This window comes from Centrocercus urophasianus, unplaced genomic scaffold, assembly GCF_019232065.1.
Source record: "Centrocercus urophasianus isolate 14NV4802_14NV808 unplaced genomic scaffold, USGS_Curo_1.0 seq_22, whole genome shotgun sequence".
NCBI lineage: Eukaryota > Metazoa > Chordata > Aves > Galliformes > Phasianidae > Centrocercus > Centrocercus urophasianus.
Genome location: NW_024884778.1, coordinates 4,138,990 through 4,199,937, shown reverse-complemented (window position 1 = coordinate 4,199,937; position 60,948 = coordinate 4,138,990). Strand labels below are relative to the sequence as shown.

Genomic DNA, 60,948 nt, shown 5'->3' with positions numbered 1-60,948 from the left:
ACGTACTTTAATATGAGGTGAAGAGAATGATTGGGTCAGCAGGGACCTTACACCCACCCCACCACACAGCCTTGTGATGCAGAGCTGACCCTTCTCCTTTCCTCTTCTCTTCCTGGGCTGATGAATGCACGTAGTACAGCCCGTGTAGTCATGCCTTCCCATTCATGGCATTTCAAGTGTTCATTTTAACCATCAAGGTCTTACATTTCTGGTGATGCAGCAATTTGTCTTTGTGTACAAGGGCTTGTATTGGAATTAAAAGCCAGATCCTCAGCTGATGCAAATTGACATCACTTCATTAATGTGGTTGCTCTCTGTGTAGCTGGGTTGATTTACAGCAGCTGAAAATCAAGACTCAGAGCTTCCTTTCATTAAAACACTCTTGATCTGTAAAATAAAGTTGCGAATAAGATGATGGTGACAGAAGGGGATAGTCTGCTTTGTAGTACCTTGTTCGCTAACGTTATAAATGGTATGGAAATTCAGTTGATGTTTTGCCTTTAAAATATTAGTTAAATCATTCTGTCAACACATATTTTTTAATACATATCCTCCCTGTCAGATTTTACACTTAATCTTGGAGTCTGTAGACAGCTCAAGAGCATCGCTTTCCACAGCGACTCCTGCATCAAGGTCTCCTTTTCTGTTATACTCAGCTTGCATCTGTTTAAACACAAGACAGGAGATAAATGATAGTGCCAAGCTTAAACATACATCATCAGGACTCTGATGTGAGGCTGTGGAAATGGCAGGCCAGATGGTGTAACGCAAAACTCAGACATCACAGTTTGTCATGCCGTGCTCCAGTCCACCGTACTAAAAATGGACTTCCCCACACTCTTAGTCAATCATCCCTCTGGTGACCAGGAAGTGGGGGTCAAAGCAAGAAATGTCACAAAACAGAGGTTGTAGTCCTGCTTGGCAGCTGTTCAGCCCTCTAAAACTGGGCATCGTCCTTGCTAGCTGCAGAGGAAAAATTAATAGTGAAAGGAGCACATTTGTGGATGATATCAGTGGGTCTGAAGAGTCATGCTAAGAGTTAATGAAAGAAACCAAGCCTACTAATAGAACAGTCAAGAATATAAAGACCCATCTGGAGGAATGTAGTGCTAGAGAACTGTTTTCCTGGAGGACACTAGAGAGATCGATATATAAATAAGTTCTTGTTCTGTTTGCTTGAGGGGAAGTACGTAAATGCCACCCAGGGAAGAAAAATTAGCCACTACCTCACTGTATTTATAGGCAAAGTGTTAATCAGGGAGAGAAGAGGAGTGGCAGAATTAAAAGATGCTAATTTGAATGAGTTTTTGGTGTGAATTTTTGCTTGTGACATACAAGAGAATGTGCAATGGTAGCTACATTTTAGATTTTTTACATGCTGGCCTTAAGATTATATTTACAGCTAGTCTTACTGATGAACAGAAGTCAGCATCAGATATAGGAAGCTACTAGGAGTAACTGTACTGAACACTCACTGATAGTCATATATACATGTGTTTGGAGGATAGTTGCTTCAGTTCTATATGTGTGTGCAATTGCAGTAATTGTGTGAAACTGCAGTAAGGATCCATCGCCCCAGTTGTGCAGTGGTGTAAATGCTGGGACAGAGCAGCAGCGAGCCAAGCTGTCTGCTGCTAAAGTTAAGCTGGGAAGGAAGGAACCAAAGCTTGCGTCAGCAGAACAAATACGTGGTAGACCCAGTGAATATGAAACATTGCTTCTAGTTATCAGAAAACAAAACACATTTGTTGTATTATGCAGGGCAGGTTTGTTTGTTAAGCTCCGTCAGCGGGAGAGAAAAAAGCAGTATGTGGTGTATGGTTTTGATTTAGCAAGGTACTCTGCGCACTGCACTGCTATCTTTGCAGTAGAAGAGAAGGTTTCTTAACTCATAAAATCCTCTGATTTCCTCTGATCCTCTGAGTTTTCTGATTGTTTTATCAAGCAGCACCTTCAGCATGTGTGTGAGAAGTGGAAAAGACTCAAACAAAATGCAGACATGCTTAAAATCTTTTCCAATTAACCAATTTTCCTGTGTATTCAAACTGCCCTGAGATTAGACAGGGCCGAGTAAGAGGCCAGCACAGCTTAAACTTGTCATTATTTGTTACCTAAAATGAAATCTTTGGAAGCACACGTTGACAATACAGTGACTTGCTGGAACAGACTGCTAAAAGTTGAGTTAGCTTGGTTTGGAAGCTATCAGAGTTAAGCTGAATTTTATTTATGGGAGCAAAACTCCAAGAGCTCATTGGTACTTTATAGAGCTTTGATTCGATAGGTTATTGATTTTGGCTTCAGGGGATATAGCCTCTGTTCAGAAAGTATCAAACTCACACTGAATAAAATTGTCAAAAGCCTTAAAACCAGTAGTAAGGTACTGGTTAGCTGTGACTGCAGTGCTTCTAATGGAGTGGGGAAGATATGCCTTATTGCCTTCAGACCTCTGGAAGCAGTTATGTGTATTAAATACTGGAATAACTTGATATTTTAAAAGCTTATACGCTCATCCAAGTAAAATGGGTTTAGAAGACTGCTGGGAGTTTCATTATTTTATGACTAAATCGATACCCAGATTTATGCTTTTTGGACACAGAAACTTGAATTTAATTGAGAAAATGGATCTAATGAGAATAGACTTTTTTTTTTTTTTTCATGCAGGTGCCCTTGTTTAAAAGCACACATGCATGCAGCTCTGTACCAAATAAAAAGAGCAACTTTTATTTTAAGGTTTGAATGCACCCACCAGAGAGGGACACAGCTAAAACACTGGGGAATGGGCAGAAGCAGAGAAATAGTAGTTCTCCTGAACACCTGAGAAACCAGAGGATTTTTTTCTTTACTCTTGAATACAAAATTCATTAGTTAATGCATAAAAGCATATTATATTCCAAGCTATCAGCAAAATTAATGGCCAGATGGCAATAAACTGGCCATCAAAATCTGCACTTCTGGCTGACTCAAGTGCAGCATCAGTATTTCCTTTTTGCCCATTCTTTGGCAAATGTTATATACATATAGTATATATGTTTTTCCTACTATAAATCATTATCTGTAGTGATGAAAATCAGAAGGAAAGTGTATCAAATGTATCTAGCTGAAGTCTGCTGCTTGTGTGGAATCAATTAAACAAAAAGCCCCAGACTAGTACTTATGCTTGTGCTTAATTTTGTTCCTGTCTCTGAGACCAACTTTAGACCATGCGCTTTGCCAAATCAAAACCTAAACGTGGGGCAACCCCATTGACTTCAGTGAAATAACTCGAGAGTCAGTCCCACATATTTGTCTCAATATGTGTTTCATTGGCTATAATAGGCAGGAACTATTTATGACACAGTTTTCCTGGACTTTTACGGGCACAATTAGCACTCCGAAGGGCAGAAGAAAACTAGAAGTAAAACCTAACAAGTATAGAAATGTAGATAGAGATTCATTAACATTTCATTTCTTCTATACTTAGGCACACACACACACACAAATGACTCTCCGCTGGGAATGCACACATCTTGAAAATTCAAATTACGCACTGAGAATAGGTTTGTGTTGTAATGTACAGCAAGAAATTTTCAAGTTTACGGTTGGCAAGAAATTAGCATTTACTATATAGAGAGACAACATGATGGGGGATATTTTGCTCTTTATGCAGAACCTCCATTGATTGCCATGGGAATTTTCTGCATGGAAAGGCAGCGGGAGCTGTGCCTTTAACAAGAAGCAGCAGTGATAGTCAGTGATGTTTCTGTCTGCACAGAAATGAGTGCTAATAAAAAAAAAAAATCTGCATTGGTATTGTTTAAAAGTCACAGCCGATAGATTTTTATTTTCCCCACTGACTTGAACAGTAAACTTCTGTAAACAAAATCTGACATGCTTATCTTATTAAATGTAATTCAAATGAGTACTCTGGGAAAAAAAAAAAGAAGTCTTCAGTGAGAAGATACGTGGGATAAGACTTAGAAAGTATGCTGGTCGGGAGGGTACTTGGGTAGGGTGCTGCTTTTCCCATGGAAATTGGCATGGCCATTGGATATTCCTTTATTTGCCTAAGCGTGAAGGCACAGCTTCCACAGAGGGGTGAGGACAGATTGGTGCTGAATGGGTCTGAATGGCCCAGAGGAGCATTTAGTCTGCAGCCACGTTGGTCCCTGTATTTCATGGCCGGTTTGGGTGCATGCAGCACATAGAGCCCTGTGGCAGTGGGAGCAGCCAGAACGACTCTGCTGCCATAAGGCTCACGCCAGGGCAAATACTGGGCTGAGCGTTCACAAATGCACAGCTGCAGACTCTTCTGTAAATAGCTGCCCATAAAAATAAATCTTGAGAATGAATAACTGCAAGCTGTGCGCTCTGTGTCTATTACTGCTCACTGTGCTGACAGAAATTCCCCAGCAAGCCCGCACTGTTTGGTTCACACCAACGGGTTTCTGTTGGACTTAATGGCGTGACCATCGTGTGCAGGGGCTGCCTTTGTGCACTGCTTTGCCCGGGGTAATTTGGGAGGAAGTGATCCTCATGACGAGGCCACCGGCCGTGACGCAAACCGCTGTGCTTTGTCCCATGGCTCCCAATGCTCACTAACGGTGTGCTGCGCTGCGGAGGAACTCGATGCTTATTAAAAATAGATTACTTCCTGCCACTTTGCCATATTTTTACTAAGAGGTTTTTTTGCACTAAGTTTTCTGCTTCGCTGACATACTTCTTAAGTTATTTTTTTCATGATCAACAAGTAATCACTCAAAAGAAATTAAAAAAAAAACAAATACCACAAACCCTGGAAGACGATCTGGAAGACCAGAGTGTAAAGTAATTCCAATGATATTGGAAGAAAAATGATACCCCCTTGGAGATAACCAGGAGGACTCCAATGGCCCCATGCTCTCTCCCTGCAAAGAGCACCCAAGTAAGGGCCATTTCATCAGTCTCTCTCCAGAGGAGGAAGCTCACATCTTTGTGATTAAACTGCCTAGAGAAGAGCCTGCACTTTCATGCTAGAGCTAGAGCAGTTTGCATTCTGTTTCTGCCAAGTGAATTTTTCTTTTTCAGGCATGTTTTTTGCTTTATTCTGTATATGAATATGGTCCAGGTAAAATATTTTTAATTCATTTCAGGCTGGATTAGTTATTGGAAAAAAAGGGACCCTTTTTTCCTTGTTGTTATTTGATTTAATTAGTGCTCTGTTTTTAAAGTGGCAAGCCAAGCTTTGCCAAGTCTGGTTCTCTGACTCATGCGAAAGGGTTTTATAGCCCCACCTGCATCTGTGAGGAGGAAAAAAACCCCAAAGCTTTATTTTTTAACTCCGTCAGTGTAGCTCAACCATTCCATTAATGGTCTGTGGGTGCTGACTGGAAGCCCACCTGAATCCCTTGGTCGGTGGATGCTTCTGCAGCTCATTAACATAAAAAATAATTCAAAATTGTGTTATCAGTGCTTTTCTTCTCTCACAGGACTCTGCCTTTTGTGCTTCTCCAGCAGCTGGGCCTTGTGTGAATGGATCAGAGTCAGCAGGTAACCCAAAACGCCACTTATTTACCTGATGGTATGGAAAAAAATGTGACTGCATTTCACTTTCTCGCCTTCTTCCCTCTCCTTTTCTCCCTGCCCATGTTGGCAGCTGTTCTTTGTATTCCTAGCCCAACATTTCCTCCCCATTCTCACCTCACCCTGACGCCACGGCAGGTCTCCCTGCTTTGGGCTCACCAGCAGTCTGGACACGAGCCTTTTTGAAATCCTGTTGGAAAAAAATGTCATATTTACCATTGCTGAGGCTTTGTGCAGGAAGAGGCCTGCTGTGGTGGATCGTTCCAGTTTGAAAAGGGCTTGAGTTTAAAAAACAAAAACAAACAGAACACTATTTTTATGAAAACTGTCTAGATTTTGACTTTGATTCATTTTTCTACTTTTCCTCAGAATCCTTGTGACTTTATTCCAGAGGCTAAAAACAAAAATTTTGTGAGCTAAACAAATAGAGACATGGTTTAGTTGGCAAGGTGTTGGTGGACTGATGATTGGACTTGATGATCTTAGAGGTCTTTTCCATCCTCAACAATTCTATGATTGAAGGCAGTGCTTCAAAATGACAAAAATGTATAAATCACTTTACCTCTCCTCAGAAATGATACTTGCAAAAATAAATTCCTTCTTCTTTACCCTGAGCAGAGACAGTTGGAGCCACTGAGTGGTCAAAGTCTCGTGCAAGGTGGGAAAACTCTCTCCCCAAGCTCTGCATAGTGCAAGTGTTTTCCTCTCTCCCTCCCTCCCTCCCTGGAGCCGCGTCCTCTGGCTGTGTCCCCGATCCCGCTCTTCCTGCTGCTGGCACCCTCTCTGCTGCCTTTGGCAGGAGCAGGCCTTTTCCTGTTGATTTTTTTTCCCCTCGCTGTCAATCAGTTCCTTTGACATCTAAATGTCAAATGACACCACATGGCATTTTTCGCTTGCGATTTAATTGCAGGCGCAAAGCGGTGGGTGCAGCGCGAGAGGGTTTCAAGAGAGTGGATCATTAGCAAATTCAATCAGCTGGCACTGGCACAGGCTGGCATGGAGGGCTCCGGCGGTGCCAGGGAGGCTGGTGCCATGCACAGCTCCCCAGGCTGGCTGCTCACCTCTGCTTTCCCCCAACCAGCCCGCGATCAGAGCTCCTGCAGTGCAATCCGCTAATAAAGTGAGGGTCTCTGCTTCCAGGAACAATCCTCCTGCAGCAGCACATCAGCATTTCTTCTATTGTAACATCATTCCTGGAAGTGGTGCAGTGTGACATGCCCTCGCTGCCTGTCTCAGTGTGAATGAGAACGCAGCAAAGCTCATGTTTTCCGTTGTTGAAATACCAGCATAAATCTCTCACTAATGCACTGCTGTCTTTTATTATAACAGTCACTGTGGCATAGAGAAGTACGTCAAATCTCTCCGTGTTGGTGCAGTCGGTTGTTGGCATCGCCCTGACATGTTGTTTCTTCCCTTAAGATGGCTTTGTGAAGGGACTCAAATGAGTTGCTCAGATTCTGGCAGCACCTCCGCATGTTTTGACAAATCTGAGGCTTCAATGTTGTGTGTGAGAAAGTTCAAAGCAGGGGGAAACCGAGTCCTGGTGGTAGGCTTTAACAAATCCAGGCCCGTGTTAGCACCAAAAGGGTGGTGGTGAGGAACCAGGGCAGGAGTATGGGGCGTCCTTCAGCACATGAGTGGGAGAACGTTGATCTCATATGCAGGTACAGCTTTGTTCCACCTTTCTCCTTCACAACTGAGTATTTCAATTGTGTCTGAAGGATTGCTCACAGGTTGAGGTTTGAGGTTGTTTAAGCAAATGCTTGTACAGAGAAATAAAACCACAATGAGGTAAGGAATTTAATGACTGGCTGTTTGAATCCCAGAGCATCCCATATCCTTCTTATCTGTCCATCCATAAATGCCTTCTTCTTTTATTTTTCTTCTTGTTTTGTTGTTTTTCGGTCAGTGAGCTCTTGCATGATGGGAAGCCTCACTGTACCTTCCAGCAGTGTGGCACCTGGGGCTGCCCCATGGCCCGGCACAAGCAGCCGAGGCTGTCCCTTGGCTCACCTGCTGCAGGATGCTCCTCGGACACCTGCCCAAGATGCTGGCTTAAAATAGCCTCTTCTTGCAAGAAGCTGAGCTCCTCTCACATCCTGTCAGAGAAGCAAAAGGCACAGCCTTAGCCAGCCGACCCCTCAGTTCATTTTCTCTCCAGTCTTTTCTCCTTATGAGCAAGAAAGGGAAATATTTAAAAGGTTCCTTCTCATGCCTGTAAGGCCCTCCTCCTCCATCCCAGTTTGGGAAAAAACACTTGAAGCTGATGACCTATGTCTAGGGAAGGGCTTGTCTCAAAGGTGCTAGTAGGGGCACAATGGCAAACCGCTGCAGAAACTCCAAGTCATTTCCAAAAAGAGGAGAGCTTGAGTCCTGTGTTTTCCTGTTTCTCTGCTTGTCAGTTTCCAAATGATGCCATTTGGAAATGGATGTCCCTTTCGTGTCCAAGAGAACCGAGAATGGGACATACTCATTTTTTTCACATGGGAAAACTCAGGCAGAAAGCTTGTCTGAGGCAGTAGGGCTTCATATAGATTCTGTAGCAAAACTGGAATTAAACTGCGCTTCAGGAGAAAGCTTTCCTCCCAAGGCTGTCTTGCAGCCTCATCCCTTTACAGACATATCCAAGGTGCCCACCCCAGCTGCAGGGTAACTTTCAGATGCCCCTTGTAAAATATTGCAAAGCATTTGGCATCAGTGCAAATGAGCAGAAAGTGTTTGGCAAAGCTCCCTGGCATTTTTTGTTTTTATTTTTTTATTTTTTTGTTTTTTCCATTCTGCACAAGACATTTTACAGTCTTTGTGAACCCGTGTAGAAGCTGGTTCCTGGCATGTGGTGTGCTGGAGACTGCAGGCTGTTGCCGAAGCCTCAGGAGTACAGCTGGCCTTTAAGCTCTGCTTTATAGGAAGGAAACTCTCGTCTTGCTGGAGGGAGAAAAGATCTTGTGACGCTTGGTGGAAATAGAGCTGGTTTAGTTCGGTCAGAGGGAGAAGTTTTCCAAGGAAACATGAGGTTTTTAATAGTTTTCCCAAGTCCAAAAAAGTTCAGTCAATTGTCTTGCTTTCTCAGGCTAATTTTACAAGCAGGCCCTAAAATGTGAATGAGGAGTGATCTGGTTCAGCCTGAAAAATGAAATTAACACCGCTATGAAGAGGACTGAAGCCCAGGGAACTGCAAGTGCCTCGTTGTATTTTACTGAAGGATGCAAAGGCTGCAGTTGGTACGTAAACAAAGTCCGCCTTGAATAATGTATTTCTTACTTGCCGAAGAGAAAAAAGTAAACTAAGATCCCTCTGGGAGGAAGCAAGCCCTTAGTGCAATAAGGGAGAACAGGGAAATTCCTTCTTTTCCTTCTCTCTTAGAACTGACCTTGGGTCCTTTCCCCTAAAATCTGCCATTTCTCTCATTTAAGTAGGGTGCCCTATCCCTCAGAGGTCAGCCTACCTCCTCTTTTTCTTTTGGTTTCAGTACTTAGCACCATTACAAAGTCAAAGTTTGACTGAAAACAGAGCCCGAGCAGCCAGGAACAAGCCTGAGATGTACCACTGCCCTCCTCAAAACCAATGGTCAGATTTCTCTTTCTCAGCAGCAGCACTGGGATTCATCTGGGCTCTACTTGCTTTGTGCCTTACGTGTGCTCTCATCCTCTCTCTTCCTCTCTCTCCGTCCAGCTGTAGGCATCTCCTGTACCTCACCTCTTCAGGAGGGTTCTTTAGGAGCAGTGTGACCAAACCTGGGAACCTGGGTTGAGGTGAATAGCAGAACAGTTAGATTTTTTTGCAACCAAATATATTCTGGTAACTTCTTTGCTATATATAAAGTTTTCCTCAAATCTATCTCAAACTAAGTCCCGTCTCCTCCCTTGGAAGCATCTGCTTCCCATTGCCGAATCCTTTTGCGTTCCTGTCCCTTTGGTCATGTTTTCTCTGAATCCTTTAAAAAAAATGTTCATTTTGGCTGCGCGGTCATGCCAAAGAGTGTGAGAGTTTGCACATTTCGAGCAGGGATTGGCCCGTCTTGAATTGGTGCATCCAGAGAACCTGTCACAAGTTCCTTGAAGCACTTCTGCCTTCTGTTGTGCTGGCAGCGAGCTGATGGGCGCTCATTTTGCATGTCTCGGCTCTGCGCTTGGCTGCTGAGGATATTTGCAAAGCTGGATATTTCTGGTTCTACTCCATAGAAGCCTTAAATGGAGTATTTGCTGTGCCCTGCCTTACAAAAAGGAGGCTGGTAATAAAAGTTTGAAGGCTCTTGTTCAAAGCCTTGTGTCAGACCTGCCTGGGCGGTGATACGTCTCTCTGTTTGTGAAGGAGTTTCAGAATTCCTTGGCTGTCACCACGCTTCCTGAGCTCTCCTTGCTTTGCCTTACCGATGGGTTTCAGAGCGCTTATTAATGCCAGTTCTCCCTATACTGTTCAAGATGTTTTTCAAGCGTGGATTTAAAGGTTGGGAAGCAGCCCGTGGTTGAGCTCAGACCATCTGTGCCATGAACCTCCCCATAGGGCTGACAGCAGAAAGTGCTTATAGAATCATTAAGGTTGGAAAAGACCACTAAGATCATCAAGTCTAGCCATCAACTAATCACCACCACGGACACCCATGCTGCAGTCTGGAACCCCAGGGCAGGTAAGAGGCACTGACAGGGAGTGGTTCTTTCTCTTATGAAGCAATATACTGGAGCCTTGATAGCTCCATTTCTGTTCAGCCTCATGGCCTCCATCACTTAGTGGCAGGACGAGCCTGTGTTGCCCGACCAGCAAGCACCAGCAGCTACTGATCACTACCTGGCAGAGCAAACCACATCCTCTGAGGTTACCAAACTGGAAGCTACAGCATATGGATGCAGGTCTATCACCTGTCTCATCTGTCAGCAGTGACTTAATTACCTGGCACCTTGGGCTCCTCTCATTGCCCAAACAGAAACAAGAGGAAGGAATGACTGATTAAAAACCTCCTCTGCCCCTGTAGATGCTGGTCTTTGTTGCCAGATAATTTTAATGGTGCCTTCTGACCTTAAGAGGGATGAATCTAAGTTAAATATCAGGCGTTTCAATCTCAGCAAAGTTCAGATTTCCAAGATGAAGAAATACAAATAGTTAGAAAGGAGACGCTGTGCCTGCTCTGGAGGGCTGAACAAGTGCCATTAGCGCTTGAGCGTATTCCCAACTAGATATGAAAGAAATCAGGAGTGTTAAGGAAAAACAGAGTAAAGTGTATGTCTATTACAGCTGTCGCAATAGGAAAGTTGCAACATTTGCTTGTAGGAAAAGATGCAGAATCACACAGAGTACCTGCTAATGCGAGCGAAGCCAGACTTGGGCAGGATTTCAAGTGTTGCAGACATAATCCTGAAGGCTATATACAGAGCAGCAGACTTTTCCATTATGTTGGTTGAGATGTGCCATTACAATTTGTTTTTAATTTAAATTTTTTTGTTGTTGTTTTTATTTATTTTTTTTTTTTGGAGGCTGCTGAAGTTTTCTGAGCCTTTATGTAGTAGACATACATAGCTTAGGAACATGGTGTGCGCTGCAGGATGGGACTGATGGAGCAATGTCTTCGGCCATATTACAAACACCACCTGTCCCTGGGCTCCTGTACAGCAGGTCAGATTCTTAGTTGAGGAAATAATGTTCTCAGGGGAAAAAAATTCCACGCTTGGTCCCTTTGTCCTGATTTCCTACTTACAGTCTGGGCGGTCTTACACTTCTCCCTATCTGGCTTGAAAATTAGGAGTTCTCTGGATCAGAGAGTCTTGTCCCTCCCCTAGAAAATTCTGGCCGTGACACAGATGTTAAACACAAAGCCAGGGGGTTTTATTCTGCCAGGGATTCTGAGTTTAGGGGGGAAAAATGCTTTTCAACATCAGAAAAATGGAAGGACTTACATAGAAGGATGGTCAAAGAAAATTCATTTGGGAAGAAAAGGTTTCTGTTCTAGTTCTTATTTTATATTTTAATGAAATGGAACAGATGGTTGACCTGAATCTCAAGGACTTCCAGGCTCCCAGGAATGTGCCTGGGTCATCTTTGCTGCTATGGGCTGCCAAAGCCCCGTGGAGCCCTCTGGGGAAGCCAACAGTTCCCAACACTTGGTTGCTTGTGGTGCTGCAAGGTCGGTTAGAACAAACGATTGTTCTGTCATGAGCAACTGTTTTACTGGAAAATTTCTGCTCTACTTTAGCTCTAATAATTATACAGCTTCTAAAGGTATTAACAAATAATGCTGATCTGGCTTTGTCTTATGAAGCTTTGTATCACAATTAATCTTTGCCCACCCTCCATCATTTCTTGCTTCTTGGAACACAGAGGCATTGCTATAAATACCCTTGAATATAAATATGGATTTCTACATACACACATACACTCAAGTGCACAAATTGATATTTTATCATATCGTACCGCACTGTGTCATATAACTTAATACAGTATTGCATATGTGCAAAGAGAAAAGACATTTTTTTTCTGGCCTGGTTAGTCAAAGTGAAACACTGAAGGTTAATTTCTCCCTGTCTGTAATTTACCCCAAGAAAGTTAAGCCTGACTTTACTGTGCCATGATAAACTTTGGGTAGTATACCTTGTATAAAGGTAAAATACATTTTCCATGACTTAAACCCTTGTGGATCAGCACTATGCTAAGGGCAATTAGATTTAACATCCCTGGAAGCTCTGAAGGCATTTTAAAGGGCTCGCTCTTTTGTTCCAACTCCGGTGCTCAGAGAGACTGAGACATTTTTGGAATGGGTTTTGATGGACTTATATGAAAATTTATATGACTAAGAATTGGATTTGTTCCTCTGGAATATTATGGATTATTTTTGCACTGGAATTACATAAGTGTGCAGAGCCGCATGCAGTTGGCTTAATGTAGCTGAAAATATACATTCTGATTTCCATTTGGAAAGGTAGCTGGATTTTTCCCGATTCCCATCTCAGTAATGACTTTATGGTGTGTATGGGTTATAGTTTATGTGGAACTCTGAAATGCAGAGTAAAATCAAGGCTTTGAAAATTCATTGGTATTTGATTACGTCTTTGAGCAGGTGATGTTATTGTGTGTCCTTCTCCACTCCTGATTTTGAACAGAAAATCCAGCTCTCCTATTCCAAAAGACAACAGATCAGAAAACCCAATCCTTTCATTTTGAATGATTGACTCCCCTACTTAATGCCAACTTTCAGCACATCTTTCTGTTCCCTCCGTGTGGAGCAAAGACAGTACAACACCCCAAAGATTTTTAGGAGCTGAAACAGTGTGTCTGTGGGCAGCTCTGCTGTTTCCCAAGCAGCAAGCTTGTGTGTGCAATGACTGCATCGAGTGCTAAGGCGTATTGACACTTAGAGGAGATGAATGACATAAATACACTGTGCTAAAGATGAAAAAATTGAGCAGCCAGCAGCACGCTTCCATTAGGTTTTTGAGTGTTTTATAAGGTGGAACACGTGTTATGGCATAAAACCAAAACTCTACTCTTGTTCTGCATCTTCACCTCACCCTGTGTGCTTTCTAAAATGGACATGTCACTTTGGCTTTATAATCTTATCATATTTAGATTTGATTTAAATCTTGCCTTTTCTCAGCTGTGCTTGCTAATGGAATCACTCATGCTTTTTATACAGTTGATCTAATAGTATTTTCTTCACCGCTCTCTGATATTATTTTCTACTTGGTAGAAATCATGGCAAAACTGGCCACGTAAATTGAGTCCGCATCTTAATGATGTCGATGGTGATTTTCCTGGGTGTTTGTACAGGTGTGGGGTTTTCTTCTTTCTCTTTGTACCACGATCATTCCAATATGCTGTGGCACGAGGCTGTGAACGACTACTTCAGTGGCAAGGTTCCCTAATAACGGATTACTTTGCCTCTTAAACTGCCCTGCTGAGACAGGTCATCAACGTAGTGTCTGTGAGAAATGTTTTTTTCTTATTCTTCTTTGCATTTTATAAGCAGGATTCTCTAGCACCTGTGAACTGGCTATTTGGAAGTCTACAGTCTTCTGAGGTCCCTCCTCAATATCAGGAGAGTGGTGCCTCGCTCCTGGAAGGCTCTAGGAGAAGATAATTCAGCAACATTCAACATTTTCTGGCTTGTAAATTTCTCAGATTTCAGGTGGGGATTTATGAGTAGGTACTTTATATTTAGTGACAATAGATTTTTCTTTGCTCCCTTCTGGATGCTCCTAAAAAGAGGACAAATTATGTACTGCCAGTGACTGCCTCTGTTTCAGTTTCTGCTCATGCAACCTCCATGACGACTTTACGGGGGAGGGAGAAGATGCATGCTGAGTATGCCCCTTCAGAGCCATTTTTCTCCATGTTTGAAGGGAGATCTGAGATGCCAGGGGGTATCTCAGAAAAGTGAGGTCTGTTACAGAGGCAGCAGATGCAGTTCAGCAGTGCTCTTTCTACTCTGACCATGGAAGAGCTAGCACTTGGGACAGAAAGTGCTCCATTTACTCTCAGGCCTTGGCATTTCTCCCAAGGGTACAAATTATAATAATGTGTTTTTTTTTTTTTTGTGATATGGGCACACATCCATTAGGAGTTGGCTTGTGCACACCAACTCATTTTGCACAGGCCATGGAGCACACATCAGATGGCAACAATTCCTGTTCATGTGCAATGCTAAGAAAATCTAGATTGTTACCAGCAGAATAATGAATTCCATATAATTGTTTTGCTCTGCGGTGACAGGAAGAAAAAGTGCAATTTCTCAAGAACTCTTTCCTTTTTTTTTTTTTAAACCACAGGAATGATAGATTATTAATCATGATTAATACTCTGTTACTGTGAGTTATGGTAGAGAAGTGCCTGGTGATCCCAGTCTGTGCAGTAACCTCATGTTCTTGCATAACAGGAAACTTTCCTTTCATTTAGGAGACCTAAAATTCAGCTTGGCATGGATGACAAAGACAGCAATGCAAAATACAGATTGGAACCACTCGTTTCACATAATTAAAAGATACATTTTATAGATACATACATTCTTAGTCAAACAGTAATTAAAGTTTTTCCATATATACAGGCATAACAACAGGATTGCAAGAATCTTACTTGCTCCTACATTTTGCTTTCTTCCTGAGAAACAACGTCTTCTAGAGCTCAGCTGTAGCATGCAGTCTGAATCCCTAAGCAGCACTGGAGTTAAGGCAAGAGTCGTCTTGACATTTGGAAGAGCTTGGTTATTCTCGTTGTGATTGCTTAAGAGAGTACGAAGGATTAAAATGGTCTAGGAAGTAAAGGAAAGTCACAGGCGATAATATAATACGCTCCATTCCTGAATTCAGAAAAGTACACGGGATAATTTTTGTTTGCCCCCTATCTAAAGGGACTTCTGTGCATGGAGTGTAAGGCACCAGAACTACAAAGAGGAAGGCTCACTCAAGGGTCAGTTGGAGAACTGCAGTTCCTTTGAGATAACTGCTTAAATTTTCAGAAGCATCCCAAAGCCTTGTCATTGGGTCCTCTGATAGTGCTGGGTGCAGTACAGTATTTAGCAAATGACAACTTCAGCTGCGAAGAATTTGCATCCGAATCAGGAGATAAAAGGACTTTCTTTTTTTAAGGATGAGATTGGTGAGTCACTGCCAAGAGGAGATCCGTAGAGAGCATCCCGTGGTCCATTCCTGTAGAAGGCAGTGATACAGATCTTCGTTATTATCTCCGTCTCTCTCTTCCCCCAGCCAATCTGTCAGCTCATTTATGGTGCTGAGGAGAGGCGTCGTGTCAGAGCGATGTTCCCGTTTGCAAAATGGTAACGTTTATTTGTTGTTCTGAGGAGTCAGTTTCACACGCTGCAGAGCTGACATCTCTCCGGGAGCACAGCTGAGTCCAACATGTTCAGAACAGCCATCCACCCAAATGCCTCCTACTCACACACTCAGGCCTTTCTCCACAGTAAAGGAAAAATACAGAGAGAGCCTCGAATAGTTCCTGATAGTTCTGCTTAACTGGAATGTCTATATCCATGTTCTTATCTGATAAACAGGTATTTCTCTGGCTGAGGAAATCAGTTTAATGTAGGAATAGGGTGGCTCCCCAGACAGGAAATCCAGTTTCTGGAATGCTGAATGGAACAAAACATTTTTGTTTTTCTGGTGTCAACACTTCAAATGGTCCCAGCATCATGAAAGTATAACATTACAATTAGCACTTTTATGGCAGAAAGCAAAGTTGTCATGAGCCGCCAGCTCTACTGTGTTGCATGAAATAAAGTATGAAAACCATTAAATATGGAAGAATATTAACACATTCCTCAAGATTTCATTGCTTATATAGAATTCTTCTAAAAATCTACTTCCTAAAACAGGAAACTGAGCAATGTGTCATTGTAGACTTTAGGCAAAAGATACTGCTGCACTGTTAAAAATGCTACTATTCATCATGTTAGTAGTTATCAGTATTTTCCAGCATGATTCAATTCATGTTTTTGGGGCTTTCTATCTAGCCATGGCTGTGGCCATGACCATTTAAAATCTGTCTTTGGTCTTACTCATGCCCTACAGTAGACATGACTTCAGTATGCCAACCTACACACAGGAAGAAAGGCTTTTTTTTTTTTTTTGAATAGTGGAACAGTTGAAAGGAATATTTTGTACTGGTAATCCTTAATTTAATTTGGTTTCATAATGGGTTATCCCAGTATGGCAAAATTGTAAGTGTCATGAGCTCAGAGCTGGAAAAAAACAAGCAACACTTCACCTCTATACATGTCATTGGCTGTGCTTTGGTGTGCATCACCCTCTGATGCCCCTTGCTCTCCTTCCAGATATTGCAAGAGTGAAAAGCTTTTTTGGATGGCAACATCAAGAGCAAGCATTGCCATTATGCATCGCTATTGGTACTCCTCTCAGAAAATATGTGTGGATGAGATCTCTCCTCTTGTGACTTCTAAATGTTGTGGGTCCATCTCTTTATTCACATGAGCCTACTTGCTAATTTGTTGAAGATAACCTATGGCAGTTTTGGGTGTCACCAACACCCAAAATGTTGCCCTACCAGCGTAGTCTTAATGCTCAGTATGATCAGATTTAAGATCAAAAACCTGCAGGAGAGTGCAAACTGGAGCATTAAAACTCAGCATTGCTCAGCCCCGGGTGTGCAAATACAGTGCCTTGCAGATGGCAGTAGTTAGCACTTTCCATGTTTGGGTCCCATCGCATCTGGCAGGCTGGCACAGGTGTGACAATTAAGAACTAATGACTTTCTTCCTTCAGGTGCCTGCAACTCACAAAAGGCCTGTGTAATTAGAAGAAGGAAACCTATTATTTTCCCCACTGATGGCCTGGAAGGAGCATAGGAGCAAGGTACATTTCTAGGTTCGCTGTCCACAAAGCCATCTCATTTTTTTTTTGTCATGGTAGAGGCGTTTCGTTTGCTCTGAGGTAACAAAGCTTTGAAAGATACTTGATAAAGATTGTTAGCATTTCTACCTACTCCTTACTTTCTTATTTCTGGAAGAGAAAGCAATGGAAATTCACACTGGAAATTCACTCTATTGTTATACATTTAATATTTGTGTGTCACGGCTGGAGATTTGAGGCTTAGATTATTAAACAAGTGGCTCCAATGACTTCAGCAAAGCTCAGTATCCTGTAATCTTGTCCAGAACTCTTGTTTGGGATTCCCCAGGCACTTATACACAGAGATCAGTAGGGTCCTGGGAGAAGTTTTGTGACTATACAAAGCAAATATGGTCTTTGGTGTTAGTCTATAAATATCTAATGTGAGCAAGCAATTCTGTATTTTCCTCTGTGCTTAATACGATCGTTCTGCACCCTGAGGCAGCTGAATTTACATGCTTTTGTTGTCATATGTGTGATGCACAATATGTATTTCCTTTTTATTAATCAGACCTGCCATCAGAAAAAGAGATAGAGGGAGTCTGAAAGCACAACCAGGATAGATACTGTCATTTTGTAATCTTTTGTGCACAGGTGGAGATGCCTGTTTCCACTAGAATAGATGGCAATATTCTGCTGCTTGCAGGAATCTTGCAAATGAAAATCAGGCAAAGGAGTTACTGGCTATCCATGGGGTAATTCTCCTCTGGAAGTGTGCAGTCAATTCCCATTTAGGCTAATTACACTTAAGGAGTCCTTTTCTACAACTAATGAACAATAGGCATAACCTGTTATTACATAACCATAGGCACGCACATTAATACACTGTCGAGTTGCACTACCCTGTTAAAGTGCTTCCTCCACAAAACTCACTGGAGATTTTTAGAGGCATTTGCTGTAATTACAGCTAGCATGGTTTCTAATTCATTTAATTTTCTTTTCTACCTAAACTGAACATATAAGTGTGTTTTAAGAGATTGAATAAATAAATTTTTAATTATAAAATGATGCTGTATCATACATTATTAATAATAACCAACAATGTGTAATACATGTTTATGTATGAATCCATTAGGGAGATGAACTAATATATATCAGTCCTAAAAGAATGTCCTAATTCATTCTGTGTTTGTGAATGGGGGAAATCCATGTTTAAAGCAATTAGGGTTTATAAAAGCATTGCACTGGCAGCCGGTAACGCGTTGAGCACACTTGGCACTTAGGAATTCTGTTGTTTTCTATGGCAAAGGAGGAAACCTTTTTTTTGCTCTTTATTATCATAGAACCAGTATGTTACAAATATACAGACCTCTAGGGTGAAAGCAGCATGATGGCATAGTCCGGCTGGAAAACATTCCTGTTATCTTTTTCTTTTTTTTTTTCCCAAAAAAAAGTCTCCTTGTACTCTGTCCAATCCCTTGTTTTCAGGGTTTTTGTCAATTGTTTTCCTATTAACGATAGCAGACTTCAGAAATCTCCATGGCAAGTTCCAGGCATTCGCCAGTCTCATGGCAGGACTCAAAGAGGCTGCAATCAATGTCACAGTCACAGTTGCAGTCATTGTTGGAGTGGTCTTCATCGGAGGTCTGGTAATATCTATTGGATGGACAACAGGTATCTATCAGCCAGTGTTCACAGGTATCAGGCAGCATTATAAGAAAGTCCCAAAACTGGCAGAACAAGCAGGCCAGGATAAGTGTTGCACATTCATCTAAGAAAAAGGAAAAGCAGGGAGACGTGAGAAAAAGGGCATGCTTGATTACCCAATATTGTGCTGCTGTGATCATGCAAAAATGAGATAATTCCTTTAATTTGACACTATGGAAATACGAAAAGATAAAAACAATCAGACTGCTGCAATTATTTCTTTAAAGAATTTCTTTGTTAAAAAAAATCAACAAAAGAATTCCCCCCAAAAAACTCTTTCAATGGTGATTTTTTTGCCTACAAGTAATTTGGTACTGAATCTTCTTTTTGGGAAATCTTTTCTGGACTGCCTGTTGCTGTGCTCTGATTCAGTCCTTGCTGGAAGTCAATGCACAGACACCCAAAGCTTTTGTGGAGAGTAGAGTAGGTCCTCAGACTCTCCAGGTCTGGTTCTTACTGCTGTACTTGGTTGTTCTGGATGTGTGGCGACCTTTGCCCATGAATTAGATGTGGTATCTGGATGAGGACTGAGATGATCTAATGAAAGCTACACACAGTACAGGGCAAAAAAACAATTACAGATTCCTCATCTACTTCCAGTTTGGCTTCTATTAAAGGTTTGATTCCATAGAACTGTTTACTGACTGCTAAATGGCCTAGCCAAAGAGAAGAGGTAATGGCAAATACAGAGAACCACATTTACAGAGGGCACTGTGATGAGATTCTCAGCCCAAGGCCCTTCTACTTTCACTCCCAAATTTTACCACCTTTTCATTTACAGCCTTGTCAACTTCCAAAATGAGACAAAAAATTGGAAAACAGCATCAGGAAGGATGATGCCTGTCTGTTTTCTATTCACTCCCCTCAAAAAAAAAAAAAACACCTCGATTTGTTACCACCCCAAATTTGAACTATGGCATCTGGGGAAGCTGGTGGAGTGCAGCAGGGCTCCAAGCAGGTGTGAGATTCTAACGGTGTGAATCCTGTTGGATCGCAAAGAACCAAACGTTTCCGTTTTTTCCCCCTTCTTGTTTTTGGAAAAGAAAAATGCTTTCAACAACACGAATGTCTTTTCATTGGTTCTTTCAGGAAAGCATATGGTTACATCCGCGTTTCTTGCCCTGGGATGACTAACTGTGAACTCATTCAACTGCACTGGTTCTGTTGTGGCATTTTTTTATCTCACGTAACATAAAGTTCACTGCCAGGAAGTTTCCAGAATTATGCTCGTTTTTTTCTTTCTTTCTTTTTTATTTTTATGGAAGATTTCTCGATGGAAAACAAAATTAAAAATCATTCCAGTGTCTTTATGTACACAAAAAAAGGCAGCTATAGCAGGTAGCAAGAACAAATAGCGTGTGATTGAACTCCTTTCTAAGTAGCATATCATCATCAATGCTATCAATTTTAATACTTATTTAAATATGTCAAGATCTATTTAGGTTCAGACAAGCACAACTAACTTCTAAGTCAGTTCTGTTGAATAAGAATGACTAGATTTTGGTGATACTGAGTAAATTCATGCTTACATTTTTTTCTAAGTAAATGAACTGAAATAATTATAAAATTGAAACATTTTATAAGGTGACACTGCTGCATTTAATTGTATGAAATTTACAGTGTAGAAAATGTAATCATTTTATCCAGTAGCCTACAGTGTAATTAACACTATTTTTCTTAATGTGTTGATGAAATTTCCTTTCTATACCTAGATACAAGAGATCATATTCAAAATCATGTATCAATTAAGGATCTTTCCTTTTAGTTTTTTTTTTCCTCTCCAGAGATCTGTTTTCTAATATATATTTTTTTTTCTTTTCCTGATGTGCTCACCATATTGGTGCTTCTGTAATCTTCACAGAAAAGGCACCATCCTTAGGGCTCCATCCAGGAGAAGGAACACACAAAACGCACAAGATTTTAATAACAAAGTAATGTTTCGGCACAGAGTCTGTGATGTGCAGTAAAGATGCTTTTAAATTCCCATCAGAGCACACACCATGAACTGTGATAATGGATGTAACACATTTCGAAAAATCTGCATGTGTGAGGCTTTTTTTGTCCTGTTTTAAGTGGGGTAATGTATATAAATAATAGATATTAGCAATTAAGCATCCATTCCTATGCATTCATTTATATATTTGAAAATAAATTAGCCACAAACTGCATAAAAGGAGATGCAATCTCCTGTTTTCTCTTCTGTTTTCGCTGCTGTTTTCAAAAAGACGTTATTGCATTTATCTCAGTGAGAACAATGACCTCAGCTCTCATTCTCTACATAAGTGGATTAATTACCACAAAAGAAGAACTTATAATAATTTAGCCAGCCTGCCTCATCTCTAGTTTTTCCTGTTCCTGTCTGGTCGCTGCCAGTTTGCCCTCGGTTCAGCACAAACCTGGATTAGAGCTTGCGCATGCCACCAGGGCCAGCACGGTGAGACCTCTGAGCTTTGGATCTGCTCTTTTCTCAGCACATCTCCAATTGCTCTGCTTCCAGAGATCCTCCATGCACCAGTGAGTAGGATTTAGCCTTTTAGGTGTGTGAAGTAAGCAGTAACTTGTCAGAGTAAGGAGAGCAGAGTATGCAGTGGCAACCGCAAATCTGGTTTCCTTTGGTTCTCTTGGCTTCCATCCAGTATGTAACATTATTAATTGAGCGTGGCTTTTTTTTTTTTTCTTTTAATTATTTTTTTTTCTTGATTCCTTTTGCTTTTTAAGGATTATGAAATCTGCTATTTTCATCATATGTGCACATCTGTGTGCCAGTAATGATGGAGGGGCCTGATCTGATAAACTCAGAAAACAGTGAGTGTCTGGGCTGGAGGATGAGTCCCTTAAACGCAATAAACACTGACTGCCCTTCACTGAAATTAAATGTGTTCTAACAGAAGTGACAGAGACATCACTTTTGTTACAGGATCACTGTTACAACAGAGGTGGTAGTTGTTCCATGACAGCATTGCAGTTTATTGTGTTGACCTGTATTCACAAGTTCTTAATTCAGGGATCATTTTTATCATATCCATGATAGATCTCAGCACTGCTTGATATGAAACACTTATCCATTATTGCATAAGACACACATTAGAAACTTTACAAATGATTCACATAAGTATTTTTTTCACATCTATGGTAATAACCAGGAATAACTTCTTAAGTGCTGGTTATTCACTAAAATCAGGGCTGTCATGCTATTTACATTACCAGGAGTCATAGCCCATGGTCTGTTACAGGCACAACCATTTCTCTTCTTTCTTGGTTCCTTCTTTAACAATAACAAAATCACAGATACTCTGCTCCTTAACCCATGCTCTTGTACAATTAGAAAGACCAGCTCCTTTATCTCACAAGGTGACACAGCTCTGGTCAATAGCCCAAGATCAGGCTATGCTTTAGCAATGTGTATGTTTACATGTAGGGGAGCACAGCAGCTCTGTAGGCTGTAAGCTTCTCTTCTATGACTTTAATATCATTGAAAATTTAAGATTCTCTTCTACAGATTCTCATCACTCAAATGAGAAAATGGCAATAGAGCAACTTATTACTGCTTTTGGCTATGTTCTTGAACTTCCCATTAAGCATGTAAGCATTTATTTCAAGTTAGATATGCATTGTGCTCTGAAGTGCTTGTTATTTAGAAATGCAATTTGTTTTACCAAACATACCATCACTGTCTCTCTGATGAACTGACGCATCATCTTCAATGTAGGTGAATTCTCTGCATTTCTCCAGGGAAGCAATGGATGATCTGCTTGCTTCTGACAATTTCTTCTCATTTTTGGTTTCTTTTGATGAAGTGTCTGCCATGCTAAATTCTGCGACAGAACTCATAACAATACCTTTCACGGTCTTTTCATCTGTATGTTTTTCATTTGTAAGCTGGTTTTCTGGTGGGATTAGGAAAAAAAAAGGAAAAAGAAAGACTTGTTTGTGGTACTAAGGGATAGATCTGAGGGAATAACATATGCAGAATTTCCAAGCCTATAGGTGTTTACTTCTAAGGGCTAACCCTGCTTGATGATTTCAGTCTCTTTACATATGTGAAGTTTATTCATCAAGCAAGCAATTGTAAACTTGCACTCGAGGGTTTCCTCTTAAACCAGAGGATTTATAGGCTAAGTAATAACTCCCTTCCACTGGGTGGGATCAGGTGAGAAGAGAGAACTGAACTGTAACCTCAGCTGAAATCTATTTGGAGTATGTTCTAACTTCAGTTTGTGATATGTGAGAATGAAAAACAATAATTTGGTTTTTCAACAGCAGCTCTTGTTTCTCTAAATTTACAGCCAACAGTGTGTGTAGGTAGTACCCAGATGGAGCTGTGCCAGCTGACCATGGTTCAATGTCTTGTTGCAAAGAAAATCAGATTATCTTTGCTTCAAATTTTGTTATAACTTCATCTACTACTTCATCAACTACTACACATGCTTGTATTGTTGGCCCGAAATTCAGCTAGAAGATGAGATACTTCACGTGCTGTCATTGTTCCAGGGAGTCATCTCAGAAACCAGAGACAAAGCTTACTTCTAAGTCCCTATTAGGGGAGAAGAGTTCTGAGCTCAATGTATCCTTGAGGAACTACTTAGGAGCAGATAAACATGGGTTGATGTACAGTTACACTTATTTTCCAAAGTGATCAAGAGTCCAAGAAACACAGTCATTTGCTCTACTGCTGGGATGATAAAACCTCATTAGTTCTTATCTTCTACTGATTAACTCCTGCACCTCACATCAAGCACAGCCTCACTTTTTATCTTGCTTGAATCTTGTGATATGTGGATCTTAAGCTATATACAGAAAATCAATCTTTACAAACACCTCTGTTTTGCAAACGTTACTTTCAAAGGGGATCCATAAATACTCTAAATCAGTTAGTCTGCTTTCTGATGCAAGGAGCCAGAGGAGAGATCTTGCTTATCTCTTGTTTTTCAGGTACCTTTGATGCCTGCTGTATATTAAATAAAAGCCAAGAAAAGATTGATAAAGAGTGAAACCTTGCAGTTGAGCTCCTACAATTATACTTGTGGCAGAAAAAAGGAAATTTGGGCAGGATGAGTAGACTGCAAGACGAGCGGATAAAAAAATTGTGACCATTGGGCTTGAGCTAGGAGAAGTGAAGGTTTGAGGTACAACTGTCTCTCATGGAACTCAGCAAAATGGTGAGGTGTGCCTGATGTAAGAGGAGAGGCAGAAGGAGCTGGATTTGATCCTGGAGAAGAAAAGGTGAAGATCTTCCTAGAAGTTGTTTTCTACTACAGGGTGATGGAGAATATAGACCCCAAGTCCTCTCTGTTTTGTCCACTTACTTATGGAATGAGAGAAAATTTCATATAAGATTTTACCCATAGTCAGATTTTATTCCGCTGTCAACTTCATGCAGTGGTGTTTCCAAGAGTGAGAAAGCTGGGCAGAGCTTATCAGAATGATAGCCATGGAAGAGGATAAGAGGAAATGCTAAGATAGTGTATTCATTTTTGTTTTAAATCACTGTTATAAAATGTTTGTTGGCAGGTTTTTTTTTTTCTAGATTGTGAACTTGCAATAAAGACAAGGTCTGCTGTAAAGGAACTGTGGGTTTCCCTGTCCCAGAGAGTCTACAGGTTGGCCTTAGGCAAAGAGTGACTGGTAGGATAGGGAGAAATGGAAGGAAGGAGGCAGTAAGGCAGTAGTGGCACGGAGAGGGGACTTGGAAACCTACAGCTGTCAGGTTTTGTGAGCATTAGGATGACAGAAAGCCACAGGTGAGACTTGAGAAGGGCAGAAGAGGCAGCAGCTCCTCAGGGTGTGATGCAGCAGTGCAAAGCCTGTAGGTTGCACACTTGATTGAAGGAAACAAGAGTTCTGGACAAATATGTCTGTGGTTTTTTGACTATAATAATTTGTTGATAGCTTTTTTTCCAGAGCAGTAAGTATAGTTTTTTCCTCTCCTACTTCTTGATTAACCTCTTGAATCCAAAATGTGAAAATTCATGCAATTTGGGTGTACTTGTATGTACAGTAACTACTATTTTCCAGTGTTTATAAATCAATGACATATCACAATTTCCCCTGTGCTTTCTTCCAATAATATTCCATCTCCTAGAAAGGCGATGTTAATGGAAGTAGCAGAGATCTGGAGGAAGCAATGTCCTCCTGGTCATGCATTGCTATTATTGGATAACAATTGATTTGTGGGTCCAAAAAGCACATGCCCCACCTGGTATTCAGGTGCCAGTCTTACAAATGGATCTTATTCGTCCAGGCTGAGAGCTGAACATGGGCTGAGCAGTTGAATACGTGTGGGTCAGATTGAAAGGTCTATGCAAGAATGACATTTTGTATCATTTCCCCCTTTCAAAATTGGCCCTAATGTCTAAGCTGGATATATTTTAAATTGCAATATATCTGTTCAGTTCCCCTATTTTGCCACAACACAATGGCCCACGGAATGCATTTGAGCATTCAACAAACGAGACTGAAAAAAATCAGACGGAAGTAATCAGAAAATGCCAGACTAACATTTTCTGTATCCACCGACTTCCACTATTCATGCTTCAAGTTAATTTTTATTCTTGAAGTGCTGTTGAAGAGAAATCAAAACCAGAAATAGAAAGGCATAGACATAACCTGAATTTTTCAATACAGCACCATCAAACAAAAGGGTAACAAAAGCTGTCATTCAAGGACTCTTCTGTTTGCTAAAGCACACTATATCTTTGAAAATACAGTACATTTTAGTGTCAGACTCTTAGTTTGAAAAGCTCCCTTCAAGTAATGTTATACTTGTCTTGTACAGCTAGATCAAGTCTTCATGCAATCACCGTAACAAGCAAGTTGCTATGACAAGCGAGATCCGTGCTTCCAGAAAACAGTGCGATAGAGGCTAAAGCAGTGTACAATTATAGGTCTCCATTTCATTTTTATGCAATTACCTTCAGTTCAGCTGTGGGTCCTTCTACATTATGTCTTTTATCAATTTAATGTTTGCACAAAGTGTTTAAAGAAATAAAGATTATGCTAGACCAGCATAAAAAAGTGGTTAGCTTTTTTTTCTTTTTCCTTTTTTTATAGTTTGTCTCTGCACGGTGCAGTAATAGGCTGAGAGATGAGAACAAATAAGCAGAGCCAAACAGGATTTAAAATATATATATTATGTACAGCTGGTATTATTTATGACTGCTTTTAAATGAGAATGTTAAAAAAAAATTGCAGAGAGATGGAGATGGGCAGGAGGTGAAACTTCGTTACTGTCTTCTAAAAGCCTGTGTCCACAGTTCCACATGTCTGCAGATGCCCATTTTTAACAGGTAGAAATCACTCACTGAACTGGATTAGAAGGGAAAAATAGGTGCATTGTGATAAAAAAGATCTCAAGCTATTTTGTGTTGGTTAGACTGTTAGAGGTAGTTAGGGGCAAATTCCCTTAATGCACCACTTTTAAAGAGTATCCCGGAGTAGCCAATTTATTCTTTATCCAGGGAAGCTGGGGCTTGCTTGCACTGATATAGCAGGGAACTGGGATTGCTTACCCATGTTTGTATTAAAGACAAATAGTAGGAATTTAATGTGAGTATTGAGACGTTTTATTAAGCCGGGTGATTCAGGCCACTGACAACAGCATCTGAATTCATGAAAGCACAAAGTAAATCGCCTGCTTCCCACTGATGCCAGCCACAGATCCCTCTTGTTAATAGCAAGGAGCGGCGGTGCTGTTTGAGACTGGTATTTACAGCAGGTCGTCTGACCCCTATTTCTCTTCATTGGCTCAGGCAAAAACCAGGGTCTTGCAGCCCTGGAGAACAGGAGGTAGAATTTCCTAGCGTGCTTTAGAAATTAGTTTTTATACAACGGCGTATAAGGGCTTTAAGTCTGCTTTCTTTTGGCGAGGGACTGTGGGACTGAGATGGCTGTGTTCTGCTGGACAGAACACATATTGAAGCAATATGGGCAATGCTGCAGAGCCATATAGAGCTCATGTACATCTTACAACCAGGGACAAGTGGGTGTGTGGCTCCGCTCACCGATGGGACTTGTTCCCAATCCACCCTGGCTGCAGCCCCAGCTTTGTGTTCCTGGGGCAAGGAGTCCCAAGGGTTAACAGTGAATTCTGTGGAAAACTCTGGCAGTTTAGGATGTGTAACTTCTTAATTTCACCGTGAGGCATCTTCGTATATCAGTGCACAAGAAACACTGAAGGAATGCCTGGCTGATCTCCCTGCCATTCCCTATCCTATGCACTGCTGTCACTGCCTGTCTATTCAATATAGCACGTGCTCGTCACTCGAGGAGCTGAGTGCCATGTCCATTCAGTCCTGAGATGGAGCCAGCAGAGCTATATCAGACCTGATGGAGGATAACTTGTAAGTTTAAACACTTGAACTGAACTCAGTCGGTTTGAACAGACTCACAGAAAAATGAAACCCAAACTCCAGAAAAGAGAGAGAGAAAAGGAAGTAAGAAAATGACCTTTGGTCACCTGTCTAAAGGACACCATTTTTTCTTTAAATAATTATTTGCAGCAGTGTGAGGGGAGGCCAGATATGCAGCTGCATGGTGTGATGTGCCACATGCATGGGGCTGCCAGCTTACCTGGGTGGTCCTCACTGCTCAGCATCACCTCATGGAGAACTGGGAGAGGCAAGGAGCTGGTGCAGCTGTCTTGGTGGAAAAATAACACAACGTTACAGAGAAATACTGTAAATAGATGTGGCTCAGCACAGAAATTTCTCCAAAAAACCAGTCAGTTAGGGGAGACAAGCATGCTTCCTTCATAGAGACACAGAATGGCTTGGGTTAGAAGAGACTTTAAAGGTCATCCCATTCCTTGAGAAAGTTTTATCTGAAGGGTCAGGACAAAGGGATCAACACAGGCACAGTAGTTCTTTGATTTGTTACAGAAAGCGTTGGGACTGGAATATTTGTAATGAACTGGAGGCCATCATCCATTCCCAAGTACTCTAGAGCCGTTAGATGAGGTTTCTGAAAGGCCAATGAAGGAGGAGGAAGGAAGACACTCTCAAGGCCCAGCCTCCACAGCTTAGCCCTCCTGGTGAACAAGATGCCCGAGGTTCTCATGTGAGTGCTGAGCTCCTCCACCTCTCTTGCACTTGCCTATCCATCCATTTCCAATGCAGTGCTTGGAGTATTCAGTCTGTCTTCCTTCTTCACCCGGAGTCAGAGAGACAAAGTGGGATGGGGGCTTGCCCCTACAAGCCCAGGCAGATCCTGACTAGTATCATAGGTGCACTCATGGTCTCATGCTCATTGCATTTTGCTGAGCTCAGGGTTGAGGATACAAGGGATCTAGAGACTTATTTTTATAATAGGGCAACAGGAAATAGTACACAAGGCTATAAATATTTGTATGACATCATGAACTTGTGCAAGTTCTTCTCTTCTGATTTATGATGATGGACTGGTAATTCACAGAAGCTCTGGGTTTACTTTTCTTTTTTTCTTTTTATTTTTTGCCGTTGCAGTAACAAAGTTAATGGTGCAATCCCTGGAGGGGGCATTTTATCAATAGTGAATTTTTGACCTCATTGCATACATTTTAACTTTATGAATTAGTGACCCAGCTGACTGTAAAACCTTCTATAGGCTTATTATAAATCTATCAGAGGACTAGCAAAAAATTTTGGCCCAGATCCTAAACTCTGACAGGCATGTGTTGATGGACTGCATACCAAGCACTTCCACTAATATTTCTCACTAATTATATCATATATTAAAAAAATGAATGAAGCCAATGTTTATGTAGCTTTAACTGCTTTTGATATAAGAAAGCAACACAATCCCTAATAAATTTTCACCTTCAACATTTCTATTCATTATGATTTTTACCATGATGAATGAAGTTAGAATGGGAAAGGGAGGGTGTTCGTCTTGAAATCTGTTCAGTGAATGACTGAATTCCCTTCCCCAGCTCGTACTGAGGAAGGAGGGAACAGATGGACACAGGAAGAAGAGGGAGGCGAGTGTGGAGGGAAGGAGATGGGTGAGGAACAGATGGAGTTGGGGGAAAACGAAGGGAAGAGTCAGGAAGGATGGTAGGAAAGTTTTACACCTGACCTTGAGCTGAAATGAAGATCTGCATATACCTTGGGGCATTTAGAAGTTGCTTTGGGATGCATACTTATGTACCTATAAGGCACTAGCACCTCAAAGTCATGTGGTCCATTCCAAAGGATTCACTGCTCTGTACCCTACATTTTCTTGAGGAGGCAGATACCGCAGGTGGGCATCCATGCTGTGTTCAATCCCTGCTGGTAATGGCAGAGGGCTGAAATGAGAGCAAACACCATAGTGCCCAAAATGGGATGGGAAGTGATAAGTCAGCCAGGCATCTCAGCCAACCCAGAAATTGGAACTTAGAATTTTGAAGAGGTATCCTGCACCCTGTTGGCTGTTAGAATCTGATGGCCAAAATGCTCAAAGTGATTTACAATTTTACTTGCTTAAAAATAGGACATTTGAGATGGCCTGATTTTTAGAATATGCTCAGCATCTGCGCTTTGAGGTGTATTGAATTATATGGCCCAAATCACTAGTAAGTCTTGGAAATCTTGACTATATTTTTAATTCTATTAAATTGCCTGCATTGGTTCTGGCTCTGCTAGCTGAAAAATGGAAGAGGTGAAAGTTAAATATTGGCCATGTGTGCCATTCCCTTTGAAGAAAATGGGAGCCATGTGCACACACCTAGCAGCAAAGTTTGGCCCCAACTATGATTTCACAGCTGGGCCCTAACTTGAGGAATGCTAAGGCACTAAATGACTCAATTGGGGTAATCTGATCAATGCTGTATTTTTACTCTGAGTTTAAACTGCACACACAGCAAGAGCACAGTTAGTTTTCTTCTCTTTCAAAATCACTTTTCTCTACAGAATTGATAACACATATATGATGTTTTGCTCTCGTCACACAAATAAGTGAAATGGCAGAGAACATATGTCAAATAAAACGCATAACGTTACATCCTTTTTACTTTCTGGAGGCTGTTTAAGAAAACGGCTTCATTAATTTTGACTGAATAAAAGGTTCCTTTAAGGGATTTCAATAGGTGACATGAAAAACGTTAATATGAACGATCAAGACAATGGAGGTTAAAACTGTTTTGAAAATATGTTTCTTTTATAGATCTCAGCTGCTGGAAGAGTTACAGAATAAATATACGGTAGTGCTGACATTCAGTGCTGTTTCATCTTCGGAAAAGAGTTTTTAATAAAGAAAATTCTTTTCAAGGAATGCTTTCCGCAGCCAGTCTTCAAAAAGAGGTTTTCCCCTCTCCTAGTTTAATAAAATTAAAGTAATTTATGTCACACTGATATGTCGATATGTTTTTCAATAAACTTTTTAACAGAGATTTTTAAAAAATTCTCTTCACTTTAAAAATTATAATTATATGTCTTCCTCCCACTTTGAAAATGGCACAAGGTGCTCATTTGCAGAGCTCTACTGTTCAAATCTTCACTGAGAATAGAAATGTCATGACTCAGTTAACAATGCTTTATTATTCACATTGATCTTTTTTTATAGTGTTCTTTATCTCAAAAACATTGTAAATCAGATATCTTCCTCCCACTCTTTTGTTCATTTGCAAATTTTTATTATTCTAGTTTAAGAAAGCAATGGAGTGTCAAGAGTCAGTGTATATTGTTTATGTTCTTTTTTTGCTTTAAAATTACTTTTAACTATAAAAAGTAAGGATGTACAGCCAGGGAAAAAAAAAAAAAGTAGCTGGATTTCAGGATGCTTAAAAAAGAATTGAAAGGATCAGTGTGAATTTTATGTTGTTCACTTACACTTCACAGTCGCAATGGACTTTGAAAAAAGGGGAGACCAAACACTTTATGAAAAGGTTTTCATGCGCTAAATCAAAAGGGCCTATTGCATCAAACATCATCATCTGCATTAGACACCAGACATAATTCATGCTCCCAAGGAGCACAATAGCAAAATTCACAACAGATTTTGTGGCACGTTCCCAGGATGGTTTGCAGGTGCGCACCCAGAGCCATGCACTGCCACAGCTCAGCGCCAGGTCCTTGGGGATCTTAGCTGATGCACCCCGGATAAATCACTGGGTTTTCACAGCAACTTCACAGCTTTGGGATTAAGTATGAAACTGCAGCAGAGAAGTAACTTCAGCTGGTCAACAGGTCACAGAAACCAGTGGGCTCAGGTGCAGAACGTGGCCGCGCATCCTTCGGGATAGATGTGCCAGAGCCCCCAGGGTTTATTTCCAGGTTAGATCTTCCATGCTCTGCCTCAGGCCCTGTTTGCTTTCCTACCAAGTTCTTCTTCGCATCTCTATTCGTGTCCTACTTGCTGTGACAGTGTGAAATTTATCCATGACAGTAAGAGAAGCTAGTGCAGAAGGCAGCAGGACCTCATGGTGTTTCATGTACGCCTTCATGCTTTGAAGGAGCAGCAATTTCTGACGCTGCTTTTAAGCCTTAGATTGGACTTTTGGGTCATGTGACAGCTCTATCCCATAAAACAGCCCTGGAAAGTTGTAGTAAAGAGAAACAAAGTCTTTCCACGTCCTCTTTTGTTTTCTTCCTGTTTTATAGATAACTCAGAACTCCTATATTCTCCTTATTTCTCACTTTCAACATGAAGCTGGTGATTCTGATTCATTATCTTGTCTGAATTGATTGTGCTATTTTTCAAATGAAAGAAAAAACAAAACTTATTATTGTTATATCCTTTTCTCAGCAGCACTGCTGTATTAATTCAGCCTTCCTTCCTTCCTCTCAGGGTTAATTGCTCTCCCCATTGGTGAGGTTAAGACTGTCTGCCAATATGATCAAGTTTCAAAAACCAAACCCAACCAGAATGGAGAGCCAAGAAGTGGGCAGGGGTTTCTTTAATGTGTTGGCACAGTAACTAAAGGTAAATCTTACTGATGGACATGCCTGTGCAATTGCTTACTGTTTAGTTTGAGACATTTATAGATGAACTACTACTGAATTTATTACAAAGGTGTTTCTTTTTCAGTGTTTTTTCTCTGTCATTAAATTTGGAAAGGCTTCATATTTGGTAAGCTCTATCTGTTGAGAAGTTGAAATTTGAGAGCAGCTACAGTCAGAATTTGTGAGCTTGTCACACAATGTCTTCCTTTTGCATCCTGTGGTCTTTGGCAGTTATGGTCACAAAGATATCATTGCACAGCATTAATGCCAGAGGAGATCTGAGGCTGTCAGCACTTGAATTTGGTGGGGGGAAACACCGTCAAACCAGCATGATTTCTTAAAGTACACTGAAAAATGCAGCCTACCACTCACTACTCCTGGATAGAGTAGGAGAGAGCAGTGAAACTCAAGATGTCCCTCCATGTTTATACAAAAATGTTTGGAACAAAGCAGTGTTCTTAGAAACGATGAACCTTATTGCAGAACAAAGTTGCCTTCGTAACTGTGCTCCTAATGTTTCCAAATAGCTGCTTGATCATTTGAGCACACGAAATACTAGGTTCAGCCCCGTCATCAGCAAACAAATTCTTCTCATCACGGCACCTTCACTGTGGTCGTTTCTGCCTGGCTTTGTAGCATTGGCATGTGTAGTACAAGTACAAAGTCTTCATTGTACATACAGACTTTCAGTGGAGAGCTACAGATTTCCTGAAATCTCCCTAACACCGACTGTCCTGTATTGCATGGAACTGCACTCCCAAAGAGCTGTCCTGGTGCCTGATGTGGGCCATGCACAGGGGGCTGGTTGGGCACGGGGCACTGAGCTTGCCAAAGCCCGAGGAGCAGCACCCTTGTAGGGCTGCATAGACACAATGATAGATGAGAAGACCCATTGGAGGAGCTCATGCCCCTCCTCAACACTTCCTCAAGTCAGAAGTTTCAGGAAGGCTCAGGTGGACCTCCCCTTAAAAGCAAGGAGGTCACAGCCTAGGACCTGGGTGTGAATGAAATGGAAGAGGTGTCATGCTTTAACATTCGGTTTAGGAAAAACTTAACCCCATTAATCCTTAAAAAGAGGGTCTCTGGTTTGTTCTTTTTTCAGTCTATTCTGTATTCAAAGCAAGTACATTTTTTCTGTCACTATACCGCTATTGTTAACAACTATAAATGTATTAAAAACACAGGGGCATTTTAGTATGTGTATTGTGCATAAGAAATATTGTTACATGACAAGCTCCAATTGGCAAGTGAAAAGAGGTTTTATTGAAGGAAATCGCAGTAGCAAACAGTGAACTATGCAGAATAATGGTAATTGTTCCTTTAACATTGGCAGCGCACGTTCACTTAATATGACTGCTCCTCTGTCTCTGCCTCATCCAGACCCAGAGGACCTGTTAGACAAGCAGGCAGCCACCTCTCTCTGGGATCAAGCTGTCAATGCAAACTTGCTTTCTTTCTGTTTCTCAGAGCTAAGCTATACCCCCAGAGCTCCTGAAGCTTTTCCTGAGTGAAAGCTTTAAAAAAGCTCCATTCTAAATTACATCACACGAGCTGTTCTCTTCAGACTGACAGAACAAAAGCACGAGAGGGGGGGGGAACACCAAAAGTACCATCTGAGTGACTTCTGAGTTGCACAGAATGATTTACCTCCTCATGCTTTATCAGAGTAGACTAACATTGGCTTGACCTTGCCCACCAAAGCCCAGAAGTGTCCTTTAACTACCAGAGAAATTTTGCATCCTGTGTGCGTGCAATACAAATAGTGGTAGGCTGTTGGCTTGCATCAGCAGTGTCTTAGACACTGCGCTGAGGATTACTTTTATGGGGGCAAGATGCTTATGGAACATTTTTGGATGATGTGGACTTTAATAGAGCCAGTTCACTGTTACTAGTAGGCCCAGCCTGGTGTGTTCAACCTCTAATTAGCAACTCCCCAATTAACAGTAAGAGAAAAGACTGTTGAGGGCTGCTTCCAAAATCTGAAAAGTTTGGGTTGGCTCTGTTTGGACTCTACAACCAAAGGTCATCAGCAGAAGAGAGCAGACAGATATTCAAAATCTGCTGTGGCTGTGTAGGAAGGGGTTAAAAAATGACTGATCTTCCCTTGCTCTGAAGGTTTTGAGGTGGTTGTGAAGGGTTACACCCCTTCAATCAGGAAAATGCTGTCAGCTGGGAAGGAAGGCCATGGCTGTTATTGCTTCCTCAGTAGATAAATACAGGTAGGATGAAGGCACAGTAAGGTTATGGCTATTTTTTTTTAGGTAAGGTGCACAACAGCAGCTTTTAGGAACTCACTGTTTCTTTGTGTTTTGTCTGAGGTTTAGCAAATTAAAACAAGCAGATTTGGCTTTTGAGCTGGTTCTTTGAGGTTCTCGCTCAGTTTTCAGAAGCAAATTCCTTGTATTCTTGAGTATACAGGCTAAGTTAACTGCACAGCAATTCTTTCTTTGTTCTGTTATTTTGGACTAAACCTTGAAATATTTCACTAATTCATAGTAAAACAAAAATATTCCTTCTGTAAGAGATAAACTGAAACATGATGAGTCAATAATTAAGGAAGAAACACTTTGCTCATGTTCCCCATGGAGTTAGAATATCTCATGCTCTCTTCTTTCATGAAAGGGGCCATTTCAGTGTTATATTGATATGGTACCTTGAGGAGAAGGAGCTGAGGATGTGGGGATCTTACCTGAGTCTCCATGGGGCTGGAGGATGGGCTTGTCCAGTTCTGGAAAACAAGAATGGGAAAAGAAGACTTCACTGAGCAGGAAAACTTCTCAGCTGATGAGGTGGGGTTGTTACCCCATGTAAACACAGGTGTTTTATAAAGCTGCATTTTTATTGGAGGAAAGTTAGAAGTCAGGCTGCTGGGCTTGGAGGCTTTGTCTCCTGATTGACTTCACAAGAAAGGAAACAAAGTTCTCTAGATGGAAACTGGGAGATAATTCTGCTCTTGAGGGCCCAGCTTTCTCTGGCCTTTCAGATGAGATGTAATGTTTCCCCAGGGGATGCAGTTGGTTTCCATGCAGTCAGCATAACACAGCAGAGGAGCAGCAACTCCCTGAGGACCTCAGCTGGTTGGAGCATCCCTGAATCTGAGTGAGTAAAACTTATGATCTTGGCTATGTCTTTCTGTTGGTTGATGTCTGAGTTGTTTTCACCTGATCAGGGAAATGGCTCTGCGTTGCTGTGTAAGGGACCAAGCTAATGCCTATTAAAGCTGATTGGAAGTGCTTAGCTTCAGGACATGCTATATCAGGTGTTGTATCTGCTTCCTACACCAAATCATGAAAATCTTAATTAGGCAAAAATCGTCATTAAAATAATTGCAACCGAGGAAAATGCTGGTAATGAACCTGAATGTAGGCCTGATCTCTGTGTGCACTGTCACAATCTTTTTCCTATCCATGGTAAATATATAGATGCTGGACTCTCAGTTTTTGAAGCAAGAAGAGTAAGTCATTATTTAAACATCTCTTATTCATACCCTCATATATTCTGAGCTGAGGTTTTGTGATATGCTGGGGGTTCAAATTCAGATCACCGATCTTTATTTTTCTGTTTCAGTGAGATGAAGTTTCCCAGGTTTTTAGCTGTGTTAGGGCTTTGCACTGCCTTTTGTCACTGTAGTATCTGAGTATCATAAAATCAATGATGATGACAAAGCAGAAATGTAATGGTGTCTGGAGCAATACACATTTCTCCTCTGCTTGGAGGGAAGGACTGCATACTTGGGTGGCATTGCTGCACTACAGTATGTGGGATTTTGTGCTGTGCAGGTGTCACTCATAAAAATTTCAGATCTTTATTTATTTGGTAGATCTGGAGCTGTATGTGTGAACTAAGAAAAAACCTAACTTGTAAATCCCAGGTAGAGTTTGTAGTAGTGGCAACCAGAAGCTTGCTTGTAAAACAAGGAAAACTTGAGCTGGAAATGATTTTGAGACAACAAGCAGGGTGCCACAGCCCTGTTCTCAGGCTCCTAATGTGAGCATAGCTGGCTTCTCTGCAGGACAGGACAGCAATGAAGGTCCTGATGGCATGGGGACGTTTGCTGTGGGTCACTTAGACCACCCCACAGGCAAGACCTGGAGTCCCTGGGACGCTCGGTTGCTGAGGAAGTTAACTTACTCATGCCACCACACAAATCATGCTACTGCCCTTTGCTCCTCCCTGCACTGATTGGCATTCTGTGTTGCTTTGCTGGTACTACCTGCCTTGGGGATGTATATGGTTAGTTGCTTTTGCTTAGTCCACGGTCCAGAAATTTTACTTAGAAGTCTGTAAATGATGTTACTTGTTTTTCATCTAAGAATTCTGTGCAAACTAACCTTTGTATCTGAAATTCCTGACATAATTGGGAATTCGTGCCTTTTCCATGCATTGATTTCATGACTCTTCTAGGAAGTGTGATGTGTTTACATATTTCTGTAACAAATGGTAATAGGTAAGGTGGCATCCCTGCCAAGCTCTACGTGCTTTCAAGTAGCTTGCTTTCATCTCCTCCAGAATATATGGCAGCCCTACTGTGATGTATAGCTTGCATGGAACGGGACCATGGAAATTAAAGCAAGAAATGTAAGATCCCATAGACAGACAAAATCATAAGAGTACAAAGTGACAGTTTGAAAAAGTGCTGTACCTTTCTTTTCCTGTATCAGCTGCCCACTGGAGATGGTGACTGCTTAAATCCTAAGTGTCCCTCACCAAGTGCTTGAACAAAGCACTGAATTCCTGCATGCCTCAAATCATCTCCTGTAAAGTGGGAACATGTACACTTCTTAATCATATACGATTGTTTTGGCACTGAAGAAGTGGCTGTGAGTTAATATATGCCCTGTAAATGTGGTTGTCAATGTCTTGTGGTTGCCTTGTTCAGCTTCAGAAAGAGTCTTAAACTTTTACGCAGTTAACTTCTATGGCCATTACAGTTTATGGTCACCATTTAACTACTGCAGGAGGGTCAAATTTTGCAGACTCTAGTTTCTTTCCAGACTGCAGGATCCCTCCTCCTCCAAGTCTGTTTTCTACACTTGCCAGTACTCTGCCTTCTGTTGAAAGACATTCCTCGTACCAAATAAAGCTAAAGATGCTCATTATAACAACCAAGTTGTTTCCTTTTCAACCGGAGTAAATGCTTATGCCGTGAGGATCCTGCATGTGCTTCTGGTTTAGGGCACAGTAAGACAACCATTTGTTAGAAGGCCAGTGCAGTGCAGGTAATTTTGCTTTTAATTAAACATTTACTGGATAGCTGCTATGAGCATCGATAATCTAATTCTTGCCTGGTTGGTGGTAATGGAAATTCAAGGAATGGGGAATAAAAGGTTATTGCCATGTGTGCTGAATTGTGGTTTGTCAGCAGCAGTTGTCTTGTAGTTAAGTGGTCATCAAAACCTTTCTTGGGGTGGCAATAAATAATAAAAATCAGAAAATATATCAACTTTCAAAGAGTAAAAATAGCTGCAGCAATTATTGTGACACAGGTTTGCAGTCTGTTTCTGATTATCCTTTTGGCTGGAGAGTTGGGGTTTCTAATTGTGAAGTTAAGGAATCCTTTTTATCTGTCTCTTGCCTCCTAATCCTATGCTAGACAGTATTGTTTTCTGTGTCTTTTGTCTTCTGGGGAAGGCGACAATCTCTGGTTCATGCAAACATCTTGTTAAAGTCTGTTGAGGATTAGGGGGTGTGACAGTTTTCTTGCTGAGCCTTTTTATTGGGGATTTTTATGCTTGCTTTTCTGGGAGGTCTTTGAAATATCTTTTATGTAGCAATCATTCCACTCTTTCTTTGTTGTCTCAAATGTTGAGGCTGTATTCTTCTCTGTTCCTGTTTATATGCCATACTAGCTGGTCACAACAGTTTGGCTTGAAACTATCATCATGCTGTGCACTTCTGAATCGCGCAGTATTGCTAACCAGTCTGTGACAATTGCAAATGTGAGCATTATTTTTGGCCATCTGAAGCTTTAGCATGGTTGTTTGCTGTGAAATACTGTTAAAAAACGTTCCAGATGAAAAATAATCATCTTGGAGCTGGGCATTTTGAGTGTCCGCAGCTACAGGCACTGGCATTAAAACTGCTTCTGCTATAATAGGGTTGGTGTCCTTCGGGGTGGTGTTCATAGCGGCAGCTGCTGTCTGCCCTAAAATCCTGCAATAATCAAAGGGAGAGATGAGTGTCCTGCTGGCATGGCAGCTCCTCTTGATAGGAGAGTTTAAACCAGGAATGAGTTGTTTCTTGGAAGAAATGTTTAGTCCATGCTCCTCGCCCTTCCACCCTGCAGTGGTTGGCTATAAATAATAATGGTAAAAATAATAACTCGGGCTAGAAACTAAATGTATAGGTGACTGAAGGCAGATAATGAAAAGATTAATCCTGTTTGAAGAAATAAAGGAATTTCTTCAGCTTTTTATAAAAAGACTGGAAAACTTGGTTAATCTCGCATTCATAAAGCTGAAGGCTTTGTCAGCCTTCTTTAAGATCGTAGGTAAAGCAAAAGACTGCTTCCTCAATTTTTTTCTTATGGAAACAGCATTTCTACACCTTGAGCAACTGTCTCAATACACGTGGACCCTTGAACCTTTTGTCAATGAAACATTAAGCTCTTGTTATTGCTGATATTAACACAATGCTTATTTCGGACACTATGTAAGCTTATACAGCAGCTGGGGACTCAATGCTAAGCAGGGAGCCAGGGTTGTGTTATGTTTTGCTGATAGTGAAGGTACCAGAGGCAGGTCATACCAAAACAGCTGCATCACATTCCTCTTGGAGAAGGCCACAGGAAGTGTTTGGGAAGGCACTACCAAAGCTATCACTGATTAGCGTGTGCTAAGGGCTGTTTTGATTTATTTTTTTTAACTGTGTAAGGCTGCTTCCTTCTTTCACTCCACTAAATATTTTCCTAAAAAGCTGCTATTTCTCCCAATCAAACGCGTTCCCCCTATAATGGTTTCCACCTGCATTTGCTTACAGCTTTCCCAGCCCAATTTCTGGTGTGTGAAGTCATATATAACATTGTTCCATTTCACACCTAACCACAAAAAGCCACCCTTCCAGATATGACCTCAGTTTATTTTACGTCACATGTCTTTTTCTTGAAGTATTTTATACGTGGCATAATATGCAATGATACAGCACTGATGTTTATCAAAATTTTTCACACTGTAGTTATTTCTATTCCTGTCTTTTGGATCAAGTGTGATACAGCTGCAGATTAATGCCACCTTCTAAAATGGGTTTAATGTGTTTTTCTTACCACACTCACTCCATCCACTAACTTGTTATATGGATTATATTTAATGGGAATCTTGTGGGACTATCAAAGGGCATTTATTTTCTATTGAAATAACAATTAAGATAACAGACAAACTAATACAGTAATCAAATAAACCTGACGAATAACAAAAACTTTTTTTTTTAAAGCTGCAGAGGCATGCTAACAAATCTATTTGATCAATATATGGGATGTGAAAAAAGAGGAGACAAGATTGACTGATGAATAAAATGGAACTGACACAAATAGGCTGACAGCCAGTCGCAAGTCTCTTTAGGGCAAATGCAATTAACTTAGAATAATAGACTCAAATTTGATGGTTAGAAATGCATTTTTATTAACAATCACAGCCTGAATCATTATGCACTCTTATGAATAAAATTGTACTTATACTGAATGTCTGTGTATACATGTATGCATGTACATACAAAAAAGGCTTGTTGAAGGAGGGCTTTATTTTGTGACAGAAAATAACTGTATGAGATTTAAAATAAAGAGCATACATAAGTATAAGGCTGAATATTCAAACTAGTGATAAAAGTCCCATGTAGTATGCTAGTATTAATGATGAAGGCAATAAGCATCAGTCCCAGGACTGCTTGTTCTTTTGGGATGTGAAATTGCAATCAGGGATTTACAGATTTCATTCTGAGGCAGAGAAGTCATTACTAGAAACATAAGCTCATTCTCTTTACTTTAATAGCTATTTTAAATCATTCATTTAGAAAATACATTAACTATTTATTGTATAGGCTGTACACTTCTATTGGCCTTCCATTTTCATGCTTTTTAATAATCCTTTTTAGCAAATTATTTTATTAAAAGAAGATTAGAATTAGCAAAAGGATCCTACCAATTTTTGAAAATGCTACTCTTGAAGAAGGATATTTCCTATTATTAACAGGTACAAGGTATTAAAACTTTAAAGAGACAGAAGATATTCAATTGCTAATGTGTCCTTTTTCTTTTGACCTTCATAGCAGAGGCTGATTGCTATTTGTGCGTTAGTTTCAAAATTACTAATCTCATTTAATTTCTGAATAAATATAATATTTTTTCCCTCCCCAAACATCCTTGGATTTAGATATGAAAAGAGCTGCCTATAGGATATGCTGTGCTGCAGGAGTCTTGCTTTTTGGAAAAGATAAAATACACCACTTAATGTAGGGAAAGTCTAGATAGTATAAGCGAAGTATGACATGAATACGAAAATATGAGGCCTACAATTGTAGAATGGTTTGTGTTGGAAGGGACTCCAAGGATCATCAAGTTCCAACTCTACAATGCTTGGTGCTTGAATATCTTGAGAAGGTGTAATGGTAGTAGGTAAAATCTGTGCACTGGAAGAGTCTTAAATCTCCAGCACTGTGTACCTCTGGACCACTGAATGGCCATGGATGGTGTAGCAGAGAAATAGGATGCTCCGAGAGTTTCCCTGTGAATAAGCTGATATGTAACTTTGTCGTGCTTTTAAGGCAATTTCTGGAGTTGAGCTATATCCAAGAATTAACTGCTCTCAGCCTCCTCCACTTGGAAGGGGGTTTCTTTCATTCCTCCCCATTTCCCAAAAGTGAGAAGAGCACAGATGTATAGAAGACAGCCTGTCTGGCTCCTGGTGGGGAGAGAGGCCCACGGAAAGCACAGAGAAGCAGGGATGGGATGAGGCTGTGGAACAGATTTCTTGATAAACACTTGGTATCTGGGGAGTTCATGCGCTACTGCACTTTCTGCCTCTATTTAGCCTTAAAGTCATTGCTATGAGGGGAAAAAACTTTCCAGGGACTCCAATGATGCCTGGGAGATTTTCCACCTTTTTCTTCCCTCCCATAATCTAGTTTAGATATCAACAGCAGCGCACCACAGCTTCTCCTGAGGTGACTTCTTGAGTAGTTGCTATTGCCTATTCTCAGAGACTACGTGGGAGGATCACACGTGGTGCTAGCACCACCAAACCTGTTGTGTGTCTAAAAGAAGGGAATGAGACTGTCAGGTCTGGCATAGAGTTATTTCTTCTTGACTCAAATTGTCATAAAATGCTCAGAGGTTTGAAATGCTGAAGGATTATCACAGCTCTGAGTTTGGTGAGGAGGAAGTTGGAGTATTCAAGTTCACATTCCTGATTTTGTTTCCTCTTAATATCTGTATAGCTGTGTCACTGGAGACTGCTGGAAGCAAAGTTGCTTCTTGAGTGTGATGCTGAGCAAAGGATATATACTGTTTTATAACCACAGTTACTTAATATTTTAAATGAGCAAAAGGTCTTAAAATGATTTATACAAAAGCTTTAGTGGGTAAACAGACCAGAGAATGGTCAGATCCACTGATTTAACTGGGGGCACCTTCTCTGCAGTCCGTGTACATCTGGCATAGGGGACTGGAGCTGTGGCTCAGCTCTTTCATCTTGCTGGTTTTAGGAGTGAAATATGGTTGAACTCCACACAACATTTCTGAAGTATGGTGATATAAGAGAAGGGCGACTCAGACATTGCATGATGATAGACTAATTCTCCACTGATGTAATCATGCAACCTGAACAAGAATGACTCACTCTGTCCATAAATATCTTAGGGCCTGCTTCAGATCGCATTTAAATTCGTTCACACCAACCTCATCTCATTTGCTTGAACAGGCCTATTCCTGAGTTGGACTGATGCATGCAAGAGGAAATCCAGGCCCTTAAAAATCAATTCGTAATTAATTTCTCTCTTAATAGCTGCCCTACTTAAAAATAAACAAAAAGGAAATCTGGTATTTCCTAAAATATATTAGAAAGCAAAGAAGGATGATTTTAAGTGCATTAGTTTTTTTTCTTAACCCGGCAGCAGTAGAATCATACTTACAATATGTTTCTATTGGCTTTCAGGTTTCAAGTTTTTATGTCTTCTTTTCAGAAGTTGTTTCATTAAAAGAGGATTAGAACTAACAAAATGTGACTACAGGTTTTGTAAATACTTCTTCCAAGAAGGATATATCTCCTCCAACACCTTCCATTTTCATTCTACTCCATTTTAAACCTGTTTGGGTTCAGATCTCTGATCTTACCCTTTCGTGATCCCAAAATATTAGAAGATTCCATTCTCCATCAGTTTATACTTTTCCAGTTTGTCTGCTGCAAAATCTGGTTTGGCTGGGATGTTCTCATGGAACAAAAATACTTTCCGTTCACCTCATCCTCAAGCAGGTGCCAGGCAATCTGCTGTAGCTGTTCTGCTACCTGAGCAGCGTGCATATATAGCAACCCCAGGCCAGCCTTCACTGTCATGGCATGGGAAACCAAGAATAGATGACATGAACATATTTCCTCCCATGAAGCTAGGTGAAATCTTCAGATTAGCAGGTTTCAGTGATAGAAAATATAGTTTTGGAATGAGGAACCTGGAGTGTAATACAAAAATAGTCTCCATATTCTATATACATTTGGGTAGATAGGGATAGAATGTTGTATCTGTATATTCCTCCTTTCCTCAGTGATGAGGACTCTGCCAACAACCTGTTCTCCACATCAGGTGTACATCTCTTCCTCTTTCAGCACCCAGCGCCGTGGCTGGGAAGCTACAGAGAAGTAAATTTCCTACAGAGCCATATTTATAATGTATTTAGTGGCCACAGCACTGGTTTACTGTGAAATTCAGGATTATTCTTAAGTCTGGGTTACGCTGCACATTGTGTTGTAGTTGTGCCAAAGGCAGAGGGGAAGAAGCTGTATTTTAAAGGCAAGGAATGATGCCAAAAAGAATCACAGATGATGGACCTAGAAAGGGCATCCTGGCTCAGTTAGGCCCAGCCCACATGGCATGAAAATCTCTGTACGATAACCCCTGCAGTGTTTTCTCTCTCATTTCTACTCAGACACCACAAAATGACAATGCCTGAAATGCCTTCATAGGCAGAACTTTGCCAAGTCTTCCTTCTTTGTCTGACATTTTCCTACCGTGCCGTTTTCTCTGTTCCTAAATGTATCTTGCTGTGAAAGTGGAAAGAAATTTACGGGGGTAAATAATTCTGCATGGAATAAGGCCCTTAGCATTCCAGGTTCTTCAAAACCAGTTTTGTTTTTTTTTTTAATGGAGTAATTTGTTGTTTCCTCCCTGTTCTTGGTGTTGCTGCTTGTTTAAGCTTTTCACTGTAAAGGGTCACATTATTTGTCATATGTCACTTCTTCAAATGCATAGCTCTCAAGGACACCAAGGCAATTGTTACTCCAACCCTAAATTTACGGAGGTTGGATAGATGTTTTATTGTCACTGCCACTGCCTATTACAAATAAAACAAGCAATTGATCCCGTTTCAGTTTTTATGGCAGTGCTAATAAAGTTCTCTGGCTCCCAGAAAACAGCCAACTGGCTCTATCCTGCAGTACAGCCTTAAGGTTAAGACTCAGCATGTGGTGATTTTTCAGTCAACATCGAAGACATTTCAGCAGCATGGCAGTCAAAAGTTAATTGTAATTATTGATTTCTGCCACGGCCAAATTCCTGTCAAACAGCGCTCAGAGCAGGTGCAGTTGGAACGTTCCTGCTCCTGAAAACATGAGGTCCACGTGGACAACTGAGTTGTGATGTCTTTACAGATAATGGGCTGTATCATGGGTTCTGGCTATTTTTCCCTGAAGATCACACAGGTAGGAATATCCATACACAAAGTTTTCTTTTGAGTGTTGGGTGGGTAATAAAAAACATGTTTTTGTTCTCCAGCTTTAAATGTTCTTCGAATTGGTTATAAACTTTACCCTCTCTATTAAAAGGCCTTACATAGCTTTCTTCTGTAATCAGGGAGAGGATTACATGGTTTCATTTTCTAGGTGGCTTTCCATCTCTGTATGATGCATTATTTTAATTCCTTTAGGTTTGGTTCGAAACATTCATAGAACAACACTTATGTAACTGTAGTGAAACTGCAAATGTTCTCCCAGGAGAAGCTGAATTTCTGAGGGTTCCCATCATGCTTCTCTTAAAACAAGCTCTCCTATGGTATTAAGGAAGGAAAACCACAAAATTGCACTAAAATAACAAGAAAAAAAAAAACCCACCTGTATAAAACATTGCTTTCTTGTGAAACTAAACAGAACTGTACCTCCCTTGAATTTCAGAGTGTTCTATAGTTTCACGAGATTTTGGGAACAGGCAACACAATTATCTCATCTCACCAGAGCTCAGTAGAGCTTTCCCCAGTAATTTTTCCTTCAGAGTGAATTATTCTTCAGCACAAAAGTGAACGCAGTCAGACCCCACCACATGCAACCAAAGGCCCCTTTCTTTAAAGCTAGGGTGCTGCTCCCTGAAAGCCAAAGGGAGGTTTGCCATTGACTGAAAGGAGGGGAACAGGCTCTTTATTTGCAACTTAAAGCAAGCATGTTAGAATTATGAAGAATGATTATTTAAAATAGCAATGATGTAATATCAGTGTCAATTCCATTATTTTAACAGATGTAAATTTGCTCTGCTCTTGAACTCTGGTGAATTTTAATGGCAATATTAAAGAGATACTATTAAGACTACTTAAAAGAACTATTTGTAAAAAGTGTCTCCAGCTAGGGAAAAAAGTTTAAATTGCTTTTTTATTCAGTCTGTGCAGTTATTTATTTGAATGGTTTTGTATATTACAAATTAATATGTATTAGAAGCTAAAAGATCACACTAATGTTACCAATAGTCACGGGATACGAGAGAGCTTGCTCTGTGTAGACAAAGAAAATAGACTTCTTATCTATCTGAAGTTTAGGTAGCCTTTGCTATAGAGCAAATATAGATTTGATGGTGTACACTATGGGCAATATACATAAAGAAATACTTGAAATCAGGCTAAGTAACATCAGTAGGGTTCATTTACGTACATTGCAAGACAAGTTACAGGTGAGTTTCAATGCTGTGCCTGTCTCATGGTGACTGCTACTGCTTTCCCAGCAGCTAAAGAAATTTGAAGGTACTCGCAGAATCCAGTTCTAATTTTACTTCTTGTTTTCATGCAACTGTGTTTCAATGGGACACCAATGGGAAAAGGATTTAGTATTCTCAAACCAAAAAGGACAAATCTGCAGTAGTTTCTTTCACCTTTGCCTTGTTAGGAAGTGTAAATATAAAGTGCTTTAGTGAAGCTGGACCTTATGAATCATTTGACCTAACAACTATGTTTTCCTCTAAGCATTTATGAGCAGTCCAACAATGTGTTCTTCCAAGTATTCAGTTTTGATCCAAGGAGAAATGTCTCTTTCTATTAGTTTTTATTTCCTCCTGTTGCTCCAGATAAACTGGAGTATTACAGAAAGGCAAATCCATGGAAGTTTTTCTCTGAATTTCCCTCGGAGGGGAAAGCAGGCTTTTTTATCTTAAAATGACATTTTTTCTGTTTCACAAAAATACCTTTCATTACTGTGGAAAATCCTAGACTGCCCTGTTACGGCAGGGAGAAAGTGAGGGTGTATTTCACTGACACATGCTTATGTAAACTCAGATTTAGACATTGTGTATAAACACAATCTACAGGGGCAAAGATTTATTTCTTCTGTCAGCAGAAGTTTATCTCAATTCTTATCTCTGGATTTAACATCATGACTCTATTACGCAGTAACCCAGAACAGACAGCTACTTCCAGCACTCCTTGTTCTGCAGCCCTTGGCTACCTGGTTTAGACATGACTAATCCAGAACCAAGAGCTCAGTGCAGCCAGTTTGTAGCACGGTTGACCAAAGCAACCATAGCTCTATCAGCATATGGTTTTAAAGCAGAGCCAAATGTAGCTTAACAGGCAAATTGCAGTGAACTTGGAGGAGGTCTTCTGCCAGAATTCAAGACCTATTCTGCCAACCTGCTTATAACTTACTGGTATAGTGTACATAGTGCTCCTGAGAATAATAAATGCATAATCCCATATCCCACAGTCCATTACCACATAGTGCTTGAAAAATTTCCCATTAACAAAACACAGTACATGCAGATAAAAATATCAATGTGTCTCATTAGAGGAAGAAAAAAATGGAAAGTATGTATTGCACTAAAGCCAAGTTTGGGGCTCTTGTGCAGAGTTTGAGGGGAAAAAATACATGTCTGCAGGTGGTCTCCACTCTGGAAGAAAGGATATAGTTTCTTGGCTATGCTAACGGTTAGAAACATGCCAACATGATAGCCAAGAAGTGGCCTCTAATCTAAACTGAGGTGTTCCTCATCTTCCTCTGCTATAAGAAGCAGAGCCCAACTCCTAGCATAGGAACAAAGTTGCCAAAATTAGTTCTAAAATCCTGGATACAAGAATCTCATCCGAGTGTTTGCCTTGCTCTGTGGCAGTGCTGCGCAGGTTGAGTTGGGTTGCGCAGCAACACATGGAGTCCTCTGCTCTGATTTTCATCAGCAATAATGCTGAACGTGTATGTGTTAGAGATGAAAGTGGGGCTCAATTATCGGGGGGGAAAAAGGAGAATTGAGCCCTGGGGGAAAATAGTGCAGGAGAACTGTATGTGATGAATATGTACATGGCAGAACCGTGACTGGAAAAAACAGCTCACACTTTTTGTGTATAAAATCTTTTCTTACCATTTCATAGGAGTGCTTAAGACTGATATCACTATTGCAAAATGCTACTGGTGGCAGGAGAGTGACTTTGGTATCATTCATTTCTATGAACAGCTGCTGCTCTTTAGACCTGTTGCACTAGCTTGTGTGAGATGCTCAGCTTGTGCAATGGGTCTGAAAGGGAGCTTGATAGCTGCAGGATGCTCTGTAAGAAGTTCAAAAGGACCAAAGCTTAATTCTTCATTGTATATAAGCAAACTGCTTTTACCTTTTCTTTTTACTGAAATAATAAGACCCATAACTAGTGGTGTTTATTTTAGGAGAAGAAATGCTATTTGTCATAAGTATATAGAGTTGCATGGATCTTTCTTTAGATAAATACAAGCATGTTGAGGATCCTTATGGTTTCCTACTGTTCTTAGTACGCTGTAGACAAAATCTGGGGCATCAGTTTCCACCAGGAATGTTTGCACCTTGCTGTTACTACAGTGTTTCTGGAGAGATCTCTAATCTGAAGAAAGAAATTTAAAAAAATGGAAGCTTGGAAAGGGAGGTCTGTTGGTTTTCTGTTTGCATAAATTCTCTGCAGAACACGTGTGGCCCTTAAAGGCTGTGTTGGGTGGAAGAATTCCCCAGGCAGTGCAGCACCACGTGTTTCTGCTAGCCTGTGTGCTCAGTGCAGCTGCAGAGTGTATCTCATAACGCCATCAACTGCAAGCAAGCTGCCTTGCCATTCTGGAAGGGCCTCCAAAACTGTAAATGACAATGGATAAGAAAACTCCCTAAAATACAACATATGAGCTTGAATTTTTGAGCCAACTACACAGGGCTTGCACTTGATGCATAAACCCTCGTGGGTTGTGCCCAAGGCAATCAGTTTGTCCCAGGCTCTTGCCTGGATGCTCTTCAAGAGATTCAAGAGAGTCGCTGGCCAGATATGATACAAAACATCAATCACATGCTTCCAGGAGTATGGGAGCATCCCTTTTCTTCTGAAGCAAGAAGAGGGAGAATGATGCTGTGCTCACCAGGGCTTTTGGCAGGAAGGGTTAGAGGGTTATGAACTTGCCTGGTGGCCCAAAGGTGTTACCTAGCCATGCACATCACCTGTTTTCCCAAAGTTGATTGTAATACATCACTGTAGTTCGACCACCCATTGTTCAGTTACCTGACAAGTTTGTTTTATTAAAGAAACAATGGTGTTTTACATATAAAACTGTTTTGTTTTGTATGAGATTTAACTGAAATGATCTTAATGACTTATGTAAAGTGAAATATTGGGTTTTCCTTATTCTTTCTCTTTTAGCCCTGGTCTCACACAGGCATATTAATGATTATTTGTCAAAGTCACACTGTTTGCTTACAAGGTACGAAGGCTTTTTAGACACTATAATGACAGCTTTTGATTCACTTGATAATATTTAGAATAAGCCATAAAAGCCAATCTCTGAACGAACAGACCGCTTTTATTGGCTTTTAGTGCTATTACTGCTATCATAAGTGGTAAATTGGCCTAATGCAAGTAATACTGCTGTGTCATACTGTAAAAACCACTGCTTAGTTTTATATTTTATTTATTTTTCATAGGTGTTTTTTTTTTTTTTTTTAAGACGGGGAGACTATACTACCCTTCTACAACTGTTGGTGATTCCCTCCAAGTGAGAGCTGGGGGAGCTTCCACTGCTGTCTAGATTTTCTTTATATAGTGATTATCATCTCTGCTGGACAGTGCTAATCCTAAAGTTAGGGACTAAGAGGGAATCAAGGAAAACCATCCTGAATTTAGGATGTCATTTGTCAAAGGAGCTTCCAGAGAACCTTGTATGAAGCAAGGATTGGTGAATTTATATAAGGTTAGAACATCTTTTCAAAATAACAATTTAAATCAAAATTAGAATATTATTCACAGCATCTGCCTTGCTGCTTTCTTAGCCTCTGCTTTACATGCTACACTGGATTGACTATTTTTGGTTCAGCCGAAGCCTGATCCAAAGCTGCCTGACTTCCTTGGGTTTGTAGGGTTCCTGCAGAGTCTGTTGGTCCTTTGCAAGGTCTCTGTCTCTCTTAGGTGGCCTGAGGGATGATATTTCCTGGTAGAGTGGCAGTAAGTAAAACCTGAACTCATTACAGTTCAGGTTGTTCTGCTGGAAATGAGATACTTAAACTTCTTTTCCCAAGAGTGACTGTCTCTCTGAAGCTCATGGCTGAAAGAAGTGCACGTGATAAAAGTATGTTACATGAAGCTCTACTACAAAATGGCAAATACCTGAGAATGTGTGCTGTTTCTCCAAGATTCCTCTGAACTTATTTCTAAGCTTTATGTGAGCTAAGTGAGCATCATGCAAATAGCCAGCATGAAACACGGCTGAGAGTTAACCTGAATGTAGGGCATGGCTTAGTGAGCATGGTGGTGTGGGGCTGATGGCTGGTCTAGATTACATTAGTGGTCTTTCCCAACCTTAATGAATTCTATGAATAAACTTTTTCTGACTGTCAGTACGCAGGTCAGAAACCCTTGGGATTTTAGGCTTAGGAAATACCAGTCTGAATTTGGCTTTAGTGATTGCAGTACTTGTATATAACTTATGTAAGTTGGTGCTGTTCTACCTGAGAGTTGAGAGATAATGAAGACAAATGATTCTTGGGTCAAAAAAAAAAAAAAAAAAAAAAGTGTTTTAAAACCTGAATGTTTGAAACCCAAATTTAATTTGATTTTGTTATACCATAAGTCTTTTGAAAAAAATTATCCTACTGACAGGAAAGCCTACCTGAGTAGTAATCACTAATTTAATTGAACTCATGCTTGAAATAATTGTTTACTTTCGATATCCTGTGGGAACAAGAAGGTGAATCAGAATCCAACTATAATTTTGGCATGTAACTGTTTGTGGAGGTGATCATCTAAGATAACCATCCTCTTTAAATCTGATGTCGGATGCTTCCTTTGATAGGAAGATATTGCTTTAACTTGTGCTTTTTTCAGAAGAACTCGAGTGACTTTATTTACCCAAATCTACATCTCTGCTTTTTGAATACAGGTGCAGCAGCACTGTAGAAAAGTGTTGCTATCTGCATCTTTGATACTGCAATAACACTTCCTTTTGAGACTACATGTAGGCATATTTAAGCAGAGAGATGCAGGAATGTAATTTGTCAGTAATCAGTTCTCAGATGTCTCAACACCATCAAGGCAATGTTTGTGTTTTTCTGCAGAGCACAACGCTGAGCAGTGCATCTACTTTATCTCTGAAGCCTACTGACATATTTAGGGATAAGTTTTTTCTTCCTGCACATATTTCTACACTGCGTATATTCATTTGTGTGAGAGAAAACATTATCATGTTTAACTGCTGCAATCATAAGCACATTAAGTAGACAGATAATAAACAATCCATCTGAATTTATGATTAAGTTAATTGTGTCTGTGTTTTTCTAATGTGTTTATTCAGATTAAAGACTGAAATTAGAATGAGACTATATATAATCAAGAGACCCTGAGAGACTGCTTCAATCCTATAAAATAAAAATTAATCTAGTTTAGGGGGAAGGCAAAGATCTCTGCCACTTAAGTATTACTTAGGAGATAACAAATCTTTGTGCAGTTCTCTTCAAAGAGATGAATCTCAGTTATGGTGCACGTCATAAAGAAACCTGGCTAAACTGGGGGCTTCAGCTCTTTGCATATGCTTCTCCTAGATTCATCCCTCCATGCAGCACACGTACATCTTAGTGAGAAGCTGAGACAGCTTGTTAATAGCTTTCCACTTCTTGCTAGATAGGTAAATATGCTCTCAGTGTGACTAGAGCCAACCTGTTGCCCTCCATGAAGGTGCCCTATCTGCTGCTGTAGCGTCCTTCCTGCGCTCTCTGGAGCAATGAGAAATGAGTAGTCCACCCAAGCATATGTACTTGGGAATCCATGTACCATGCTATTAGAGCATCTGATAGCTGAGAGCTGGAGTTTTCTTCTTCTGGAAGATGCGAATCTAAGTCCTTTCACACGATCATGTGCTCTCAGCACAGATCTGAAGCGTCCTAGAAGAAGTCACTTATCACAAAGCTCTTTTGATAAGGGTTTTATTATGTCCAGTATTTTATTATTGGACATTTAGAGAAGACAGTGTCTAAGTGTCTTTCCATTTGGATTTAATTCTAGATAATTATTTTAAATGGATGGAAAAATAATGTTTTTTGAACCTTGGCTAACATAATAAAACATAATGTCTAAACTTTCAGAAGCATTGGATATAACACCAGAGGCAAATAGAAAAACAGCATGCCCGGGATTTAGCCCACTTACTGCAATTTGGTTTGAGTATTTAGGTGCTGCTGTATTTTGGTAAAGTAATACAAATCTGCAAGGAGAAAAGGACCGTTTCTTATAATGTAATTATCTTTACCTTTTGCATCTGATTGTCCCCCTCCTGTTGCCCCAGCAGTAAGGATTTTGCTCTATCTCTGTGTGACAGTCAGTCTGGCTCTACATGTTGGTGTAGACCTTGCAGGCCTACAGATCTCCTGAATTTGGCACTGAGCTGTTTACATCCACAATTACCTGTCTCTAAGCTTAAGGCAATTAAGAATTTCCCTTCTTTGAAATAATCTAACAGACCACTAATAATAATATTTTCACAGTTTTTAGGTGTCTAATGCACATTTAGAATCCAATATTTCTCATTCACCCTTCAGGAGGGAATGAGGATAACACCAGTGACGTTTCCATTATTCAAAATAAGGTGAAATACAAATAATACTTTTTTGAGCTTTCTGAAGTGCGGGCTGAAGTTGATTAAAGAAACAGATTGGGCTGTCAGTGAGGAGAAACAAACTGTTTTATGACAGTGATGTATGTATTGTAGACTAATGCCAACAACATCCCTGATTTGGAGTAGGTACACAGTCAAAAGCATTAAGAATTAAGTTTCTAAAATACATTTTGTTTCTATTAACACAGATTTTTATTATTTTTTTTTAACCAAGATATTTATTCTGCTTACTACAAGCATCTTTCTTGTTTGTATTGTCTTAAAGCTAGGAAACCAGTTTTGTATTTGACCCTTCCTTCTTCTAATTGAAGTGGTAAAAACAAGACATCTCATGAATGTTGTTTTATTTCTCCTCCCTCATTTATGCCCTAAGATAATTACAGGTATGCTTTAAACATGCTGCTTCAATTAAATTTTTGCAAATCAATGTAACTCCTACTTTAGTGGCATTGCTGATCATGTTGATGCAGCTTATCGTAAGTAGAAGGTGTTATGGAGGTCCTTGGTAATGAGGATTCTGCTTTAATGTGTGTACTGCTAAATAATAAAAATCAGCAGCTAATAGCTATTTGTGTTATTACACAGGGTTAGTTTTTTAATTTATTTTTATTTTTTGACTGCACTCACGTAACTAAGGGGAAAATTTTGCACCAGTACAATAAAGAGCAGAATTGCTCTGGAAAATCTCCAGGGCTGAATGATACAAACCAACATCTTGAGGTCTTGACTTGCATTGGCAGTTGAACACAATATATTTATTTCACTTGTGAAAGATTGAGCTAAGAATTCAGACAAACCTAAATAAACCTTGTCCAGCATTGGAGAGCGACTTTAAAATAATCCTCTCATCCACAGAAGTGCCAGTGTGCATTAATTCCACCTTTGTTGCAGAACTCGAAGCCTTACATCTCCAAGGATCCTCCAGTTCAAAGATCAAGGACCACTCAGTTTATAAAACTATAATTAGGAGTGGTGAGCTGGGACCATTGCAGATTTCATTTACTCTCTCCTCATTGGAAGAGAGTCCTTAAATCTACTGTTTTACAACTTAAAGGAAGGGTTGTCTCAATTAATTCATGTGGTCATAGTCCTGAAGCTGACAAGGCATCTTCCAGGAATTTGAGCCCGCTGGGATCCTTGTCATCAGTTTTTAAATGTGCTTTTTTGTGTGTGTGTGTGTGTGGTTCTTATCTGGAAGCAGTCTGCCTGGATTACAGCATTCATCTTATAAGCATTTGGCATTTTCTGTTATATGAAACTGAGAGGTTTTTCTTTGCTATCAGGACTCTATCAAGCTTTTCAATCCAATGACTTAATTCAGGCTGGGAGAAGGGAAAAAGCTGCTGGACACAAGTCAGCAAAATGCAGGAAACAAATGTCCAAGTGTGCATGCAGTTGTATTTATTGTTATATTTACTGACTTCTGAGTATTGGAAGAACATCTCAAGGCAGTAAGTCCTTCCTGCTTTGTGACTTCTCCAAAAAATCTCTTAAAGTCTTTGAGTATCCAGGGTGAGAGGTATGCTGGGGAAAAGCTATTTGAGTGCTGCAAAAATGAGGATTTTGCTATTCCTGCAGGAACACCTCCCAGGGTGAGCTGTGGGATGTTATGAGGAGGTACAGTTGGGAGTAGCTGTAAACTCCCCCATCAGAGTTCTGGGATGTACTGCTAAGTGTGGCACAATCCCACTCGGTGGGATAACTCTTAGAATAAGGTATTATTTGAATAATGTGGATAACGTCACTGCAGCTAGGTCTATGATATGAGTAAATCCTCCTTTTCATATGAACTGTGGTCCTTGGAGGGGTGAAATGCAATCCTAAACAGAGGCTCCTTTTACCACTTAAGCCCTGTTTTATGGATTAAGTGCTGACCTTGCACTGACCCTCGGCACAGGGCTGAATTTTAGCCTACAGCAAAAATCTGCTGGCTAGAGCAGCCGATTGAAGAAATCAGGGCTCGACTTCTTACTCTTTGCAAGACGATGAAACCAGGCTTATTTTTGACAAAACGTTTCTGATCTATGAGAATTTTAGTGCAGAAAGGGGCTCTTTTGGAGAAAGTCTTGAAATTAGCCTTTCAGCTATATTTTTGGCAGGAGAATGGCAAGGAAGCCATTTCATTAACTTTTCCCTGGAAGTTATATATGGAGGGCATTTGTGTACACAGCTGAGCAGCATAAAACAGGAGGGCTTTGTGTGAGAATATCCTGAAATGAAATTTCGTTTCTGTGCAACTTGGATTTGTGTTCTCGGACTGCCAGGGTCAGTTTGTGATGAAACCATAGGAGGGCAGTGTTAAGCCCTCACGTTTCTCCACACATTCTGTCTTTTGCAATGGATGCAGAAATCAGGAAGAAACCACTTCCCCACGTGCAAGATCAGTGTCACCTTTTGAAGCCCGGTGTCAGTCAGATAAGCTCTTGCCTGCTTCTATGCATCCATATGGCTGTAATCATCAAGTGATACCAAGAGATTACATGTTTGTAAGGCATTCCAAAAGCCACATGTTGAAGTTGGGTGTGAATTTAGCTCTGCTTTGACCTCCCTTCCCACATGCTTGCTGTTCAGACCCCTTATTGCTGCCATGGTGGAAAAAGCCCTGGTTCATGTGGAGGAGGCACCTCTGGCCACGATTTTCTCAACTTTTGTGCAATCCTTGGAAATAATAGCCCTAAGGAGCATTCCATATTATTGTAAAAGGTAACTAGTGCAAATTCTTGATCTCAAGACTCCTTGGGATAGGACTAAGACCACTTTTGCCACCTTCATTGAAGCCCTCAAACCAGGATGCCTCTTTTGCTGATGTTCAGAGTCAGGCTTTGACACTGGGTGACCTAGGAGACACTAAGCTGGTTTATGACTCCTGGGTAGCCTAGCAAAACCAGACAGTACATCTGCCAGTCTGATTCCATGGTTATGTTTTTACTATTTCTCTGTAGTTGCACATTTTCCTAGCTGCTGTGGAGGACATCGGGCCCTTCATCAAATAGTGACTTTCATGATAAGTAAGAAACTAAAGGGGAGGGTAAATATGTTGTTGTTCCTCTTAAAAATACATTCTAGGGCAGTGGTTTTGTAGACATTTCTCTCCAACACTGTGATGTCTTGTGCAGCATTATTTTTTCCCTGTGTCATCTTTAACTCCCAGCAGTCCTCTGGTGCACTTGTGGCAGGGATAAATGAATGTAGCAGGGGGTACGAGTGACCTCAAGGTAGGGGTATGAGTAGGAACCGTTTGGGGCTTCCTGACTAAGGATACGTTTTGATAAGCATGGCTTAATGCTTTTCTATAATATTTTTTATGCGGCTGATTTGGTTTCTCTTATGTCTTCTGGAAGCTTTTCTTCAAAATGAGGCTTTGATTTCAGCTTTTAGAGACTGAGAGACTGAAACAAGATATCTTCTTCCAAAAAAATAGAAGAAAAATAAGTAGTAGCCAGATTAAAACGCCATCTTCCAGCCTAGATTAAGCCCTCCTAGTGCTGAAAGCCAACAAGCGACTAATAGATACTTTATTCTGGGGTTGACCTGCTGCACTACTAGTCCATGGGCTGTTAGTCTGCAAAGCATTACGAAGAAACAAGCGTCTACAAGAGATACTAAAGCCACAGCCTAGTCTGTATTTTGATGTTTTTTTCTGATACTATGTGGTTCATGATTGTTTCTTTTAGAAGGAACAAATAATCAATACAAAACCATGAATAAAAATAACTTTTCTTTAAAGCGTGATGTTAGAAGAACATATAGTCTTCTTACTGTGCTTGACGGAAACAGTACGTCTGTTTTCCACAATTCATTGCTTATTAGAATGCCTGAAATCTATATGTAATGTATTTTTAAAGCATTTAAACACAGAATTTAAGCTTCTGCTCCAGACAGTTTGTTTTAGCATACTGTAAAAAAGTGATGTTTGCTTTAAGCAAAGAAACAATAACAGTTTCTTAATAAGCAAATTTCAGTGTAGTATTAAATAATCTCCATATCAATATCTCAAGAAAATTTTCTGTCTCTTCTGAGACACTTCATCTATTTATTGACTCAGCTGCAGTAAAAGACCTTCAAGGCCCACTTCTCTGTTGCATTTTAGAGCAGAGGTGCAAACAAACAGCACTTGTCTCTCTTTCTAAGGAGATTGCATCCTCCAAGAACAAAACAATTAGAACATCACTAATGACCTGGAAACTCAGGACTATGGATCTCCTAAGGAGGGGGAGAACTACAAAAATATTGAGAGTGTGCATCAGTGAAGCTAAACCAACTCAGGAATGTACTGGTGGGAGAGATGTGATTTGGCCCCTGCAGTGCATCTAGACCAGAGGATAGATAACTATATGGCGCTCTGAAGGCTCGTGCCTATGGTCTAACCCTGCTCAGAGTCTCTTACTTACTAAGGACCACTTAAACTCCCCTGTACTCCTTTTGTAAGGTTCCAGTCTCTGGTACTTATTCTGATGGAATAAGTATTCATTTCATCTATGTGCTTGTTGTTTATGAACTAACTTGCAATGCTATCTTGTAGAATCAGACCCAGATCTCAGTCATCTATACTGTTCTTTCTGATGTTCAACCTGCAAATCTTCTGCTTGCAGAGTTCCTACTGATGTAGCTGATACCTTGCAAGCAGAGGATTTTGGTTGTCCAGCCAAACAAGCCCAGCGAGACAACAAAAAACACAGGGCAGAGACTTTAATTTAGGTTTACTTCAATCCAACCTCTATGCCAACTTACATATCTATCAAAATTAACTACACGAGCTTAGAATAGACATGTTTTACGGATGACATAACAATAATTGCTGTGAACACTCTTTTCCTCAGTACCCACCTAGTTAATGCTTTCAAAATATGAAGTCACTTGTTGAGTCTTCCCAAGACGTTTGTTAGGATTAGAATACAACTGTTTTCATTTAGAAGCCCTAATTTGCACCTAACGTAGTTTGTATCACGCTTATCTTGGAAGCCTTTGCCCTAAGACTCATTTTAAGTTGTATACTTCAGTTACGTGCATTCATCTGAAATACAGAAGTTACTCTGCTATCGTGAGCTAACCTACACAAAGAGGGCCTTAGAATAAGGTATGTGTTAACTTACAAATTCTTTTTTTCCAGCAAGACAATCTTTTTTTATATGAATAGGGATAAGTAATAAGAAAACTTTTACAATCGTGTATTTGTTTTCCAAAATAGTTTAACATATTACTAGAAAAACCCATATTTGACAATTACTTGCGATGGAAGAGCTACTAAATACCTGTCAATTCTGGAAGCCTATGCTTCATGAACTGCTGACAACTGATAGTATTTGATCCAAAGGTAACACACTGCCAAGTCCAAAGAATTTGGGTTGGTTTTTTCACATGTTTGAGGAAATTCAACGCATGTGAATCCATTTCAGTACAGGTTTGAGTTAATAAAATCTTTTCCTCAGGAATTAAGAGGATGGTCCATCCATATTGTTGTAGTCGAGGTTAAGCGAAGTTTCCCAAGGAACGCAGGCATGTTGGGAAAACAAACTTTCAGGTTACTCAGAATTTTGGCAATTTTGGCCACTGTGCACCAAAATAAAATGTATATGGATGTTTCATAGGCGTCAAGTTATGGAGTTTGCAGTGGAAACTCCTTGCCCTATTTAAAGCTGTAAGATTTCTAGTGTGGCTTTTTTTCTGAACACAACCATGCAACTAATAACTCAGCAATGCATCTTACCTTTCTTCAGCCAAGAAATATTTTGCTTATCATTTTCAAAACTTTCTGCTGGTTTGACTTTTGCTCTGTCTGTCTTGGCTTCTGACATCTATGGGGGGGAAAAAAGAAGGAACTTTGGGGCATCGGGAATTCTCTTAACATTTGTCAGATAAAAATGTTCTCTGTTTAGATTTCTGTTCTAAGGAATTGCTCACTTACACAGACACGCTTTTTCTCTGCAGATTATTGATACTATATTATATCTGTCATTAAATTTATGTTCTGTTCCTAAATGCTTTATCAATATTACATAGTTGCTGAATATAGATGGTTTCTTTTGTAATGTTACTATAAATTACATGATGAAATGAATGAGTGAGACATTCATAGCAGGCTGCTAAGAGAAGTACATACAACACACGGAACAGGCACGGTCTGGCTGCAGAGGAGCATCCAGCCTGCTTATCGTGGTTCAAAGTAGCTGTAAAGCCTGCTGTCAGAGAGGTATAATTATGTAAATAACGATCAACATTTATAAAGGCAACTCAAACAAATTGTATCCAAAAAATCCTTTAGTGCCACTTGCGATTATTTATTTGCTGTAACGAGAAGAATCACATGCAAGTTACAGTACCTGAGGGTATTATGTATACAGGAGCTATCAGCCCGTGCACTGTAGTTTATTTTCATCCCTGCTAGCAATAAGATTAAGCTGTCCGGGCTTCTTCTAACTGCTTTCTATTTTTGCTGAATCCATTTAGCAAAAGCATTTCTCTATTTTTACCTGTATCTTCCAAACGGGGGTGAAGGCAGCAGGGCTCAGACGCCGAGGAGGAGTGCTTTCGGCCGAATCCCTCGCTGTGTGTTGATGTCCAGCATTCCCATACACTGACAAAACCGAAAGGATGAGCAGTGCACTCTCTTCCTGCCTGCTGTGTGGTGCTAGATTTGTCTTGCTGCCAGAATCAGCCAACTTATTGCTGAGGGTTTTTTTGTTTTGTTTTTGTTTTTTTTTTTCCTTTTTGTTTGCATGCACTTCTAGAGCAGGGCAGGGTAGGGAAGCAAGGGGTGATCAGCATCCCAGCGCTACTGGAGTGATGGAAAATCAACAGCTTTGCAAAAGAGAAATTGGTTTGGAAAGGTTATTACTGCAGTTCATAACCCAGTGGATCTGCAAGAGAAGGAAAAAGTCAACCAGGAGATTAATAGGGACTAATCAGACAAATGAGTCAATGTTTTGGCTAAATGTAAGTTGCAATACTGAAAGCTGTAGGAATTAGACCCCAAGTGTCTATTTACAGCTGTTACCTTGGCAATGAGAAAGGTCTAATCCTGTGGGGAGCTGGGGGCTGTGAGACCCCAAAGAGCTGAGGGCATGGTGAGCATTGGGCAGGACCGAGAGGGCTCAAGTGAGGGCAGCCCTCCTGCTGATGGGCAACACGGGGGGTCATTGTGGTGGGCTGGACTACCCTCTGCCTTGAAACTTGAAGGTTGTTAGTTGGCTTTTAAATTGCCTTGGCTGTCTTTACCAGCAATAGTTCTCTGACTGTGGGAGCAAAGAGAACAAGACTTCAGAGGTCACTCCCTACTTTTTCTGTAGGGCAAAAAGCAAATGCCACTCTGCTTCCCCAAAAAGAATTTTGTTAATTGTAGAGTACATTCAGAATTACCCAGTTATTTTACCTTTTAGGCAATATTTACAAAATTTCAAGCAGTGTTTGTCACCAGATACTGTAATCCAAGATCCCAGTGCTTAAGTGTGGCCAATAAATAATAACATACTCCCTTTGTTTTGACAATTATCTTCCTCTACTCTCCCATCACATGTCATTCTTGCAAGAAAAAATGTTTTGTTTTTTTTTTTCTTTTTCTTTAAATCTTCTGTGCCAACATGCCTGAGATTCTTCTACCATCTTTAGCTAATTGTGAATTGCATGGTAAGTGCCTACTTACATCTCCAAATTGCAATGATTAGTCTTGCATGGTTTGAAAACCTATTTTAAGCAGGGTACTTTGGGAATAATTGCAACCACAGGGGGGAAACATCTAGGGGTAATATTTTAAGATCTTTGTTCCATTCTCCTTGGATGCAGCTTTGACAGTCATCTATTTCCAATTGCAGTTCCCCTGCTTCTCACAGAAACACCTATTTTGTCAATGTTGTTGCACCTGTAATGCTTTAATCGGTGGTGCTGATTCTTCAGCTGGATTTGGTAGGATAGGCTTACAGAGCTCTTGTTTGGCCCTAATAAAATCAACTGGTCTTCATGAGGTACAGCCATGACCTATCTGATTGTAACTTGGACCAGATGTTAATGACCACTTAAGAAGCACTATTTAAAATGAAGATATGGGTAGTTTCCAAAGTAAACTAGAGAGAAAATTTATTTTATGCATTCACTCACCTAGAGATTTTGTTAGCATCCTAATGTCTCCCAAACAAAGTAAAAGAGACAAGCAATGCCCCTTCAAAATCACAGCCATGAAAATTGCTGTTTGAAATCACAGCCCATGAAGACTTATCTTCAAAGTTTTCTTGCTGATTTAAGGCCTGCTTGAAACCAACAGGAGCTAGAGCTGAGCCCAGCCAGCCTCCAGGAGTGCAATAAACCAGCACTGCTGGAAGCTGCTGATTCCCAAACATGATGCTTGTAGGATCCCTCTACCTGCTGTAACATGCAAACCTTCAGAAGTTACCTAACCTGAACCTTGGAGTATTATCCATCACTGATATTCAATTACTGTTTCCAATCCAGAAGGATGTAATGCATTATTCCTTAATCTCAATCAACTCTAGTTTTCTACTGAGCTATATCTGTGAGCTGTTTTTTGGGTTTTGTTTTGTTTTTTTTTTTTCCTCATTTAATTGTTTTAGATAAACACATCAATATTTCTGTTTCCTAATCAATCTTAAGCCTGCCATTCCTGTGACTGCTTTGCCTTGCATTCTCAATAGTGCTAGACTTTTGAAAAGGAGGAATAAAATAAACATTATACAAGAAGGTCATTAAAATATTGAGTAAACTTGTTTCTATTAAAGCTGTAATTGAATTTTTAAAGCCATGGCCCATTTTAAATGCCGAACTTTAGTTTATGGAGTTTATGGTTTGATAATTCATTTAACTTTTATTTTATAGGTTTTACTTTATAGCCATTAAATAGCTATGGGCCATCACTTGAGCCTTTTCCTTCCATATTGTGAAATAGGGCATTTATATGGAGGATTTTTTTTAAAAAAGCATAATGCTAAAATAGATACAATATCAATCAATTGCCAGATAAATGTACTGTATAAAGTGCTTGTTGAGATTGAAGTGACTATTTTTCTGGTCTGCTCAACTAGGAGTGCGTTCAAGTCTTTGTAGAGAGGAAGCCTTAATAGATTGCAATAACCATCAAAGCAGAGGAATAAAAGTCGCTGCTGGTCCTAGCTATGATCAAAACTTACAAGATTTCCTTGTGTACACCATTTTAGTTAGGAGTCCAAAATGAGGCACTGTTCTGAGTCTAAGACAGGATGCATAGCTATAGCTGGGAGAGGCTTTGGTTATATCCATGGGTCCAAAGTTATATTTCACTACCAAATGGGGTTTTTTACATGAGGACTTGAACTGTGTGCCTTGAAGTTTCGTTTCCAGGAGATAGAATCACATGAAATTTCTGCATCGTATCATGAGATTAAGCAGTTATTTCTCTTTTGCATAGCCCAGGTAATATGTAGGCACTTGTCCACTGGCAAGTGGCGCTCTGTAGCTTTGGAATACCCTACACTGTAATAAATGTGGGGGAAAAAAAAGTGTAATGAAACAGTCTTTGCTCCCTTTTACACCCTGGGGTGATCATTTCCAATAATAAAGTAAGTATAATGTGATGTGCCCTGTCAAAGTTAAGGAATTTCTTCTTGATCATGCATCTGTAGGTAGAATATTAAGTTGTGGGAACATGGTATACAGCCAGATTATCCTGGTGATTACATGTAAAATGCATGGTTTTTTAGCCGAGCCATCATGTCCTGTGAGAACTTCAAATGCAAAGCAGCGTGTTTATATAGATTACCTCAAACTGGCACTGACAAATGATCTATATGCTGCAGAGGCTCTGAGCAGTACAAAGACAGTAAGACTTCACTCCCCATCACTCTGTCTAATAGACACTGGGTAATTTTTCAATAACTCAGTGTCCTGGAAGAGAGAGATGTGGGGCGTTATCTCACTTTGCCAATCTATGCCATTCTGAATTGGTAAATGGGAGTATGTTTAGATGGAAGGAACAAATAAATCTGTGAA

At 40.3% G+C, this 60,948-nt stretch overlaps 1 protein-coding gene across 1 annotated transcript; it reads right to left on the bottom strand.

Moving 5' to 3' along the window:
• Window positions 1-18,334: 18,334 nt before the first annotated feature.
• Window positions 18,335-23,876, bottom strand: MDFIC2 (MyoD family inhibitor domain containing 2). The gene is made up of 3 exons (XM_042823775.1): window positions 23,837-23,876; window positions 22,196-22,417; window positions 18,335-18,594 (listed from the first exon to the last, which is right to left on the bottom strand). Exons 1-3 carry the CDS (start codon window positions 23,874-23,876, stop codon window positions 18,335-18,337), a joined length of 522 nt encoding a protein of 173 aa, XP_042679709.1.
• Window positions 23,877-60,948: the final 37,072 nt, after the last annotated feature.

Coding starts and splice junctions, on each gene's coding strand:
- MDFIC2 (XM_042823775.1), bottom strand. CDS start 23,876: ATGGGTAAAATCTTATATGAAATTTTCTCTCATTCCATAA. Junction 22,418..23,836: donor AATTTTCTCTCATTCCATAA/GTAAGTGGACAA, acceptor TAATCCCACCAG/AAAACCAGCTTACAAATGAA. Junction 18,595..22,195: donor TCATCAGAGAGACAGTGATG/GTATGTTTGGTA, acceptor CCTTTTTCTTAG/ATGAATGTGCAACACTTATC.